General features: G+C 41.8%; 2 protein-coding genes and 1 long non-coding RNA gene across 10 annotated transcripts; 1 reads left to right on the forward strand and 2 right to left on the reverse strand.

Moving 5' to 3' along the window:
• Window positions 1-41,988: 41,988 nt before the first annotated feature.
• On the reverse strand, window positions 41,989-47,011 carry LOC127913624 (uncharacterized). Its single transcript, XR_008086207.1, has 2 exons — window positions 43,234-47,011; window positions 41,989-43,024 (listed from the first exon to the last, which is right to left on the reverse strand). It is a non-coding gene; the product is annotated as an uncharacterized LOC127913624 (long non-coding RNA).
• Window positions 47,012-47,195: 184 nt separating this feature from the next.
• Window positions 47,196-55,520, forward strand: LOC118362460 (sushi domain-containing protein 6-like). Of its 7 annotated transcripts, XM_035742804.2 has the most exons (9): window positions 47,454-47,709; window positions 49,254-49,278; window positions 50,314-50,465; window positions 50,917-51,108; window positions 51,253-51,645; window positions 51,762-51,956; window positions 53,295-53,433; window positions 53,599-53,993; window positions 54,104-55,520. In XM_035742804.2, exons 3-9 carry the CDS (start codon window positions 50,348-50,350, stop codon window positions 54,127-54,129), a joined length of 1,458 nt encoding a protein of 485 aa, XP_035598697.1. In that variant the 5' UTR covers window positions 47,454-47,709; window positions 49,254-49,278; window positions 50,314-50,347; the 3' UTR covers window positions 54,130-55,520. The 7 variants fall into 7 exon arrangements, with proteins under 7 accessions (XP_035598698.1, XP_035598696.1, XP_035598700.1 ...); XM_035742805.2 differs by lacking the exons at window positions 47,454-47,709; window positions 49,254-49,278 and adding an exon at window positions 47,196-47,345; XM_035742803.2 differs by lacking the exons at window positions 47,454-47,709; window positions 49,254-49,278 and adding an exon at window positions 47,298-47,437.
• Window positions 55,521-55,594: 74 nt separating this feature from the next.
• LOC118362461 (hepatic sodium/bile acid cotransporter-like) lies at window positions 55,595-59,860 on the reverse strand. Of its 2 annotated transcripts, none has more exons than XM_035742809.2 (6): window positions 59,695-59,860; window positions 57,588-58,027; window positions 57,138-57,342; window positions 56,785-56,963; window positions 56,466-56,532; window positions 55,595-56,317 (listed from the first exon to the last, which is right to left on the reverse strand). In XM_035742809.2, the coding sequence occupies exons 2-6, from the start codon at window positions 58,007-58,009 to the stop codon at window positions 56,300-56,302; spliced, it is 891 nt and encodes a 296-aa protein (XP_035598702.1). In that variant the 5' UTR covers window positions 58,010-58,027; window positions 59,695-59,860; the 3' UTR covers window positions 55,595-56,299. The 2 variants fall into 2 exon arrangements, with proteins under 2 accessions (XP_035598702.1, XP_035598701.1); XM_035742808.2 differs by having other exon boundaries at window positions 56,466-56,665.
• Between the last annotated feature and the right edge of the window lie 1,088 nt (window positions 59,861-60,948).

The following is a 60,948-nucleotide window of genomic DNA, read 5'->3' on the forward strand; positions in this document are numbered from 1 at the left end:
ATATTTCCGCCCTTAATACTGGCACAGGGCCAGGAGAACAGTCGATTAGAGGTCTTCACATGTCCACCTGAACCCAAATAGCCGAGCCCAAACTCCAACTTTTCCCTCAGGTCTGGTCCTGTTTCATTGTCATCGGGTATCGGGTCTATGTAACTACAGCTGATAGACCCGAGTGGACCATGGCTCTGCATAGCCTATAGCCCTCAAACTCAACACTGGACCTTGAAGCCAGTTCCATTGCATTTTTTCATTGTTCCCCCCTGATTTGGAATTGATTTAGACCTGGGACACCAGGTGTGTGCAAATAATTATCAGGAAAAACAGAAAACCAGCAGGTTCTGGACCTCAAAGGGTAAGAGTTGAGTACCCCTGGCCAATAGCATATTTATATTACGCTAATCAGGTTACTTTATTGACTAGCCGACTAGACTTTCTAGACCCAGCCGAGGTACCGGCATCCGGGAAAGGAAAGTTGCCATTGGTAATGGCAAGCTTCTTCAAGAATGCTACAAGAATGCTACAAGAATGCTACAAGAATGCTACAAGTTTGCTTGAAGTATGTGGCAATGCACACACAGACTGGTTTGAGCAAGGGCCGCCTGACAGTGTTCCAAACAGAGATAAACTACACATAAATTGTGAGTATCTTTCACAGAAATACTCGACCCCGAACCTGGCATAGCAAAATCAAATATTTTATGTGGATGGCCGAGCTCGTCTCTTTATGTGGATGGCCGAGCTCGTCTCTTTATGTGGATGGCTGAGCTCGTCTCTTTATGTAGATGGCCGAGCTCGTCTCTTTATGTGGATAGCCGAGCTCGTCTCTTTACGTGGATGGCCGAGCTCGTCTCTTTTTGTGGATGGCCGAGCTTGTCTCTTCATGTGGATGGCCGAGCTAGTCTCTTTATGTGGATGGCTGAGCTCATCTCTTTATGTAGATGGCCGAGCTCGTCTCTTTATGTGGATGGCTGAGCTCATCTCTTTATGTAGATGGCCGAGCTCGTCTCTTCATGTGGATGGCTGAGCTCGTCTCTTTATGTGGATGGCTGAGCTCATCTCTTTATGTAGATGGCAGAGCTCGTCTCTTCATGTGGATGGCTGAGCTCGTCTCTTCATGTGGATGGCTGAGCTCGTCTCTTTATGTGGATGGCCGAGCTCGTATCTATGTGGATGGCTGAGCACATCTCTTTATGTGGCGGCAGGTAGACTAGTGGTTAGAGCGGTGGACTTGTAACCGCAAGGTTGCAAGATCAACTCCCTGAGCTGACATGGTAAAAATCTGTCATTCTGCCCCTGAACAAGGCAGTTAATCCACTGTTCTGAGACCATCATTGAAAATAAGAATTAGTTCTTAACTGACTTGCTTAGTTAAATAAAGCTAAAAATAAATGTTGATGGCTGAGCTTGTGCTGATGTCTCTCCCACACCCTTCCTCAACTTCAAAAAAACTATTCTGTGGGCATGCACATTTGCTTCACACATCAGTATTGACACTGACCAATCAGAAGCTTGTTGAGGTGTGAGGTCAGCATATAAACACTCAGACTCATGTGTCAAAGTGCTGAGCGTTGATGTGAGGAAAGTTTTATTGCAATGATTGTGGCGCTATGGGAGGGTGTGAGAGAAACATCTGTATGAGCTCAGCCATCCACATAAAGAGACACGCCTGCAATTATTGAACTGTGAGCAATTTTACAACATGACGTCACAATCTCAACACAACCAGAACGATTGGGAACTGTTTCACGCTAGGAAGATTTGTACATGACAGTGGGCAGTAAAATGTATCATGTATGATATAGTATACTATATTTGCCTATTCAGATTTGTATTTGACTCCATAAAGATGATTTAGTAACATGCAACATGCACTATAGTTGAGTTACAGTAATTGAGTTACAGTAATAGGCAATCAAGATATATCTGAAAATGGAATTCTAAATACAAGTGTACAGTTGAAGTTACACTTAGGTTGGAATCATTAAAACTTGTTTTTCAACCACTCCACGAATTTCTTGTTAATAACAAACTATAGTTTTGACAAGTCGCTTAGGACATCTACTTTGTGCATGACATAAGTAATTTTTCCTACAATTGTTTACAAACAGATTATTTCACTTATAATTCACTGTATCACAATTCCAGTGGGTCAGAGGGTTACATACACTAAGTTGACTGTGCCTTTAAACAGCTTGGAAAATTCCAGAAAATGATGTCATAGCTTTGGAAGCTTCTGATAGGCTAATTGACATCATTTGAGTCAATTGGAGGTGTACCTGTGGATGTATTTCAAGGCCTACCTTCAAACTCAGTGCCTCTTTGCTTGACATCATGGGAGAATCAAAAGAAATCAGCCAAGACTTCAGAAAAAAAATTGTGGACCTCCACAAGTCTGATTCATCCTTTGGAGCAATTTTCAAATGCCTGAAGGTACCAAGTTCATCTGTACAAACAATAGTACGCAAGTATAAACACCATGGGACCACACAGACGGCATACCGCTCAGGAAGGAGACGCGTTCTTTCTCCTAGAGATGAATGTACTTTGGTGCGAAAAGTGCAAATCAATCCCAGAACAACAGCAAAGGACCTTGTGAAGATGCTGGAGGAAACCGGTACAAAAGTATCTATATCCACATTAAAAGGAGTCATATATCGACACAACCTGAAAGGCCGCTCAGCAAGGAAGAAGCCACTGCTCCAAAACCGCCATAAAAAAGCCAGACTGTTTGGCCATAATGACCATTGTTATGTTTGGAGGAAAAAGGGGGAGGCTTTCAAGCCAAAGAACACCATCTCAACCGTGAAGCATGGGGGTGGCAGCATCATGTTGTGGGGGTGATTTGCTGTAGGAAGGACTGGTGCCCTTCACAAAATTACTGGCATTATGAGGAGGGAAATTATGTAGATATATTGAAGCAACATCTCAAGACATCAGTTAAAGGTTGGTCGCAAATGGGTCTTCCAAATGGACAATGACCCCAGGCATACTTACAAAGTTGTGGCAAAATGGCTTAAGGACAACAAATTCAAGGTATTGGAGTGACCATCACAAAGCCCTGACATCAATCCTATAGAAAATGTGTGGGCAGAACTGAAAAAGTGTGTGCGAGCAAGGAGGCCTACAAAACCTGGCTCAGTTACACCAGCTCTGTCAGGAGGAATGGGCCAAAATTCACCCAACTTATTGTGGGAAGCTTGTGGAAGGATACTCGAAACGTTTGACCCAAGTTAAACACTTTAAAGGCAATGCTACCAAATACTAATTGAATGTATGTAAACTTCTGACCAACTGAGAATGTGATGAAAGAAATAAAAGCTGAAATAAATCATTCTCTCTACTATTATTCTGACATTTAACATTCTTAAAATGAAGTGGTGATCCTAACTGACCTAAGACAGGGTATTTTTACTAGGATTAAATGTCAGGAATTGTGAAAAACTGATTTTAAATGTATTTGGCTAAGGTGTATGTAAATTTCCGACTTCACCTGTGGATATACAGTCGTATGGGTTTGGGCACCCCTCTGAGGCTGCATAATAATTTACTCTGTCGTCACAGAAAATGATCACAGTGGCATGCCATTCATTTTCTAATAAAAGCTGAGTACTGGGGTATTGTCCAGACAAAGATTTTTAGTGTAGCAATATTAAGTTGTATGAAATTAAATCAGATGTGAAAAATAGGCTATGCAAAAATGTGGGCACCCTTGTCATTCTGTTGATTTGAATACCTGTAACTACTTAGCACTGATTAATTGGAACACACAATTGGTTTGGTGAGCTCATTAAGCCTTGAACTTCATAGACAAGTGCATCCAATCATGAGAAAAGGTATTTAAGGCCAATTGCACGTTGTTGTTCTCTTTGACTCTCCTCTGAAGAGTGGCAACATGGGGGCCTCAAAACAACTGTCAAACTGAAAACAAAGATTGTTCAACATTATGGTTTAGAGGAAGGCTACAAAAAGCTATCGCTGAGATTTAAGCTGTCAGTGTCCACTGTGAGGAACACAGTGAGGAAATGGAAGACCACAGGCACAGTTCTTGTTCAGGCCAGAAGTGGCAGGCCAAGTAAAATATCGGAGAGACAAAGGCGAAGGATGGTGAGAACGGTCAGAAACAGCCCATAGACCACCTCCAAAGACCTACAACATCATCTTGCTGCAGATGGTGTCACTGTGCATCGTTCAACAATTCAGCGCACTTTGCACAAGGAGAAGCTGTATGGGAGAGTGATGCAGAAGAAGCCTTTTCTGCACACATGCCACAAACCGAGTCGCTTGAGGTATGCAAACGCACATTTGGACAAACCAGCTTCATTTTGGAATAAGGTGCTGTGGACTGATGAAACAAAGCTTGAGTTATTTGGTCATAACAAGGGATGTTATGTATGGCGGCAAAAGAACACAGCGTTCCAAGACAAACACTTGCTACCCACAGTAAAATATAGTGGGGGTTCCATCATGCTGTGGGGCTGTGTGGTCAGTGCCGGTACTGGGAATCTTGTTAAAGTTGAGGGTCGCATGGATTCCACTCAATATCAGCAGATTCTTGGGAATAATTAATAAGTTAAGCCGGGGCTGGATATTTCAACTAGAATACGACCCAAAACACTGCTCAAAATCTACCCGGGCATTTATGCAGAGGAACAAGTACAATGTTCTGGAATGGCCATCCCAGTCCCCAGACCTGAATATCATTGAGAATCTGTGGGGTGATTTGAAGCGGGCTGTCCATGCTCGGCAACCATCAAACCTAACTAACTGGAGATGTTTTGTAAGGAGGAATGGTCCAAAATACCTTCATCCAGAATCCAGAACCTCATTAGAGGCTATGGGAAGCGTCTAGAGGCGGTTATTTTAGCAAAAGGAGGCTCTATTAAATATTGATGTGATTTTTCTATTGGGGTGCCCAAATTTATGAACCTGTCTAATTTTGTTTTGATGCATATTGCACATTTTCTGTTAATCCAATAAACCTCATTTCACTACTGAAATATTACTGTGTCCATCAGTTATTTGATAGATCAAAATGAAATTGCTGATCCAAACACCCAATTATTTCTAAATGGAAATCATGGAAATTGTCAGGGGTGCCCAAACTTTTTCATACGACTATATATAGTTCATGAGTTTCAACTGTATTTAATCACTTTGCAAAATGAATGGATTCACATACAAGGAAGCATTACAAAGCATTATTCTAAGCATGATCAGAGAAAGAAAGAGAGAGACAAAGAAATCATGGCTTGTGCCATGGCCCATAGCGCTTGGGTGAGGGTGAGAAAGAGTGTAGGTATCTCACCACAGCAAGTCAGGAACAAATAAGAGAAAGAACAATTCATCTAAGAACCCATTATAAGCATCAGAGTTGTTTGAATTCAAAATCTGAGTTGTTGACCAATAGTATTACTGTAAACTTAACCTCCAATCAGATCAGACCTACATGATGTAACCTCTGCTTCTCAGAGATGAGACAATGGGGGTTGATGAGATCAACACAGAGAATGCTGAATTTCTAAGAAAACAGAGAACATTCTTGCATACAGTTGATTTGTAGATTCACTTCGAGGTCATGGCTGCCCTAAACGTACATATATTTTTCAGATGTTATTGCAGGTGCAGCTAAATGCTTATGTTTCTAGCTCCAACGATGCAGTAATACCTAACAATACAAAACAATCCACAAAATTCCCCAAGATTTTAGTAAAGGAATAAAGAAATATCAGAACGAGCAATCTGAGTCAGGAATATTATTATATGTATATGATGGTGAAAAATAACACACCAAAATATATATATATATATATATAATAAAGTTGGCTAAGAGCTAAAAAAAAATTTTTAAAAAGGGGCAACCATGTCACGCCATCTTGTTGAGTCCATCGTCGTCTCGATCACTTTCTTAGCTATCTTACTCATTGCACTAACAAATTGACAATTAACTAATTGTTTGTCATTTGGAAATTTGTGAGAATAAGTACAAACTTCAGCACACAACTTCCAGGGGGCGAGCAAACTCTAACACTATGGGACAGTTTAGTTGGCACAATACAAGACAGTCTGGGTTTCCAATTGTTGGTTTTAGTAGCGTGATTCCTTCCTGTTCACACCGAGGTGCAGAGCGGAATAATTGAAGGAATGAATCCGAGCCTCATGCTTATCACCTGTGGAAGGCGGGGCTTCCAGCGAGCCATGGATTTCATTGGCCTTGTCAGGCGTGATTGTACTGTAGATCCTTCAACCGAAGTCGCGACCAAAACAAACCCCAAACAAGTTTTTAGAGTCACAAGCTTGATGAAGTCATTGCGTGCTCGGAATATGGGACCAACTTCTAAACTTTTGACTACTTTAATACACTATAAGTGAATACTTATGAATTATTCAAATGAGAGGACTAGATAAATAAAGTGCTTTCATTTCTAAATGGGGAAAAAATATGTGTGGAAATATCCTCAAATAAAGGCTGACAGATGTTTCATATCAGGCGACCGTACAACCTGAAACCTAAAAAATTGGAGTATAGAACCAAATTGAACATTTTAGCTTCACTGTCCAAATACATAAGAAGGGGAGTGTATATCAACATGACACAGAGGCATTCCAGCAAGATGGGGAACAAGAGGGGGGAGAAACATCACTGACAAGTATGGATTTTGGATGAGAGAGGAGTGGAGGGTCAAGAGATTTGGAAAAGGGAAGCTTCATTAAAGCTAGCCTAAGATCTGATTCCAGAAAAATTCAGCGAATAAAAATATTAAAATGAGTGTACAAAACATTAAGAAAACCTTCAATTTATCAGGGCATGGACTCTACAAGCTGTTGAAAGCGTTCCACAGGAATCCTGGCCCATGCTGACTCCAATGCTTCCCATAGTTATGTCAAGTTGGCTGGATGTCCTTTGGGTGGTGGACCATTCTTGACACACACGGAAAATTGTTGAGCGTGAAAAACCCAGCAGCATTGCAGTTCTTGACAAACTGGTGGGCCTGGCACCTACTACTATACCCCATTCAAAGGCACTTAAATCTTTAGTCTTGCTCATTCACCCTTTACATTTACATTACATTTAAGTCATTTAGCAGACGCTCTTATCCAGAGCGACTTACAAATTGGTGCATTCACCTCATGACATTGAGTGGAACAGCCACTTTACAATAGTGCATCTAAATCTTTTAAGGGGGGTGAGAAGGATTACTTTATCCTATCCTAGGTATTCCTTAAAGAGGTGGCAATCAGGGACAATGGCACACATACACAATCCCTGTCTCAATTGTCTCAAGGCTTAAAAATCTATCTTTAACCTGTCTCCTCCCTTCATCTACACTGATTGAAGTGGATATGACAAGTGACATCAATAAGGGATCATAGCTTTCACCTGGATTCACCTGGTCAGTCTATGACATGGAAGAGAAGATGTTCATAATGTTTTGTACACTGAGTGTAGAACTGCAGTGGGGAAAAATGGGTGAATGTGTGTTTCCATGATCCATACAGATCATACGAATCACCAGAACTCACTTTAGCCTAAACCACATTGAAATCAATCAAATGTGACAGGCCACAGGAGGTCTCTGGTCATTAATCTGTGACTTACATCAACAGTTCAGTTCACCAAACCTTTTAAAATGTTCTCCTCTCCAAAAAAGTGGTGAATTCCAGAGACTCAGACTAAACAACATCTGAGAGAGCATACATATCTTTCTCTACAAAGCCTTTGGAGAGAAATCACTACTGATATTTGGATCTGTTGATGAGAAAGGGAGATATTTTCCAGTTTTATGCAGCTAGACAGAATTAGGTGTTATATTTATTCCAGTATTAAGAGAATCCCTAGTCCCCCAGATAAAGCTTGTGTCACCTCCCTTACAGACTTGTTCCTGGCATATTAACCCGCAGGGCAATAACTATGCAGAATGGACGGCAAAATTATAGTCCATAGGACAGACCCACTTGGCTGGTACCAAAAGGGCTGTAACCAGGCTGCAGGAACATCATGCAGTCAGAAGGAACAACAATCATAAACAGTCATGAGTTTGGACCAAGCAAACTCACCAAGTCAATGATGTGAACCTAGAGTCTCCCTATATACTTGCTTCTATTTCCGACCAATGCTATCAAACCCTAGAACCCTACTCTTACAACACCTAAATCAGTGGGTTGTGATTAGAGTATAGGGCTACATCTAAAGAGGTAGAACACTTAAATGTAGTCTGTCAACAGAATCATGTCGTTTTGTTGGTGGTGGTTTTCATAATGAGGGTATCCTCCTGACGATTTGGCCTTAATTAGCTAACAACAAATATGATTTGTTTCTCATTAATGAGGCTAAAAACAGATTTTGCATCTCATAATATAGCCAATTCCCCTTGAAGTTAGAGTGTGGTTACCGTAACTGTTGTGTGTAATAGTGGCTACTGATACTTGAATTAAACATACATAAGTTGAGTTGTGGTTCACCATGGCAAAGTCTACAACCAGTTGGTAAATTGTCAGGCCTACGTGGGATCCAGGCATATTACATAAACTCTGAAAGCAACATCTATTGTGTAAAAATCCATACTACCAGATGGGGTTGAGGCAGGTACGCCAGAAAGCCATTGTGTGGGGTTGTGAAGAGCCGCACCTTTGAACAACGATATGGGAAAAGCACTGAATCCACGGCTGATGCTCTCTTTTGCTACACACTAAATTAAAATCACAAATGTCAGTGGATGGAGAAGACAAATCCGTCACCCTTTGTCCCAGGTAAATTCCTTTGTTAATGGGGGTTTTCCCTGAGAAACCAGAGCTTTTGCAATGTGCAGCAGTTGTATGGGTGAAACTCTACACAGAGTCCCAGAAAGAAACCATGCTCAACTGTTTCCAAGGAACATTGGGAAATAGAATTTGAGGGAACAATGGGAGTGAGCCATTAAACACTAAAAATAATCCTTGGGCACAGACAATCAATGGAATTAACGAGTTCACAAATGAAGAGAAAAGTGTGTTCAGCATTCTAAAATAAAGGCGTTAAAGACCTTACAAGTGATACAGACAGAATGTGTTGCAGCCGGCCGCGACCGGGAGACCCATGAAGTGACATCCAGCTTAGGGGAGGGTTTGGCCGGCTGGGATGTCCTTGTCCCATCATGCTCTAGCGACTCCTGTGGCGGGCCGGGCGCATGCATGCTGACACGGTCGCCAGTTGTACAGTGTTTCCTCCGACACATAAGAAGCATTTTTGTACATTTAACAAGGCAAGTCAGTTAAGAACAAATTCTTATTTACAATGACGGCCTACCCCGGCCAAACCCTCCCCTAACCTGGACGACGCTGGGCCAATTGTGCGCCTCCCTATAGGACTCCCGATCACTACCGGTTGTGATACAGCCCGAGATCGAACCAGGGTCTGTAGTTAGGCCTCCAGCATTGCGATGCAGGGCCTTAGACCGCTGCGCCACTCGGGAGCATTGTGGCTTGGTAGGATCGTGTTTCAGAGGACGCATGGCTCTTGACCTTGTCACGTTCTGACCTTAGTTCTGTTGTTATGTCTTTGTTTTAGTATGGTCAGGGCGTGAGTTGGGTGGGTTGTCTATGTTCTTTTTTCTATGTTTTGGGATTTCTGTGTATGGCCTGGTATGGTTGTCAATCAGAGGCAGCTGTCAATCGCTGTCCCTGATTAAGAACCATAGTTAGGTAGCCTGGTTGTCCCTGATTGAGAACCATACTTAGGTAGCCTGGTTGTCCCTGATTGAGAACCATACTTAGGTAGCCTGGTTGTCCCTGATTGAGAACCATACTTAGGTAGCCTGGTTGTCCCTGATTGAGAACCATACTTAGGTAGCCTGGTTGTCCCTGATTGAGAACCATAGTTAGGTAGCCTGGTTGTCCCTGATTGAGAACCATAGTTAGGTAGCCTGGTTGTCCCTGATTGAGAACCATAGTTAGATAGCCTGGTTGTCCCTGATTGAGAACCATACTTAGGTAGCCTGGTTGTCCCTGATTGAGAACCATACTTAGGTAGCCTGGTTGTCCCTGATTGAGAACCATACTTAGGTAGCCTGGTTGTCCCTGATTGAGAACCATAGTTAGGTAGCCATGTTGTCCCTGATTGAGAACCATACTTAGGTAGCCTGGTTGTCCCTGATTGAGAACCATACTTAGGTAGCCTGGTTGTCCCTGATTGAGAACCATACTTAGGTAGCCTGGTTGTCCCTGATTGAGAACCATACTTAGGTAGCCTGGTTGTCCCTGATTGAGAACCATACTTAGGTAGCCTGGTTGTCCCTGATTGAGAACCATACTTAGGTAGCCTGGTTGTCCCTGATTGAGAACCATACTTAGGTAGCCTGGTTGTCCCTGATTGAGAACCATACTTAGGTAGCCTGGTTGTCCCTGATTGAGAACCATACTTAGGTAGCCTAGTTTCACTTTTGAGTTGTGGGTGATTGTTTCCTGTTGGATGTTTGTTTCACATTTCAGGACTGTTTCGGTTTTCGTTTGTATCAGTCACTTTGTTATTTTGTATTCTTTAGTGTTCAGTTTTAATAAACTAAAATGGACACTTACCACTCTGCACATTGATCCAACATCTCTTACTCCTCGTTAGAGGAGGAAGAAGAAAATCGTTACAGACCTTCACCACTCCCGAGTCCATACTGGAGTTGCAGAAATGGGACAAGACTGTAACTAACAATTGGATATCACAAAATTGTGCAGAAAAAATATATATACAGTTGTAGTCGGAAGTTTACATACACCTTAGGCAACTACATTTAAACTCAGTTTTTCCACAATTCCTGACATTTAATCCTAGTCAAAATGCCCTGTCTTTGGTCAGATAGAATCACCACTTTATTTTAAGAATGTGAGAATGAGAAATATTTATTTCAGCTTTTATTTATTTCATCACATTCTCAGTGGGTCAGAAGTTTACATACACTCAATTAATATTTGGTAGAATTGTCTTTAAATTGTTTAACTTTGGTCAAATCCTTCCACAAGCTTCCCACAATAAGTTGGGTGAATTTTGGCCCATTCCTCCTGACAGAGCTGGTGTAACTGAGTCAGGTTTGTAGGCTTCCTTGCTCGCACACACCTTTTCAGTTCTGTCCACACATTTTTTTATAGGATTGATGTCAGGGCTTTGTGATGGCCACTCCAATACCTTGACTTTGTTGTCCTTAAGCTATTTTGCCACAACTTTGGAAGTATGCTTGGGGTCATTGTCCATTTGGAAAACCCATTTGCGACCAAGCTTTAACTTCCTGACTGATGTCTTGAGATGTTGTTTCAATATATCAACATATTTTTCCTGCCTCATGATGCGATCTATTTTGTAAAGTGCACCAGTCCCTCCTGCAGTAAAGCACCCCCACAACATGATGCTGCCTCCCCCGTGCTTCCTGGTTGGGATGGTGTTCTTTGGCTTGCAAGCCTCCCCCTGTTTCCTCCAAACATAATGCTGGTCATTATGGCCAAACAGTTCTATTTTTGTTTCATCAGACCAGAGAACATTTCTCCAAAAAGTATGATCTTTCTCCCCATGTGCAGTTGCAAACCGTAGTCTGACTTTTTTATGGCGGTTTTGGAGCAGTGGCTTCTTCCTTGCTGAGTGGCCTTTCAGGTTATGTCAATATAGTACTTGTTTTACTGTGGATGTAGATACTTTTGTACCTGTTTCCTCCAGCATCTTCACAAGGTCCTTTGCTGTTGTTCTGGGATTGATTTGCACTTTTCGCACCAAAGTACGTTCATCTCTAGGAGACAGAACAAGTCTCCTTCCTGAGCGGTATGACGGCTGCGTGGTCCCATGGTGTTTATACTTGCGTACTATTGTTTGTACAGATGGACGTGGTACCTTCAGGCTTTTGGAAATTGCTCTCAAGGATGAACCAGACTTGTGGAGGTCTTGTGGACATCATTTTCTGGAATTTTCCAAGCTAGTTAAAGGCACAGTCAGCTTAGTGTATGTAAACTGGAATTGTGATACAGTGAATTATAAGCGAAATAACAATTGTTGGAAAATTTACTTGTGTCATGAACAAAGTAGATGTCCTAACCGACTTGCCAAAACTATAGTTTGTTATTAACAAGACATTTGTGGAGTGGTTGAAAAAGGAGTTTTAATGACTCCAACCTAAGTGTATTTAAAATTCCGACATCAACTGTATATATAGCATTCAGATATAAAGCCATTGTTAAGTTTGTCTTTGGACTTAATTTTAGGCACAGTGCCACAAAACAAACGTGCTTATTATGAAATGCTTAACCTGATCGAAGGTTAATTGCCCCGTGACCTTTTTGCCAGCAGTGAGGAGGCCCTTTTCATTTCCTGTACAGACTGTGTGTGTAGCAGTGTGATGTTGTTCTCCTAGATTATGCACCAAGATGCACACAAGGACCTATTCAAATAGGCCAGGTCAAGAGGGGGATGTTAATAATTTGATAAAAATAATAAAACATTTAATTTAATTACAGCTGCATAGCTAATGTTTTTTTTTGTACACTTTTTCTTATCTATATTATAAATACACTGGATTGTAAAAGTTTTGAATATTTTGGTTCAGTCCATCGTGGGTTATCTGTATTTCCGTACCCTCCTATTGTTCTCTTTTGCCTGACCTTCAGCTAGCGAGGTGCCTGAGAGCTGTGACTGCGCCAAGGGCTAACATATTGTGCGTTCTCTCTTCGTGAGCAGGCCAAATAAAAATCCAACAAGCAGACATCCAGTTGTGGCAGTGTCCTCATTAAATTACACAACGCAGAACGAACCACGCTACATATGCATTGTGTCATTGGAGTCTACGTCCACTTTGAATGTTTGTATCAATGACTGTATATGCGTGTGTGTGTGTGGCTGCTTTGAACTCACAGTCATATCTGGGCTCTGGCCCAGCAACTCCAGCTGCAGCTGGATCACTTGGAGGCGCCTCCCCTGCCCTCTCTTCTCCCTTTTATCCTGCAAGACCTTCTCTCCTGGCAGCATTCGCTGTCCCAGCCAGCCTCCAGACCCTGATAGACACAACAGACAGTACACGTTCTCATGGGGAACACACCACTCACTCATCACACATGTGGAAGGAGACATTTGCTTGACCATAAAAGCAGAAGGGACTCCCATGAGGCAGAATCTGTCACACAGGAAACAGCCATCAAGACATCCACTTCTTAAACGAATAACTACATTGTGTAAAAATGCTTTCATCCTCCTAAAGTCAAATTAGTCTTGTCTGTTGAATTTCACTGTAATGGTGCACTGTAATCAATACAATACAATGAAACCCAAATGGTAGATTTCTGTGCTACTTTTTATAGTTGTGGCAAAAAAAATGGAGACGCATAGGAGAGTTGAAACCAAACCGTTGTCAAAAGAGATGAGAATTCTGAATAACCACACTTCTCATGGGATCCAACATAAATCTCGTATTTATGGCATGCACTTGTAAGCTGGGGACACATACAGTGCAGTATGCTGCATCCAAAGCAAATGTGGAAAATGGGTCAGGAGGAAATGGGTGAAACATGCCTGGAAGAGTATCCAGGGCTGATAAAGGAGAAGGCCTTGAGAGCTTGTCATCTTGACCATGGGATCTTGTTTCATGGGTAGACCATAGGTCTGGGTTAGAGAGGAGAGAAACTCTGAACAGGAATCATGATGCGGTTAAGACTCCATGGAAACACAGATGTCTACCCCCGATATCTATAGGTCACATATGTCGTTCATATAGGTTTACACTATAGACACTTACTGTAAATGGTCATTAAGGTGAGTCACATCAATGGGTTCACACTGTCACGTGGTGGAAAATATTTCAGAAAAGACACTTGTACTTAGGTTCCAAATGGCATCATGGAGTTTTCTTTCTTGCTTGTTTTGAGTGACCAATAGATGACCTGTGATAAGGTCACCAACTAACCCCCAAAAAGATATGAGTTCACATTTAAGCAGTGGTGGAAAAGTACCCAATTGTCATACTTGAGTAAAAGTAAAGATACCTTAATAGAAAATGACACAAGTGAATGTTAAAGTCGCCCAGTAAAATACTACTTGAGTAAAAGTCTAAAAGTATTTGGTTTGAAATATACTTTAGTATCAAAAGTAAATCTAATTGCTAAAATATACTTAAGTATCAAAAGTAAAAGTATGAATAATTTCAAATTCTTTATATTAGGTAACCAGCGTGATATTCTTGTTTTTTTTTAATGTACGGATAGCCAGGGGCACACTCCAACACTCCGACATAATTTACAAATGAGGCATGTGTATTGAGTCTGCCAGATCATAGGCAGTAGGGATGACCAGAGTTGTTCTCTTGATAAGTGCGTGAATTGGACAATTTTCTGTCCTGCTAAAGCATAAAAAATGTAAAGAGTACTTTTGTATGTCAGTAAAAAGTACATTATTTTCTTTAGGAAAGTAGTGAAGTAAAATTATGAGTTTTCAAAAATATAAATAATAAAGTACAGATACCCCAAAAAAGGCTACTTAAGTAGTACTTTAAAGTACTTTAAACAACTGAATTTAAGACATAGGCCTAGATAAGTGAAATAATTGTTGGTTCTAAGAGCCACAGAGTTGATTAAGTGTGTCTAACCAGTGCTATGTGGTTAAAGTCTCCACCTCTAGTCAGGTTGAATGACATGTAAGACTATGCATGATCTAATAATGTCAAATTGAGGGCTATTTCATATAAAATAGACATGTTAAGTGAGAGTCACTTATTGGCAAATAGTAGGTTAAGTCTGTTCCAAGAACATGGAATAAATAATTAAATTAACATGTTATGATTAACATACAGTATTTATGATTCTTTATGACTTGAGGTCAAGATGAGGAAGTCTCAGTAAGGAAGCATCACATACATTCATTGAATGCAAGTCTGTTATAAAGGCATTTACTTCCATAAGTAGTAAGTAGTACATAAGTAGTAAAGGTACTTGTAACACAATAAGTGTCAATAAGTGTCAATTACAACTCTATTGATATCTACATTTGTCAACAAATCATCAAGCACTATGAGATTATTCTATTCATTTTCCATTTAGAATGAACCAACAAAAAGCCCTGTCTTAACACATGGCATGGGGAGTGTCTGTGTGGCTTCACCTATAAATGCCCTGTAGTTTCCCTGAGCCTGAGGGAAATGATGACAACCTCCACGTGACGTCTCTTTTTAGTGGTTGTTATTAGAGTGCCTTCAGACTCACTCACATGGACCACCAGATCTTGGACCACTGTGGGATCAGGTTGCTCTCGTGCACTTGAGTGAGAAACATGCCGACCAAACAAGGCAAAATATACACTTAAGTCTAGATTTTACTACCTTACTCACACCGCTAACTACATGTTTCTAAAAAAGCAAAAATCATTGGAAAAAGACAGCCCATTTAATTTGGGAAGCTTATTCTGAGCTACTTTCAAGAAATCACAACGATCGCCAGCAGGCTAGATGAGAGACACATTTAGGTTTCAAATACCATTTACTTATTTTTTATATAATCGAGTATGTCTTATTTTGTATAATTTGTATCACTTATAATAGCTACAGAGGCTACAATGATATCATGTGCTATTTCTATTGAATGTACTGTAATTTAGGTTAGAGCTATCAACACAATGCTATGGTCCAGATCTTAAAGAAAAATGCATACTTTACCCACCCATAATTATAGCAGAGGGAGATGGAGACTCCACATTGCACATGCTCATTAGTATCCCATCATAGTACCTATTTGAGGACCCTATGCACCAGAGGGCTAATTCTAACAAGCCATCTGACTGTAATAAAAGACTACATCTATGTTATTAGTACATCTATAGAAAACACCCCAGCTATGTGACAGTCTATAAACATTTTACATTGGGACAAGTCGTTGTTGTGACAGAGTACATTTGGTGACTAATGTCCAAGATTTTGTCAGATAATACCATGAATTGTTGAACTCAGGACAATGAGAAGCTGATACACTTTGACATGGCATTGATATACAGTATTTTTCAGAACCCCACAACAACTGAATCTTGTGTTAATTCATTTATTAGAGGACAAATAAATTGTGTTCATTGACCTTAATAGACTGCAGCTATTGTTTTTACATTATAGTCTGCCTCTTTATTCATATCTGACTGTAATCATTTTGGAATGTGAGATAGCTGTAACCTAATAATAATGGGTCCGAATCCATCACTTCCAACACAGCACTGGAGGCCCTGTTTAAGGTTATATGAACATCAGCCAAATGCTGGTAATTGGCTTTCCACTGTGCAGCCACTTGACATGCTGTTGAAGATCTACAATCATCACACAACCTATCTGGGTCAGATATAGGGGCCAATATAAGCTTGCCTTTATTTTCTTTAATCAAAAAAATACACTAGTGTTCAAAAATTTGGGGTGACTAAGAAATGTCCTTGTTTTCCATGAAAACATACATTAAATTAGTTGCAAAATGAATAGGAAATATAGTCAAGGCGTTGACAAGGTTATTAATAATGATTTTTAATTGAAATAATAATTGTGTCCTTCAAACTTTGCTTCATCAAAGAATTCTCAATTTGCAGCAATTGCTCCCTTGCATTACCTTTGGCATTCTAGTTGTCAATTTGTTGAGGTAATCTGAAGAGATTTCACCCCATGCTTCCTGAAGCATGTCCCACAAGTTGGATTGGGTTGATGGGCACTTCTTACATACGGTCAAGCATCTCCCACAACAGCTCAATAGGGTCGAGATCCGGCGACTGTGCTGGCCATTCCATTATAGACAGAATACCAGCTGACTGCTTCTTCCCTAAATAGTTATTGCATAGTTTGGAGCTGTGCTTTGGGTCATTGTCCTGTTGTAGGAGGAAATTAAGCGCCGTCCACAGGGTATAGCATGGAGTTCCAAAATGGAGTGATAGCCTTCCTTCTACAAGATCCCTTTTACACTGTACAAATCTCCCACTTTACCACCACCAAAGCACCCCAGACCATCACATTGCCTTCAACATGCTTGACAGATGGCATCATGCACTCCTCCAGCATCTTTTCATTTTTTCTGTGTCTCACGAATGCTCTTCTTTGTGATCTGAACACCTCAAACATAGATTAGTCTGTCCATAACACTTTTTTCCAATCTTCCTCTGTCAAGTGTCCGTATTCTTTTGCACATATAATTTATTTTATTTTATTGGCCAGTCTGAGATATGGCTTTTTCTTTGCAACTCTGCCTAGAAGGCCCGCATCCCGGAGTAGCCTCTTCACTGTTGACGTTGAGACTGGTGTTTTGTGGGTACTATTTAATGAATCTGCCAGTTAAGGACGTGTGAGGCGTTTCTTTCTCAAACTAGGCACTCCAATGAACTTGTCCTCTTGCTCAGTTGTGCACCGGGGCCTCCCACTTCTCTATCTATTCTGGTTAGAGCCAGTTTGGGCTGTTCTGTGAAGGGAGTAGGACACAGCGTTGTACGAGATCTTCAGTTTATTGGCAATTTCTTGCATGAAAAGGCCTTGATTTCTCAGAACAAAAATAGACTGATGAGTTTCAGAAGAAAGTTGTTTGCTTCCGTCCATTTTGAACCTGTTATCGAACCCACAAATGCTGATGCTCCAGATACTCAACTAGTCTAAGGCCAGTTATATTGCTTATTTAATCAGGACAGCAGTTTTCAGCTGTGCTAACATCATTGCAAAAGGGTTTTCTAAAGATCAATTAGCATTTTAAAATGATAAACTTGGATTAGCTAACACAACATGCCATTGGAACACAGGAGTGACGGTTGCTGATAATGGGCCTCTGTACGCCTATGTAGATATTCCATAAAAAAATCTGCCGTTTCCAGCTACAACAGTAATTTACAACATTAACAATGTCTACACTATATTTGTCATCAATTTGATGTTATTTTAATGGAGAATATTTTGGGGGCTTTTCTTTAAAAAACAAGGACATGTATGTCTAAGTGGCCCCAAACTTTTGAATGGTAGTGTATGTCAAACACAATATAGTATCAAAAACAGAACCTTAATATAACAATAGTGGAATGAGCTTCCCCCTAACGTCAGGGCAGCTGAGTCCCTTCTTATCTTCTGAAAACGTCTGAAATCCTACCTCCTAATGGAGTATCGAGCTAAATTACTCAAATGTAATGTAAAAATAACGAAAGCAACGGAAAACAATGTCCCCTTATCAGGACCCTGTCTTTCAAAGATAATTCGTAAAAATCCCAATAACTTTACAGATCATCATAGCAAAGAGTTTAAACAACTGTTTCCCATGCTTGTTCAATGAACCATAAACAATTAATGAACATGCACCTGTGGAACGGTCGTTATGACACTAACAGCTTACAGACGGTAGGCAATTAAGGTCACAGTTATGAAAACCTAGGACACTAAAGAGGCCTTTCTACTGACTCTGAAAAAACACCAAAAAGAAAGATGCCCAGGGTCCCTGCTCATCTGCGTGAATGTCCCTTAGGCATGCTGCAAGGAGGCATGAGGACTGCAGATGTGGCCAGGGCAAAAAATTGCAATGTCCGTATGATGAGACTCGTAAGACAGTGCTACAGGGAGACAGGGCGGACAGCTGATTGTCCTCGCAGTGGCAGACCACGTGTAACAACATCTGCACAGTATCGGTACATCCGAACATCACACCGGCGGGAAAGGTACAGGATGGCATCAACAACTGCCTGAGTTACGCCAGGAACACACAAAACCTCCATCAGTGCTCAGACTGTACACAATAGGCTGATAGAGGCTGGACTGTTGTACGGCAGGTCTGTACTCTGGAGCGGGATCGATTTGGAGGTGGAGGGTCCGTCAAGGTCTGGGGCGGTGTGTCACAGCATCATCGGACTGAGCTTGTTGTCATTGCAGTCTCAGTTGTTGAATTTTGTTATGTTCATACAAATATTTACATATATTAAGTTTGCTGAAAATAAACTCAGTTGACAGTGAGAGGACGTTTCTTTTTTTGCTGAGTTTATATCTTGTGACATAAACTCAGACCAAGATTTTGTTTGCAAATATTTTATCCATTCAATGGCATATCAGGAAAGACAATGGTAAGACATTGGCATTTGGCTCATTTAGATATGCCTAACCTAACCAAGAGATTCCATTTTGTTTATGAAATCAAATACATGTATATGATTCATGAAAATTATAATTCAGATTTGAATGATCAGTTTAAGTATTTTCAGTTCCAACACAACTTACTTTAAGGGGATGATGACAGATTCTTTCCAAAAGCATTTTATTCTGTCACTTTTGGTTATTCAGGATTGTAGCAATAGGCCTAGATGTCTGTTGACGAAAAACAAGTAAAAGGGGATTATCTAGGTCAAATACTGTCTCAAGACAAAATTGAAATACAATCAATCATCAAAGTGGTAAGAGAGGTAAAAGTGAAGAGCCAAAACAAATGTGTGAATCTCACAAAAACTGATATTGGCATTTTTATTTTTTATAATATTTTTTGACCAGGCACCTAAACCAGTGACACGTGCCGTCATGCACATCTTTTATTTGTCAGGGGTGAAGAACAGACACAGAGACTGATACTGAGCACTGAGTAGTGTCTGCTCCAATGTGGGTCCCACCTGTCCTGCTGCTCAACATATCAACAGCTGGATCCTATTGATACAGACACCACTGCAAATATAGCCCACCTGTCACGTTCAGACCTTAGTTTTTTTGTATGTCTTTGTGTTAGGTTGGTCAGGGCGTGAGTTGGGGTGGGTTGTCTATGTTCTTTTTTCTATGTTATATTTTCTACGTGTTTGGCATAGTATGGTTCTCAATCAGAGGCAGGTGTCGTTCGTTGTCACTGATTGAGAATCATACTTTGGTAGCCTTTTCCCACATGTGTTTTATGGGTGATTATTTTCTGTTTAGTGTTTCTTCATCACCTTACAGGACTGTTTCGGTTTTTGTTTATTCACGTTGTTGTTTTGTTCGGTGTTCAGTTGTTTCATTAAAATAATGGACACTTACCATGCTGTGCATTGGTCCTCCTCTTCTTCCACCAACGACAGCCGTTACACCACCAAATCAAATCAAAAATCAAATCAAATGTATTTATATAGCCCTTCGTACATCAGCTGATATCTCAAAGTGCTGTACAGAAACCCAGCCTAAAACCCCAAACAGCAAGCAATGCAGGTGTAGAAGCACGGTGGCTAGGAAAAACTCCCTAGAAAGGCCAAAACCTAGGAAGAAACCTAGAGAGGAACCAGGCTAACCAACTGCAACAACAAGAAAACGAATTAAGTCACATTTGCACTTACCATCAAGCAGCATGGTGTGTATGCTCATAGTAGACAGATATTTATCCTTACACAGTCAGTACATGGCAGCAGCTTGCAAGCATATTGATGTTAGATTTATTCTTGACTACGGGAGTCTAGATTCAGGTAACAGGAGCCAAAGTGCATAATTCCCTTGTCAACAGACTGAAGAGGAGGCAAACAAGGCATTCCGGTCACTGATTTTGCACAAAAAAAATACACCTTAAAAACACATTGGCATAAGACTAATGCTCTTGCAGGGGCTTAAACTCTCACCCAAGCGCTTAACATGCTTAACTCTGTCTAGCTTGGAAAAGGTTATTCATTGTTTTGCATATCTACTAAATTAAATAAACCATGTGGATTTTGCATTCTTGAAGGTGAACCTCCGACAGGGCTCTTCGCTGACCAGTGGAAGCTGAACATACCAATGAAAACAGGAGCTAGGAGCTGACTCACTCAGAGTGGGTGTTTTGAGAACAGCATGCTCCCCTGTCAGGCTGGGCTACAGCAGAGCTTCGTATTTGGGGTGTGCCACGTGGACTCTGGCTATCTGCCAAGGCCTTTCTCAATGCCTCGCCACAAGCGCTGCACTGCGAGAGCTCTGGGGTCCGCCGTGCCGTGCGGAAGCACCGGCTGAGAGCCTCTCAGTCAGACTGACGCTTGGCCCAGCCACCCATGACCCGTAATCCTTCTCCCCACCTTGCAGACAGAGGTGTGAAATGCAGCTGTGGCCCTGTCAGAGCACCACCTGTAGAGTGAACCCTGGATTCTCCTGACCCCTCCTGTCTCAGCCTCCAGTATTTATGCTGCAGTACTTTATGTGTCGGGGGGCTAGGGTCAGTTTGTTATATCTGGAGTACTTCTCCTGTCTTATCCGGTGTCCTGTGTGAATTGAAGTATGCTCTCTCTAATTCTCTCCTTTCTTTCTTTCTCTCTCTCTCGGAGGACCTGAGCCCTAGGACCATGCCTCAGGACTACCTGGTATGATGACTCCTTGCTGTCCCCAGTCCACCTGGCCGTGCTGCTGCTCCAGTTTCAACTGTTCTGCCTGTGGATATGGAATCCTGACCTGTTCACCGGACGTGCTACCTGTCCCAGACCTATTATTTGACCATGCTGGTCATTTATGAACATTTTAACATCTTGGCCATGTTCTGTTATAATCTCCACCTGGCACAGCCAGAAGAGGACTGGCCACCCCTCATAACCTGGTTCCTCTCTAGGTTTCTTCCTAGGTTTTGGCCTTTCTAGGGAGTTTTTCCTAGCCAACATGCTGCAACACTTGCATTGCTTGCTGGGTTTCTGTACAGCACTTTGAGATATCAGTTGATGTACGAAGGGCTATATAAATACATTTCATTTGATTTGGACATGGAGGTCAACCCAACAGCAAAAAAACTTGAACCCCACACTAATCAACTTACAAAGACATACACTACAGCCCACATTGATCTCCCTCCCTCTCCCTCTACTTACCAGAGACCTGACTAACAGAAAAAAAAGATATACACTTAAAAAAGACCTCATGACAGAAGAACAATTATATATTAACATATTTAACTTGTGTCAAAGTTGAACCTTTTCCTTCCATGTCTTTTACAACAGCGTGCTGGATCATCTGCAGATGCCACACTGATTGCTGGACATTCCTGAGGTATTTGAAGATGTACTCATGGGTCATCTGGACTTCATAGTTCTTTCTTGGGATCTGAGGGTGGTCTGGAGCAATCATTGATGTGCAGATCAAAACCGCATGGTTTATCTATTACCCAAAAAGAACACTGAATGCAATATTAGTCCAAAATGATGTCTTGCATGTCTTATGTCTCACATAACAGGCATAAAATACAATTGGACTATATGTTAAGCTTGGAGGAATGCATGGGTACAATTTTCTAAAGATTTCTCGGCATAGCAGGAACTACACTAACATCAGGGGTAATATAATGCCTCTGATCATGCTATTCTCTCACCAACTAAAACACATCACAACCCAGCACTTCTGCTAAAGGTTAGAGAGACTCTGGAGAACACTAACCAATGACATCCCCCCTTTTACACCCCCCAATAATATGAAGTAGCTATAACTTTAGCCAAAAATGACTCATAAGTTGAGTAACATGCTCTATTCTTTAATACTTCTCCAAAGCATCTGGAACTAAACCTACTGACCCAATAATTTATTTCCCCCAAAACACTAAGTGACACAAATGTGGTTGAGTGCAATATTTGACCTACATTTTCAGCTGTTAACAATCTCTTATACAAAACATTTATTGATTGGACACATATCGCTGAACAGGGAGCAGTGTCTGTGGTAGTAGTGACTACAGAGGGATGTGATCATTTCTTGTCCTACTGGTGAACGAACAGCTAAAGTGCTATCAGAAAGTTTTCATACCCCTTGTCTTATTCCACACTTTGATGTGTTACATCCGGAATTGAAAATGGATGAAATAGATATTTTTTTTACCCATCTACATGCAATACCCCATTTTGATTCTGATTTTCACATGATGGAAGATGTGTGGAGGCCAGTGACATAACATCTCAATTGAATCCATTTTAAATTCAGGCTGTAACACAAAAAAAAGTGTGGAAAAAGTAAAAAGGTGGAAAAAACCTTTTGAAGGCACTATATTATATAGTATATAATATTATTACAACTGTGTCAGGCAATGAAAGGGGAATGGATTCCCATAAAAATGAAAGAGAATATATTCCCATAAAAAACTGCCTAAAGCAAGCAATCAGAACGCATAGTGTAAATGGCTTGCTGTGCATTTGTTTCTTAAATCCATTTGTCATTGTGTCGCTAGTCTAGGCCTATAACAAACTCTTAACATTGGAATGGATTAAAAAAATAATAATAATGTTAATCAAAGAAGTAAACACCAGTGCTCCTGTGGACAGCACCAATGGGAAAATTGCTTATAAAGAGCCTATAAACCTTATCCATGGGAATTACAGGCGAGGGAAGGGAAGGGTGTGACGTCATCTCTTTACTCAGGGCAAGAAACATTTCAAAAAGGTGCAATCAGCAGTTGCTCCATCCATTTTGGACGTATAAATGAATTATATGCCCATTGATTCGTGAAGAATATGACTTATAAATGCCTCATGAGCTTAGTTGAACTGTTGTACCCCATCAGAACCCCAAAGGTAAGCTTGTTTGACTCCAATGTTTGTAAACAAAGTAAATGTAAACATTCACTGTAATGCCTCAAATCATGGTTAAAACTATAATTTGTATATCATGGACTCAGTCCAGGTTGCATCCATAGTTGTTTATGAATTTTAGAATGGTTACATTTCTCCGACCCCATCTCTCAGCTTTTTACTGAATCTGTGGCAGGGATCGTTTGAACTTCTAATTGACCCTTTAAAAGTGCCACCAGATGACATCTGACTGCTCCAAAGGCTCTCTTTACCACACTGTTTTATACTTTATCCTCAATTTAAGGTTAATATTGCGTCCCTGACAGACCATAGAAGTTGACCGCCTTGTCAACTCTGGCCTTGGTCGTGCTAATCTAAATGGCTTGGTGCTGAACTGCGTCAGATCAAGTTAAAAATGTGCGATTTACTACGAGTTGGACTTTAAAGCTAAAGCAGTTGCCCAGAAACAGAACATGACTTTTGTATTGTTGCTGGGGTTTTTTTATATATAAGAGTGAGATTTTCTTCTAATTTTAGGCAAATAATGATCTGCTTTATCATCCTATTGGCAAAGGATTAGAGGAACTGATATTGTTCTGTTATAAATTACACTGGCTATTTTCTGTCATGTCAATTACTCTAGTCCTATTGACGCCAAGGCACACATTGGGTCTTGGGAAAGAAAATCAAACAATAGTGCTGAAAATGTGGAACCATATGCCTTATAATACAAGGATTTAGGTCATTTTAGGACAGAGCAGTATTTGGGATTGTTTGAGAGATTGCTTTAGAGATGAGACTAGCTCCAAAGTCTTTATGTGATTTGTAACTTCTGGAGCGATGGGATGGGAAGACATACATGTTGCCACATCTGCTAAGAGTATCAAATAAGCCCAGTTTGCACAGTACAGTAGACACTGCTCAAGTGGTGGTCAGCAGGGCGTTTCTGTGTTGGTCACTGACTCACCAGTTAGTGCAGTGAAACCATGGGTTTCATCAGAGCCCAGTGACCTCATAGCCTCACACATCAGAAATAGCCAGCCAGCAGACAACAATAACAACGCTGGAGTTACTAGGCAAATGTAAACAAGGCCTTGATATTCTTGTGTGAAGGATCAGATGTGATCACAACCGTCACTGAGAATTCTAGTCCCCAGTCAAATCCCATTGCATCTGCTGCCATGTTGACCGCTATATTTTCTCCCAGCCACCTCCTGCAGAAATAGCATGTGTAATAAGGATCTGTAAAAGCTGCACCACCCAACAGCTGACCCTCATAACAGTCCCCGCCTCTAGATTTAACATGCATTACGACAGAAATACGCTGTAAGGGGTTGGTACATGTACAGTAATAATAGACACCAACAGTTTATATTAACCAGGATCTCTCAGTCTTAGAAAACTAGACAACCATGTTGTCGTGGCGTGACTTTAATTAATCTGATGACTGTTATTTATTCATTCCACTATGTTTCATTGTTTCCCGATTAAATTAATCATGTAACAATGAACTCATTTGGAATGTGGCACACCACAGCAGAAGTTGTTTAACGAGTTACCATCTCCCAAATTAAACTCTAAAGATGAGTTATATATTGACAACATTCACTTATTAATCATTACCTCATATCAGTTCTCATTCTGAATAGTCGTGACCTTCTTTTGTTCCGCAAGAACTCCAGCCTTGTCTGATTATTCAGTTCTACACCAATTGATTTAATTATCTATTTACTAACTAACTAACAACACAGAATACACATACACGCTGACATGAGACAAAAGTCCCTATTGGACTGAAAAGATATGACGGCTTATTACACAGAGATGGGAAAAGGGGGTGTGGAAAATAGAGAGAAAGGGTAAATTATCATAGATTTGTTAACTATGCTCACAGTAACCATATACCTTGCATACGAGCCACCACCTGTTTGGGTAAGAAATGCAATGTATTTACGTGTAGATGTTTTTGTTGGTCGTCTCTGTTGAAACCAATCAATGCTTTTATGGGGAATGGCTTGATAGGTGTAAGGCTCTGGTTGTCCGCCAGAGGTCACAATGTCCTTGTTAGTGGTCCAGTCTCCAATGGTGATGAGTGTAGTAGGATAGTTAGATTCGCTTTTCTCGATATCTGATGTAAGACAGCTAATCAGCTGTACCAGTGATTGTCTGAGGTGGGCTTCTCGCCTCTTTTACTCCTCGGGCGGATAGTCAAAGTTCTAGATCACTTTACACACACAGCTGCAGACTGTCAAATGTTCTGTTCTAGTGAGATTCTCTTCTTCACCTCCTGTTGAGTTTCAGAGTTACCAACCATTTCAATGTGTAGCCACAGCTGCACGCTTTCTGGTCTGGGAGTTTGAACCATTTGTAACATTTAGCTCACTCTTCAAGTCTGCTGGTCTGATATGTTAATTCTTAGCGAGTCTTTTTAAGCACACTGGTCGAAAAGGGCGGTTCCATCAGACTGACACGCAAAGGACATGAAAACTATGATCTCGTTAGAAAACTAAAATCACATTCCTATCTTAACAAAATGAGTTGAATTGTTCTTCATATTTCCTACACAACTTAAAGAATGTAACACTGTGTCAGGTTGAAAGCTCTTCAAGGTACAGTATTTCCGTTATACAGTTTTTAATGACATCACAAAATGAAAAACAATATGACATGATTATTCTTTAGATCCCCACTGACCATTCCTGTATATTCTTAGAAATATTGTTCCAATATTCACTTTATGGACGTTAGAGTTTTTGGAAGGGCAACAGTCTCTCTAGACAAAGGCATTCCTTTGGTTGATACTGAAGACCAGTAGAGGATTCTCTGCTGCATAAGATTTACGACTGGTGTGAGGTGTCATACAACCATCCCAGCCCCCCTATCCTCTGGGATAAAGGGTGGTCTGGCTGTCAGCCATTTGACAAGCTGATCTGAGGCCTTTGATCCTCGACCAGGAGAGTCATGACAATGTCCACAACTTTTTGGTACCCAAACCTAGTCGTAACAAGGTGAGGTTAACCATATAGCACAGAGCACAGTTAGGTTCACTTCCCAAAACAAAGAGCAAATAATTGAAGGAGAAAGATTTGAGAGCCTTTCTTACGTACTATAAATACTCCACCCGAGACAGGAGACAATTGATTATTAAAATCAGCAAATACCAGACTTATTCTGGTTTATGAGCCATTTAACAACATGGATATTTCAGGAATCCATGCAGCTTTAATTTAAAGCAGTACAATATCCACCAAGCCCTTGCATACCAGTGTTTTACATTAGACTGGAGGTATAAAAAGAGAACTTCAAAGTCAAATGTCTGCCTCAACTAACTCAACCTGGGCTAGGGCCAACACTAAATCAAAGGCTGCATGTCTGAATACCAACCAGGAAGTAGACAAGACCAGCTATTTCAGTCTAGTAGAAAGTCTCATGAACAAAATTTATTTTTTTGCCATGGTCTGAGACACCCGACTCCAAAATAGTAAAAAATATAAAATATCGATATGTTTAGATTAAGGAGACACTATTACACACCATTTGCATAGTGTATACTGTAACATTATGCCCTGATGCCTCCAATTAAAGTGATATGGTTGTGTCATTTGTGGAGCAGCCTTGCTGTCAATTAGGATCTGGGCATGATGGGGGGTTAACTCTCTGTTGCTGCAGCAGCCAGGACACGAGAGTGAACCCTACCAGCCAACCAACATCCTGCTAAGACAAATCACCAGGAATTCTGGGGTTGCTGAAGTTGGATGCTTTTATTTCCTCTGGAAATTCAACCCTTAGGTTTGGCTGCACATGAGATGGAAGAAGAATTTAACCAATCTCAAGTCCCAGATTTAAGCAATGATCCCCTGTGACTGATCAGCTTTCATTGGGAAGGAAATTAAAAAGTTACCTCTTCCATGTCAAATGTAACAGGTTATCGATCTGAAATGAGATTGTTCCAACAATTATTTGAAGGTTAACATGTGTTATTCAAAGACACATTATGCTTTATGCTCAAGACATGCAGTACCAGTCAAAAGTTTGGACACACCTACTCATTCAAGAGTTTCTTTATTTTTACTATTTTCTAAACTGTAGAATAATAGTGAAGACATCAAAACTATGAAATAACACATATGGAATCATGTATTAACCAAAACAGTGTTAAACAAATCAAAATATATTTTATATTTTATATTATTCAAAGTAGCCACCCTTTGCCTTGATGACAGCTTTGCACACTCTTGGCATGTAACTTTCCAAAATAATAACTTTTTCCAGTAACTTGGCGGTATGTATACAGCAGGAGAGCAGTGCATCCAAACTGTTTCAATTAGGAGTCAGACTGGTGCAAGCTACTGCCGAGACGAAAGGCAACCACAAAACAAAATAATATTTATTTTACGACCACCCTTGGATTTACCGCCACTGAGGCAGAATGAAAAATTGGTGTAGATAGTGATGTATTGACACTGTAGTCCTGCTTTAATATCTATGCCATAACTGTGAAACAAGATTAAAAGGTGCAATGCAGCCGTTTTAATCTCAATATCAAATAATTTCCGGGTAACAATTAGGAAATGTATTTAGATTGTTTTCAATTAAAATGGTCAAAAATAAACAAAAATATATTCTTAGCAAAGAGCAATTTCTCAAGCTAGAATTTTGCCATGACTGTCTGGGAGTGGAAAAATGAAAAATAGTTGTTATTGGCAGAGAGGTTTGGAACTCTAACTAACTGCCTGGTGATATCAACAGGCAGGCCAAAACTCCATCCCACCAAAACAGGCTGACACATCAGGCGGCCTTTTAAAAACAGCTCTTAAACTAAAAGGGCATTATCATCATTTTCACAGTATTATTCCAGCTTCAGTGTGGAAATATATATAAAACACAGGGAAATTATGTTTTTAACTGCACTGGGCCTTTATTTAAGCAAGGGAAAGAAAAAATACATTTCTTTCTGACAGAAGTGCATGTAGCACGAGACATATTGTTGACCTTTTTGACAATACCTTCAATCCCTGCCCCTAAGACATGGCAATCAAACTACTAAACTACTCAATTATGGGCACACACACTTGCAACATAGCACCGCATATAAACTCAGCAAAAAAAGAAGCGTCCTCTCACTGTCAACTGAGTTTATTTTCAGCAAACTTAACGTGTAAATATTTGTATAAACATAACAAGACTCAACAACTGAGACATAAACTGAACAAGTTCCACAGACGTGACTAACAGAAATTGAATAAGGTGTCCCTGAACAAAGCGGGGTCAAAATCAAAAGAAACAGTCTGGTGTGGCCACCAGCTGCATTAAGTACTGCAGTGCATCTTCTCCTCATGGACTGCAGCAGATTTGCCAGTTCTTGCTATGAGATGTTACCCCACTCTTCCACCAAGGCACCTGCAAGTCCCCGGACATTTCTGGGGGGAATGACCCTAGCTCTCACCCTCCGATCCAACAGGTCCCAGACGTGCTCAATGGGATTGAGATCCGGGCTCTTCACTGGCCATGGCAGTACACTAACATTCCTGTCTTGCTGGAAAGCAGCCATACTGCTCATTCTGTGCATGGTGGCATTGTCATGCTGGAGGGTCATGTCAGGATGAGCCTGCAGGAAGGGTACCACATGAGGGAGGAGAATGTCTTCCCTGTAACGCACAGCGTTGCGATTGCCTGCAATAACAACAAGCTCAGACTGATGATGCTGTGACACACCGCCCCAGACCATGACGGACCCTCCACCTCCAAATCTATCCCGCTCCAGAGTACAGGCCTCGGTGTAACGCTAATACCTTCGACGATTAACGCGAACCCGCCATCACCCCTGGTGAGACAAAACCGTGACTTGTCAATAAAGAGCACTTTTTGCCAGTCCTGTCTGGTCCAGCGATGGTGGGTTTGTGCCCATAGGCAACGTTGTTGCCGGGGATGTCTGGTGAGGACCTGACTTAAAACAGGCCTACAAGCTCTCAGTCCAGCCTCTCTCAGCCTATTGCGGACAGTCTAGCACTGATGGAGGGAATGTGCGTTCCTGGTGTAACTCGGGCAGTTGTTGTTGCCATGTTGTACCGGTCCCGCAGGTGTGATGTTCAGATGTACCGATCCTGTGCAGGTGTTGTTACACATGGTCTGCCACTGCGAGGACGATCAGCTGTCCGTCCTGTCTTGCCCTGGCCACATCGGCAGTCCTCATGCCTCCTTGCAGCATGCCTAAGGCACATTCACGCAGATGAGCAGGGACCCTGGGCATCTTTCTGTTGGTGTTTTTCAGAGTCAGTAGAAAGGCCTCTTTAGTGTCCTAAGTTTTCATAACTGTGACCTTAATTGCCTACCGTCTGTAAGCTGTTAGTGTCATAACGACCGTTCCACAGGTGCATGTTCATTAATTGTTTATGGTTCATTCAACAAGCATGGGAAACAGTGTTTAAACCCTTTACAATGAAGATCTGTGAAGTTATTTCAATTTTTACGAATTATCTTTGAAAGACAGGGTCCTGAAAAACGAACGTTTCTTTTTTTGCTGTGTTTACTATTTTTACCTCTCAACACCAAACTTTGAATGTTCTCCAGTGTCACATTCTGTGACTAATATTCTTTGAATAGTTGAGAAAATATAGGCCTTTGGTGGGAGCATGGAAGGGAGAAAAAAGGCCAAATCGAACAGGCAAAGATTCTACTCCACACAATAAATACTCAGGATGTAATGAAACATGAACTTGCCACTGGGATTCCATGGCCATTCATTTTTCAAGCTGTGATGAGGGACATAATTAAATTATACCCTAAATGCTCGAAATTCATCCCAAAACGTTTTATGATTTCAGAAACAAGCAGGACAGGAAAATGGTCAAATTCACGCACTTATCAACCGAATATCTCTGGTCATCCCTACTGCCTCTGATCTGGTGGACTCACTAAAACACACATGCTTCATATGTAAATGATGTCTGAGTGTTGGAGGTGCCCCTAGCTTTCCATAAATACATTTTAAAAGAGTAAGGAATTAGAAATTATTTAAGTACATTTCAAGCCAAATACTTTTAGACTCTTACTCAAGTATAATTTTACTGGGTGACTTTTACCTTTGTAATTTTCTATTAAGGCATCTTTACTTTTACTCAAGCATGACAGTTAGGTACTTTTTCCACCACTGGCTACATGGCCTCTACAGATGACACAACTGATGAGCATGCCATCTGTCCTGGTGAATTTAGCGATAAGGTTCTGAGGTAATTCTGAGTGATCTCATGTCTCAGAGCAGTCACTAAAGTGAGGACAAAAGTTCATCTGGTTCCAATTCAATGGACTTAAAAATGGTATTTACCGAAGGGGTATCAATACTGATTTTGACCATTACTGTCTTGTGGTCTTGATTTCTCTTCTGTAAAAATCCAGTAAATGAGCAGAGCCACAGGAGTCAGATATGCCTTGCTAAGTCTTAGCTAGGCTCCTCAACAAGCTCTCAGTCTAATCTACCTTAGATGGAGTATGTAACCTGAAGAAAAGTGGTAGCGGGTTAACATCCAGAAAGAAACCGTAAAGAACAGGGAATGAAGACTTGCAACATCAGTTTTCCTAGTGTAGAAGCTGAATAAATTAGCCTTATTCTCTCTTTGAAATTCAAATCTAAGATAAATGAGACAGTCAATGTTGAAATGGTGAACAAACAGTTGGGAGTTGACTTCCAAGAATCACATATGGTTTTAATGAGCAGAAAAGTGATCATGCAACCCCAGAACATTAAGTTCAAACAACACACAAGGAGATACTGGAATCCTCATGTGAAACAACGGACACAATGTTCCTGTTTCATTGTGGTAGTTTTATGACGTGAAATCGTTGCCATTGTCCTTTGCCTCAAACACAGATTTAAAATATTAAAACAATATACTTTGTTGTACTGCATTAGCGATGGTTAAGAGTCAGTCGGATTTGTGCATGCAACATCTGAAAAGTGAAAAAATATTTATTGGGCAATTCTCAAGCTCAGTCGAGCAGCAACTTAAACTAGCCCACAAATTGCTGATGTTCAGACAAATATGTTTATTTTTAGGACAATTTAAATGCAATTATGTTGCATTTAAATTGGTGGGTGTTGTGTAAAATGACTCAATTTAAGAACTCTAAAGTTAGGGTGCAAACTACCAACATAAATCCAAATCTTCCACAATAAGGAAAGTGGGTCTCCCTGGGGCTCAACAAACAGAGCTTTTATAAAAGTCTGTAGTTGATGCCCCACTGTGTTAACCTTGTTATAAAAGTCTGTAGTTGATGCCCCACTGTGTTAACCTTGTTATACAAGTCTGTAGTTGATGCCCCACTGTGTTAACCTTGTTATAAAAGTATGTAGTTGATGCCCCACTGTGTTAACCTTGTTATAAAAGTCTGTAGTTGATGCCCCACTGTGTTAACCTTGTTATAAAAGTCTGTAGTTGATGCCCCACTGTGTTAACCTTGTTATAAAAGTCTGTAGTTGATGCCCCACTGTGTTAACCTTGTTATAAAAGTATGTAGTTGATGCCCCACTGTGTTAACCTTGTTATACAAGTCTGTAGTTGATGCCCCACTGTGTTAACCTTGTTATAAAAGTATGTAGTTGATGCCCCACTGTGTTAACCTTGTTATAAAAGTCTGTAGTTGATGCCCCACTGTGTTAACCTTGTTATACAAGTCTGTAGTTGATGCCCCACTGTGTTAACCTTGTTATAAAAGTCTGTAGTTGATGCCCCACTGTGTTAACCTTGTTATAAAAGTCTGTAGTTGATGCCCCACTGTGTTAACCTTGTTATACAAGTCTGTAGTTGATGCCCCACTGTGTTAACCTTGTTATAAAAGTCTGTAGTTGATGCCCCACTGTGTTAACCTTGTTATAAAAGTCTGTAGTTGATGCCCCACTGTGTTAACCTTGTTATAAAAGTCTGTAGTTGATGCCCCACTGTGTTAACCTTGTTATAAAAGTATGTAGTTGATGCCCCACTGTGTTAACCTTGTTATAAAAGTCTGTAGTTGATGCCCCACTGTGTTAACCTTGTTATACAAGTCTGTAGTTGATGCCCCACTGTGTTAACCTTGTTATAAAAGTCTGTAGTTGATGCCCCACTGTGTTAACCTTGTTATAAAAGTCTGTAGTTGATGCCCCACTGTGTTAACCTTGTTATAAAAGTCTGTAGTTGATGCCCCACTGTGTTAACCTTGTTATAAAAGTATGTAGTTGATGCCCCACTGTGTTAACCTTGTTATAAAAGTCTGTAGTTGATGCCCCACTGTGTTAACCTTGTTATAAAAGTCTGTAGTTGATGCCCCACTGTGTTAACCTTGTTATAAAAGTCTGTAGTTGATGCCCCACTGTGTTAACCTTGTTATAAAAGTATGTAGTTGATGCCCCACTGTGTTAACCTTGTTATAAAAGTCTGTAGTTGATGCCCCACTGTGTTAACCTTGTTATAAAAGTCTGTAGTTGATGCCCCACTGTGTTAACCTTGTTATAAAAGTCTGTAGTTGATGCCCCACTGTGTTAACCTTGTTATAAAAGTCTGTAGTTGATGCCCCACTGTGTTAACCTTGTTATAAAAGTCTGTAGTTGATGCCCCACTGTGTTAACCTTGTTATAAAAGTCTGTAGTTGATGCCCCACTGTGTTAACCTTGTTATAAAAGTCTGTAGTTGATGCCCCACTGTGTTAACCTTGTTATACAAGTCTGTAGTTGATGCCCCACTGTGTTAACCTTGTTATAAAAGTCTGTAGTTGATGCCCCACTGTGTTAACCTTGTTATAAAAGTATGTAGTTGATGCCCCACTGTGTTAACCTTGTTATAAAAGTCTGTAGTTGATGCCCCACTGTGTTAACCTTGTTATACAAGTCTGTAGTTGATGCCCCACTGTGTTAACCTTGTTATAAAAGTCTGTAGTTGATGCCCCACTGTGTTAACCTTGTTATAAAAGTATGTAGTTGATGCCCCACTGTGTTAACCTTGTTATAAAAGTCTGTAGTTGATGCCCCACTGTGTTAACCTTGTTATAAAAGTCTGTAGTTGATGCCCCACTGTGTTAACCTTGTTATAAAAGTATGTAGTTGATGCCCCACTGTGTTAACCTTGTTATAAAAGTATGTAGTTGATGCCCCACTGTGTTAACCTTGTTATAAAAGTATGTAGTTGATGCCCCACTGTGTTAACCTTGTTATAAAAGTCTGTAGTTGATGCCCCACTGTGTTAACCTTGTTATAAAAGTCTGTAGTTGATGCCCCACTGTGTTAACCTTGTTATAAAAGTCTGTAGTTGATGCCCCACTGTGTTAACCTTGTTATAAAAGTATGTAGTTGATGCCCCACTGTGTTAACCTTGTTATAAAAGTCTTACAACCTCATAAGGATCGGCCCTTTAAAAAAACATTTGTTGCCTAAAATGACATACTCAAATCTAACTGCCTGTAGCTCAGGCCCTGAAGCAAATATATGCATATTATTGGTACCATTGGAAAGGAAACACTTTTAAGTTTGTGGAAATGTGAAAGGAATGTATGAGAATATAACACATTAGATCTGGTGAAAGATAATACAAAGAAAAAAACTTTTTTTGTACCATCGTCTTTAAAATGCAAGAGAAAGGCCATAATGTATTATTCCAGCCCTGTTGCAATTTAGATTTTGGACACTAGATGGCAGCAGTGTATGGGCTAAGTTTTAGGCTGATCCAATTAACGATTGCATTTTTGTTCAAAATTTGGTATCAAGACTGCCAAAATGTGCCTAATTTGTTTATTAATGACTTTTCATGTTCAAAACTGTGCACATTCCTAAAACAATAGCATAGTATTCTTTCACTGTCATAGCTACTGTAAATAAGACATTGGAGTTGGATTAACAAGAATTTAAGCTTTATGACAACTTGTTTTTTTATTTCCCCTTTATTTAACCAGGCAGGCCAGTTGATAACAAGTTCATTTACAACTGCGACCTGGCCAAGATAAAGCAAAGCAGTGCGATACAAACAACACAGAGTTACACATGGGATAAACAAACGTACAGTCAATGACAAAATATAAAAATCTATATACAGTTAGTGCAAATGTAGTAGGATTAGGGAGGTAAGGCAATAAATAGGCCATAGTTGCAAAATAATTAACATTTTGCAAATAAACACTGGAGTGATAGATGTGCAGAAGATGATGTGCAAGTAGAGATACTGGGGTACAAAGGACCAAAATAAACAAAGCAATATGGGGATGATGTAGTTGGGTAGGCAATATCAGATACATTTGAAGTCGGAAGTTTACATACACTTAGTTTGGAGTCATTAAAACTCATTTTTCAACCACTCCACAAATGTCTTGTTAACAACTATAGTTTTGGCAAGTCGGTTAGGACATCTACTTTGTGCATGACACAAGTAATTTTTACAAACAATGTATCACAATTCCAGTGGGTCAGAAGTTTACATACACTAAGTTGACTGTGCCTTTAAACAGCTTGGAAAATTCAAGAAAATTATGTCATAGCTTTAGAAGCTTCTGATAGGCTAATTGACATCATTTGAGTCAATTGGAGGTGTACCTGTGGATGTATTTCAAGGCCTACCTTCAAACTCAGTGCCTCTTTGCTTGACATCATGGGAGATTCAAAAGAAATCAGCCAAGACTTCAGAAAAAAAGTAGACCTCCACAAGTCTGGTTCATCCTTGGAAGCAATTTCCAAACGCCTGAAGGTACCATGTTCATCTGTACAAACAATAGTACGCAATTATAAACACCATGGACCACGCAGCCGTCATACCGCTCAGGAAGGAGGCACGTTCTGTCTCCCAAAGATGACCGTACTTCGGTGCGAAATGTGCAAATCAATACCAGAACAGCAGCAAAGGACCTTGTGAAGATGCTGGAAGAAACAGGTACAAAATGATCTATAGCCACATTAAAACGCGTCCTATATCGACACAACCTGAAAGGCCACTCAGAAAGGAAGAAGCCACTGCTCCAAAACCTACATAAAAAGCCAGACTATGGTTTGCAACTGAAAATGGGGACAAAGATCTTGCTTTTAGGAGAAATGTTCTCTGGTCTGATGAAACAAAAATAGAACTGTTTGGTCATGATGACCATCTTTGTGTTTGGAGGAAAAAGGGGGCTTGCAAGCCAAAGAACACCATCCCAACAGTGAAGCACGGGGGGGAGCAGCATCATGTTGTGGGGGTGCTTTCCTGTAGGAGGGACTGGTGCACTTCATAAAATAGATGGCGTCATGAGAAAGGAAAATTAAGTTGCTATATTGAAGCAATGTCTCAAGACATCAGTCAGGAAGTTAAAGCTTGGTCGCAAAAGGTTCTTCCAAATGGACAATTACCCCAAGCATACAAAGGTATTGGAGTGGCCATCACAAAGCCCTGATCTCAATCCGATAGAACAATTGTGGGCAGAACTTAAAAAGCGTGTGTCGAGCAAAGAGGCCTACTAATTGAGTGTATGTAAACTTCTGACCCACTGGGAATGTGATGAAAGAAATAAAAGCTGAAATAAATCATTCTCTCTGCTATTATTCTGACATTTCACATACTTAAAATAAAGTGGTGATCCTAAATGACCTAAGACGGGGAATTTGTGCTAGGATTAGATGTCAGGAATTGTGGAAAAACTGAGTTTAAATGTATTTGGCTAAGGTGTATGTCAACTTCCGACTTCAGCTGTATGTCTATGTTCTGGGAAATGTTATTGTTCCTTACACCCACATGCTAATCGCATTAGCCTACGTTAGCTCAACAGTCCCGCAGGGGACCCACCGATCCTGAAGAAGTTTTTAATGACCGTGACTCTCTGCAGGCATAGATGGTGTTTTGACTTGTTAAATGAGCGTCTGCTAAATGACTTAAATGTAAATGTAAATGTTAAATGGCACCCAGACCTATTAGACAGTAGACAGTTGGGCTGTACAGTACCTAGGTCTGGGGAAGGCTGTGGTCAGGGTCGGGGCTTTGGACACACAGACAGGAAATCTTCAACAGGAAGGAGCAGTTGCAGGGTTGAGCCCCAAAAAAAGTCAACTGAGATTTCTGTCAGAAATACTTCACAGAAAAATGGTAGACCCCATATCTTCAAAACGTGACTTAAGAATCTACCCTCAGGTTATAATTTAAAAATAAAATTTGACTAGTTGACCTCCCATCCAAACTACTGTCACAAATTACAAGCTATTTACGAAAGGTACTCTAAATCCAACTCTTTCTTGCAACCGGAATCTGCTCCATGAGTCTTGCCAAGCAATCTCCAAAATGCCAAATATTTAGCAATTGCCTCTGCCTCACAATGCGTGACTGTCCTGTAAACTTATAGATCTCAGTAGTGCCTCCACAGAGGGAGCCAAATCCTTTTACACTATGATCTCTGTGCATGAACATGAGTGAGCAGGAGAAAATTTAAATCAGCAAACAGTTGAGCCATAAAGCTTCGACTACCAACTACAGCACAAACCAAGAACTTGAAAATGACCCATCTGAATAATATTATAGCGTATTAGTTATATGCCCAGGTACCATTTTTTGGTGTGTGATTATTTAGTGATAAATGTATTCAGTAGACTGATCTAATATGAATGCAGTAGAATGATAGAATGTGAATGTAAAAAGAGGACAGTCTAATTTATAGAAGCACAAACAGACAAATCAGTCAGGTACTGGATGTACAGGAGCACAACAGAATTGATTTAGAATTTATCTAGGATGAGACACGACGAAACAGAGCTACCCAGTGTCCTGAAGTGCACACACACACAACAAAAATATAAAACACAACATATAGTGTTGGTTCCATGTTTCATGAGCTGGAAAAAAATCCCATAAATGTTCCATACGCACAAGAAGCATATTTCTCTCAAATTTCGTCCACAAACTTCTTTACATCCCTGTTAGTGAGCATTTCTCCTTTGCCAAGATAATCCATCCACCTGACGGGTGTGGCATATTAAGAAGCTGATTAAACAGCATGATCATTACACACAACATAATGCCACAGATGTCTGTGGAGCTTGCAATTGGCATGCGGACTGCTGGAATGTCCACAAGAGCTGTTGCCAGAGAACTGATTGTTCATTTCTCTACCATACGTTGCCTCCAACGTTTTAGGGAATTTGGCAGTACGTCCAACCGGCCTCACAACCGTAGACCACATATATGGTGTTATGTGGGGAAGTAGTTTGCCGATGTCAACATTGCGAATAAAATGTCACATGGTGATTGTGGGGTTATGGTATGGGCAGGTATAAGTTACGAAGCGTGAACACAATTGCATTTTATGGAAGGGAATTTGAATGCTGAGAATGCATACCGTGACGAGATCCAAGGCCCATTGTCGTGCCATTCATCTGCCGCCCTCACCTCATGTTTTAGCATGATAATGAACGGCCCCATGTCGCAAGGATCTGTACACAATTCCTGGAAGCTGAAAATGTCCCAGTTCGTCCATGGCCTGCATACTCACCAAACATGTCATCCATTGAGCATGTTTGGGATGCTCTGGATCGTTGTGTATGAAAGTGTGTTACAGTTCCCGCCAATATCCAGCAACTTCGCACAACCATTGAACATTGGGACAATATTCCACAGGCCACAATAAACCGCCTGATCAACTCTATGTGAAAGAGATGTGCCACGCTGAGAGACAAAAGTTGGTCACACCTAGAATTGCACATTTTGGGGAATATTCAGGAGATGGAAACTTTCCGTGGGAATTAACGGAAATATATGAAAAATAATATTAATACCATTTAAATGTAGATACTTTTTGCATTGGATAGATTTACCATATCATATGGAGACAGAAACATAAACCCTTTACCTTCTCATAAGTAGATATAATTGCAAACGATTAAATCCTTCCAATATAATTTTTTTTAAACAATTTAGTTACGAATTGAAATGTAATTAAATGAGTTGACTCTTTACATGGGATGACTTCACTGAACAAAAGGTAATATTGAATGATCCCCAATGATCCATCGCATCTCCCAAAAACATTGAACATACATCTGTAAAATTATAGTCTAGAAACTAAAGATTTGGTTGTCTTCCTCTCAGGCTTCCATGTCTTCTCCCTGGACCTCCTCAATGTCCACCTTTTCAACATCAGACTCTGAGACCTCATCTTCACTGTCACTTTCCAACCTTGTTGAGGATGGCTCGTTGTCAGGCTCAAAGAGCCTCAAATTTGCCCAGATGGCCACCAATTTTTTAACCCTTGTATTGGTCAGCCTGTTTGCGTGTGTTCAGCCTGTTGTGTGTTCCCAAACAAGGATCAGTTGTGCTCTGAGGCAGCTGATGTTGGTGGGATTTGGAGGATGATGGAGGCAACAGGGGAAAGAGCCTCAGATCCGCAAAGTCCCTTCCACCAGGTGGCTGATGAGATATGTTGGCACGACTGCCATATTCCATCTCCATCCCAAAGCCCTTGCTTGGAAGTGTACTTCGCCAGACTACCAAGAACCTTGCCCTCATCCAGGCCAAGGTGGCGAGACACGGTAGTGATGACACCATAGGCCTTGTTGATCTCTGCATCAGACAGGATGCTCTTGCTAGCATGCTTGGGGTCCAACATGTACGCTGCAGTGTTTATGGGCTTCAGGCAGAAGTATTCACGCTTTTTGATGTATTTCAGAACGGCAGTTTCCTCTGCTTGGAGCAACAGTGGGCAGGGCAGTACGGATTTCTTCTCTTACATCTGCAAGCAGTCTGAACATCAGACAGGATGGTATTGTCTCCCTCAATCCGTGCAATGGCTACTGCTATAGGTTTCAAGAGTTTCAGGCTGCTTACCACTCTCTCCCAAAATACATCATCCAGGATGATCCTCTTGATGGGGCTGTCCATATCGGCAGACTGTGATATGGTCATTTCTTGAAGAGACTCCTTCCCCTCCAGGAGACTGTCAAACATGTTGACAACAACGTGTTGCTGGGCAGCTTCAATGTGGTGCTCTTATTCTTCTCACTTTACTTGGTGAGGTAGATTGCTTCTATAACTTGATGACCATTCACATAATTAACCATTTCATTGGCATTTTCTTGTAGAGTGTATCCATTGTTTTCAGTGCCATGATGTTCTTGAGGAGCAGATTCAATTCATGAGCAGCACAGTCAATGGGTGTGATGTGTCGCTAGGATTCCTCCACTTTAGACCAAGCAGCCTTCTTGTTCGCAGCATTGTCTGTCACCAGTGCAAATACCTTTTGTGGTCCAAGGTTATTGAAGCCTGCCTTCAGCTCATCTGCAATGTAGAGACCGGTGTGTCTGTTGTCCCTTGTATCTGTGCCCTTGTAGAATACTGGTTGAGGGGTGGAGTTGATATAGTTCGTTATTCTTTGCCCACGATCATTCGACCACCCATCAAAGATGATTGCAAAACAGTCTGCTTTCTCTATGATTTGCTTGACCTTCACTTGAACTCTGTTGAACTTTGCATCCAGCAAATGAGTACATAAAGCATGTCTGGTTGGAGGGGTGTATGCTGGGTGAAGAACATTCAGAAATCTCTTCCAATACACATTGCCTGTGAGCATCAGAGGTGAGCCAGTTGCATACACAGCTCGAGCAAGACATTCATCAGCAAATAGAAAGGAGTTCTATTTTAGCACTTGGCATCGCAGATGCTCGTTGGCGAGCGCGAGCAATGTGGGTGCAATGATTGGTTAACGTGAATTTCTACATTTATTTTGTGGCGCTTGCGCACGCGACGTGTCCGGTCTGGTCAGCATGTAACTCAGTAAAATCGGCCTTCGGCAAATCTGACCATGAATCCATTTTGTTGCTCCCAGCATTTAGACAGAAACTAAAACAGGAAACGCCCGTGCTCATGGTCAATACAACGCTGGTCTGACCAATCAGATTCCACGCTTCAAGATTGCTTCGATCACGTGGACTGGGATATGTTCTGGATAGCCTCAGACAACAACATTGATATATACGCTGACTCCGTGACCGAGTTTATTAGCAAGTGCATCAGAGATGCCATATGACTATTACAACTTTCCCTAACCAGAAACCGTGGATTAATGGCAGCATTCGGGCAAAACTGAAAGCGCGAACAACCACTTTTAATCATGGCAAGGCGACTGGAAACATGACCGAATACAAACAGTGCAGCTATTCCCTCCGCAAGGCATTCAAACAAGCACAGCATCAGTATAGAGACAAAGTAGTTGCAATTCAACGGCTCAAACACGAGACGTATGTGACAGGGTCTACAGTCAATCACGGATTACAAAAAGAAAACCATCCCCGTTGCGGACATCGACGTCTTGCTCCCAGACAAATTAAATAACTTTGCTTGCTTTGAGAATAATACAGTGCCACTGACACGGCTCGCTACCAAAGCCTGTGGGCTCTCCTTCTCCGTGGCCAACGTGAGTAAAACATTTAAACGTGTTAACCCTCGCAGGGCTGCCGGCCCAGACGCCATCCCTATCCGCGTCCTCGGAGCATGCGCAGACCAGCTGGCTGGTGTGTTTACGGACATATTCAACCAATCCCTATCACAGTCTGTTGTCCCCACATGCTTCAAGATGGCCACCATTGTCCCTGTTCCCAAGAAAGCTACGGTATCTGAACTAAATGACTATCGCCCCATTGCACTCACTTCTGTCATCATGAAGTGCTTTGAGAGACTAGTCAAGGATCATATCACCTCCACCCTACCCGATACCCAAGACCCACTCCAATTTGCTTACCGCCCCAATAGGTCCACTGACGATGCAATCACCATCACACTGCCCTATCCCATCTGGACAGGAGGAATACCTATGTAATACCTATGTATAGTTCATTGACTACAGCTCAGCATTTAACACAATAGTACCCTCCAAACTTGTCATTAAGCTCGAGACCCTGGGACTCGATCCGCCCTGTGCAACTATGTCCTGGACTTTGATGGGCCGCCCCCAGGTGGTGAAGGTAGGAAACAACTTCTCCACCCTGCTGAGCCTCAACACAAGAGTGCGTTCTCAGCCCTCTCCTGTTCTCCCTGTTCACCCATGACTGCGTGGCCATGCGCGCTTCCAACTCAATCATCAATTCTGCAGACAACACTACAGTGGTAGGCCTGATTACCAAAAACGACGAGACGGCCTACAGGGAGGAGGTGAGGGCCCTCGGAGTGTGGTGTCAGGAAAATAACCTCTCACTCAACATCAACAAAACAAAGAAGATGATCGTGGACGACAGGAAACAGCAGCGGGATCACACTGTATTCTATACCATCTACTGCATCTTGCCTATGACACACGCCATCGCTCATCCATATATTTATATTTCTATGCATCCCATTACATTTGTGTGTATAAGGTAGTTGTTGTGAATTTGTCAAGATTACTTGTTAGATATTACTGCATAGTTGGAACTAGAAGCACAAGCATTTCGCTACACTCGCATTAACATCTGCTAACCATGTGTATGTGACCAATAAAATTGTATTTGATTTGAGGAGGTCATCCAGGCGATCCTGCTCCTCCTGCACCCCTCACCAATTGTCATGTATCACATAGTAGTGAAAACAATCCATCATCAGATCGTAGTTATTTTCAATCAGGCCCCTATGTCTGAGTCAAAGAAATATTTATTTTTCCCAGTGGGGTAAAAAAAACACACGTAACATGGGACTTGTCCAAATCTATGTGACAGTCTGACACTGCACTTGGACCAACATGAACATTGACATATCTCAATGTTTTTCTTCACAAAGTCTTGTTTCTTTTTGTCCCTGGGAATTGGACTGGCTGCCTTGTGACTCATCTGCCCTCTCTTCGTGACCCACTTCAGCCAAGTCTGCTGCTGTGTGGGAGTTGAGTTCATGCATTGTTTGGATTCCAGCAGGTAAACATGGCATACAGAAGCCTAAACTCAGAGTTTAAGAACCATTCGCGAGCTCTGTCTAGTATCATCCCGAGATGTTTAGGAGAGACATTGTCAACAATCTAAGCAATAATTCAGAATTTGCATATATCAATTAAACCTGATGCATGTTTTTTTCTAGACCACTGAAATACATGCAATTTGAAAAAGAGCCCACTGGACAATGTTCATGACTCTCTAACTATGACTTTAAGTGACATGTCATCCACCAAACAGCAAATTCAAAAGAATATGGGAAAGTTGTTCATGGACAGTTTAATGGGAAACCGGTTGCCTATGTGGTGTTTTCAGAAATCAAAGAACCAAGAAAAAACAGAATACAGTGAAAGTACAAAGCAGTTACATTGTTTCGTAGGGTTATATTGCCATCTAGTGTAGAATAATACAACTGCATTGTACGACTAACATTGTTACAGGAGTAGTTAGTATAAATTGGCCTACATAGGACAACTAGTCAGTTGTACAACTGAATGCCTTCAACTGAAATGTGTCTTCCGCATTTAACCCTCTGAATCAGAGAGGTGCGGGGGGCTGCCTTAATCGACATCCACGTCTTTGGGTTATGAGCAAATTAATTATGCAAATTGTTACCATCTATAATTGTGTTCCAGCATATTTAAACAAATTCACTTTCCTCCACTTGTGTTGTGTCTCATACTTTTTGTCAGGCACTTGAGTCACAAACACAGGAACAAAGTCCACTTCTTCACTGGATCCATGAACTAGGGTGAATGAAAATGTATTATTAAAACATAGCCTGCATATGAATAACAAATTACCATATTCAAATTCTGAGTCTGAATCTACGTAAGGTTATCAATTTGCTGTGCCATATCCCATGCAAAAGAAAGCTGATGATTTATAACACCATTTTCCAAGTTCTTTAGTTTATCATGGAATCGTAATTTGGCATGTGAGTACTATGACTCACATTGTCCTCAAAGCTCCAGTCAATGTGCATTGTAGACAGTATCCACACTGATCAGCATTCTGAAATGATACTATTTGACTTACTACTGGAAGGAGCCAGGACCAAAAATATCCTTGTATTTTCTGCTTCATCTGCACATTCTGAATATATGTTGGGTTTTAGCTGCTGCACAAAAATTGGTAGAAAATATCCTTCAGCATATACACATTCTCACATCAGAATCGCCTTCATTTGTCAAGTACATTTACACACTTTGAATTTTACTTGGTGATATGGTGCTGCATTAACTTCTGTGTACTCTCCGTATCCTTGTGCTTACCAATAGTTCCTTCCATAGTTGATAGAACTCCTTGAAGATCCTTGAAGCCAGGATTTTGTCAAGTACTTAAAATGTCTTAATGTCCTTCTGGACTTCTGGATCTTCGTTCTCCTCATCAGATACATCTCCAATCAAGTGAACTGGAAATTCATACTGTCACAGGCCGGCTCATAGCCTGTGGCAAAAATGAGGGGACACGAACAACAGGTATAGGCCAATCAAAAAGGTTCTTTATTATAAACCAAAAACTATTAAGTTTAAACAAAGAAAAGGGAATGAGGTGTGAAAGTATCATAATGTAGGATGTATGTAAAGTGCAGGGATGCGTGCATCTGTGTGTGTGAATATGACTGAGTGAAAACTACGTAAAACTACAAAGGAACAAACAAAACAGGATCATACCTGGAGGAGCAGAGAGAGAGACAAGAGTGGTTTAGTGAAGCAGTTTAAATACCCTGAGCCCATGTGGCTCCAATCACTAACGACCCTCTGCCTGCAGGAGGAACCGCCCCTGCAATGCAGAGGGGCCGTGACACCCCCTTCATTAAAATGAGGGTCCCACCCTCAACCCAAATTTCGGCCCAACATATTCAAAACAATCCAAAGTTCCCCCAAATGAAAAAAAAGGATACCAGTCCCGGCACCTAGAAGTAGCCCCGTGTCCCCCAGCTGACTGTCCGCCCCTCAAACTCGGCAGCCCTGGTACCTGGGGAGCAATTTAAGAGGAAAGAGGCGCAGACAGCCCATAGGGGTCAGCAGAGAGAAGATACAAACTAGGTTAAAGGAGCACAGGACAGAGCATCAGCAATGATATTATCCTTACCACTAATGTGTCTAATATCAAGGTTGAATGGTTGCAAGAACAAAGTCCAACGCATCAGGCGCTGGTTGGGATCTTTAAAGATGAACAAACACAATTCGTTTTTTCACTATTCTTTACCACTTATTCCAATTTCAAAGTGATATAGAGTGCATTCGGAAAGTATTCAGACCCCTTAACTTTTTCCACATTGTTACGTTACAGCCATATTCTAAAATTGATTAAATTGTTTTTTCCCCTCATCAATCTACACAAAATACCACATATACAATTTAAAATTACAACTGAAATATCACATTTACATAGATATTAAGACCCTTTACTCAGTACTTTGTTGAAGCACCTTTGGCAGCGATTACAGCCTTGAGTCTTATTGGGTATGACACTACAAGCTTGGCACACATGTATTTGGGGAGTTTCTCCCCTTCTCTGCAGATCTTATCAAGATTTGTCAGGTTGGATGGGGAGCGTCACTGCACCATGCTGCCACCACCAAGCTTCACCGTAGGGATGGTGCCAGGTTTCCTCCAGACGTGATGCTTGGAATTCAGGTCAAAGAGTTCAATCTTGGTTTCTCATGGTCTGAGAGTCCTTTAGGTGCCTTTTGGCAAACTCCAGACGGACTGTCATGTGTATTTTATTGAGTAGTGGCTTCTGTCTGGCCACCCTATCATAAAGGCCTGATTGGTAGAGTACTGCAGAGATGGTGGTCGAATCTCCACAAAGGAACTCTGGAGCTCTGTCAGAGTGACCGTCTGGTTCTTGGTCACCTCCCTGACCAAGACTCTTCTCCCCAAATTGCTCAGTTTGGCTGGGCGGCCATTTCTAGGAAAAGCCTCGGTAGTTCCAAACTTTTTCCATTTAAGAATGAGGTAGGCCACTTTGTTCTCAGGGACCTTCAATGCGGTAGAAGTTTTTTGGTACACTTCCCCAGATCTGTGCCTCGACACAATCCTGTCTCAGAGGTCTACGGACAGTTCCTTCCACCTCATGGCTTGGTTTTTGCTCTGACATGCACTGTCAACTGTGGGACCTTATATAGACAGATATAGACAGGTGTGTGCCTTTCCAAATCATGTTCAATCAATTGAATTTACCACAAGTTGTAGAAACATCTCAAGGATGATCAATAGAAACAGGATGCACCTGAGCTCAAGCTTGATAAGTTTTTTTTTCGCCAGGGTCACATACAGCTGACATGTTGGTCATTGAAGTCCACAACCGAAGGGAAAAGGTGATAGAAAGAGAGCGCGAGAAGGAATACAACGTTACTGCAATGAAAGTGAACTTTGTTTACAAGTGATCAGGGGTGTATTCATTCTGATGATTCTGTTGAAACATGTTTCTTAAAAACGGAAGCAAACGGAACAAAACATACCTGAATTTGTCCAATAGAAACTCTTGTTTGCAACTGTTGGACTAATAATTACACCCTATATTAGCTAGATGCAGGTAAGTGTGCAAGGCGGTATTCAATGTGTCACTGTCTGTCAGCTCATATTTTTCTCTCGACCTGTGTGCACCTATGTTGTAAATGTTCATTCATAGGCTAGGTTGTAGCAACCTCATGATGTAGGGAATGTATCATGTAATAGCCTAAACCTGTAGTCCATGTTACATTGACCTGGGTGAATGGAATACTAATGGCAGTCATCCAATATGCTGTAATAGAAATAAGGCCATACTCATTAAAAATCATCCTCTCTCATCTTAAACGGCACTGACCGCCACTGGTAGATAGAGGCTATCTAGAGTTTAACTGGCCGTGGTAGCTACTACAGTAGCCGCTAGTAGTTCATTCATCAGTCGAGAAGAGATGAGACATTGACGAACGTAACATGTCAGTTACACTACTAACTCAACACTGAAAAAAAAAATATGTCAAGCAGCACTTAACTTGCCATCTAGCCCAGTCAACTAAAGAGTAGTCAGTTTCTGCTCTGCTTGTTTTTCCAACTCGAAGAAAAAGCGCAACACAGACAGCAGCCTCTGTTCATCTCTCCCGTGCTGGTACTACACGCCAGACTTTCAGAAGCTTTGCCTTCACAAAGCCTGTCCGCGCCGTCCGCGCCCTCTGTGGTGTCAGTGCGGTCCTAAATCCAGCTGGCTGAAATGGAAAACAGCCTACCCGCTCTGAGGCATCCGCATGGTCCTAAAGCATACAGTTGCCGCGTTTCGTATCACAATGCAATTATTCAACTGGGGGGAATAAACATGCAATATTCTCCACCATGCAACTTGTGCATGTAGATACGATAGCTACCTGCTTATTGTTGGGGACATCATCGCTCAGGACCACCAGGGACGTTGGGCTGGGGTGACAAACTCCTCCGAGATTTAATCTAAACTCCCTCTCATAATATCCATCGATGCCTTGCCCTTGACGCTCAGGTAACGTAACCCAAGATTAGAATACCGTCAGACAATTTTGCAAGACATTTGAGGTAATTAAACAACATGTCCTATTGTATTGTAACGACCCTGGGTTTATAACCGCGGAAATCGATTATGCCGCACGAGCATGCTTTTGCGGCACAGTCGATAGCGCGCCGGACCTCGGGCTCGAAGGTTCGAGACCTGCTCCCTGCTGTTTCATTACATTGGTGTCAGAAGTGATCGGACCTCGCATCCATGACAGTACGTGTGCTTGGCCGGTGAGCGCGTTCCTGTAAAACGTAGTCGCAAGCTAGCGCGAGGACGCGCTCTTTGAAAGGAGGGAGTAGTGTAACGACCCTTTGTTTATAAGCGCGGAAATCGACCCTCACGCACGAGCAAGCTTTTGCGGCACAGTCGATAGCGCGCCGGACCTCGGGCTAGAAGGTCGAGGGTTCGAGACCTGCTCCCTGCCTGTTTCATTACAGTATTGTACATGAAATTATACATATTAAGTCTACCTTATTGCAGCGATGAGGTAGCCGTGATAATGCTTTTTATTTTGGACTGGTATCTAAGGACGCACAAGACCCGGATGTGGTAACTATACAAAAGTTGTATCTTTATTGGTTAATTTTCTTTTCACAATAACATACTTCGATGGAAGAGACCAAATCGAGGCAGCTCAGCAGGTACAATTAATTCATTATTTATATGGCTCAGCCTAGCAGCAAAGCCGTTGCGAAGCTAGTCTAGCGGGGAGGCGATTAGCAGTCTCCCCTGACCGCGCATAGTTGATGCTTTTAGTGAGGGACAATTGCCGTTTTACAGAAACTGATTAGGCACACAGTGAGCGTGTACAGTAGAACAGGGTGGAGGAGGACCTGACTGTCCGTGTTGTTGTGTGGGTAAACGAAGAGATTAGCTGGCTAGGTATAGCTGACGTTGCTAACTACAAGCAAAGGTAACGATAATGGTTTATTGTTGTTAACATAGCTACTGTAGTTAGCGTTACGTGATTCACAGTTAGCTAGCGTTGTTATGCTGACGAGGTCTAGTGTGAGAAAGAACGTTATCGACAGTAGCAATCTAATGTTAACCAGCTGGTGTTCTCTACGTAACATTAATCAGCCGCTGCTAGCCAGGTATTGTGGTGTGTAGGTAGTAGGTAACGTCTATGTACTATATATATATATATATATATATATATACACACACAAAAGTATGTGGCCACCCCAACAAATTAGTGGATTCAGTTATTTCATTTTATACACCCGTTGCTGACAGGTGTATAAAATCGAGCACACAGCAATGCAATTTCCACAGACTAATATTGGCAGTAGAAGGGCCTTACTGAAGAACTGTGACTTTCAACGTGGCACCGTCATAGTATGCTACTTTTCCAACAAGTCAGTTCATAAAATTTCTGCCCTGCCCGTTCAACTGTAAGTGCCGTTATTGTGAAGTGGAAACGTATAGGAGTAACAACGCCCCAGTCGTGAAGTGGTAGGCCACACAAGCTCGCAGAACGGGACCAACGATTGCTGAAGAGCATAGCGCGTAAAACTCATATGTCCTTGGTTGCAACACTTCTACCGAGTTACTTCCAGAGGCTGTTTGGAACATCAGTCAGCACAAGAACTGTCTTCTGGAGCTTCATGAAATGGATTTCCATTGCCAAGCAACCACACAATAGCCTAAAATCACAATGCCAAGCGTCGGCTGGAGTGGTGTAAAGCTCGCCGCCATTGGACTCTGTGGAAACGTGTTCTCTGGCGTGATGAATCACGCTTCACCATCTGGCAGTCCGATGGAGGAATCTGGGTTTGGCTGATGCCAAAAGAATGCTACCTGCCCGACTTCATAGTGCCAACTGTGAAGTTTGGTGGAGGAGGAATGGTCTGGGGCTGTTTTTCATGGTTCGGGCTAGGCCCCTTAGTTCCAGTGACAGGACATCTCTTATACAATGACATTCTAGACAATGCTGTGCTTCCAACTTTGTGGCAACAGTTTGAGGATGGCCCTTTCCTGTTTCAGCATGACAATGCCCAGTGCACTAAGCGAGTTCCATACAGAAATTGTTGTCAAGATTGTGTGGAAGAACTGAACTGACCTGCACAGAGCCCTGAACTCAACCCCACCTAACGCCTTTGGGATTAATTGGAACGCCAACTGCGAGCCAGGCCTAATCGCCCGACATCAATAATGCTCTGGTGGCTGAATGGAAGGAAGTCCCCGCAGTAATTTTACAACATCTAGTGGAAAGCCTTTCCAGAAGAGTGGAGGCTGTTATAGCAGCAAAGGGGGGACCAACTCCACATACTTGTGGCCACATACTTTTGGTAATGTAGCTAATAGATTTCCTCTCTGCTATCTGGTTAGTATAAAGGTGCTATAAGCAGAAATTGCATGAATTCTAATAGTTCTCCTAAATGTGACAAAACAAACCACTGAGTGTAGAGAATTATTGTACCGTATTTTCAATAACCAAAAATATTTTATTTTCAGCTGTTTGAAGTTGATGTAAGTTGATGTAAGTAAAATATGCAAATATTAAACATAAGAAAGTGGAAGCACAGAAATGTTTTCCCGAGTAGCGCAGTGATCTAAGGCACTGCATTTCAGTGCTTGAGGCGTCACTATAGACACCCTGGTTTGATTCCAGGCTGTAGCACAACCGGCTGTGATTGGGAGTCCCATAGGGCGAGGCACAACTGCCGTCGTCCGGGTTTGGCCGGTGTAGGCCGTCATTGTAAATAAGAATTTGTTCTTAACTGACTTACCTAGTTAAATAAAGATTTTTTTTAAGTACTTTTATTTGGCCACAGAGCAGGTCTACTGCTTCTTAAACTTGTTTCAATGAGTATGACAGATCTATAACTCAGCTTTCTTTGAATTTGGTTGGTTTGCCCAAAAAGTTACTTGACTTTTGTTTTTAACTTGGTTTGGGAGGACATACCAAGACCGTAGTTACATTACCTAGTTAATTAGCTAGCTAGGTAGTTATCAAATAGGATGCTAGTATGAGTGTCTTTGGCCGTAACTTAACTACAGTCAGATCTTTTTTTGTTTAGCCTTTATTTAACTAGGTAAGTCAGTTAAGAACAAATGATTATTTGGCCTACCCCGTCCAAACCCTCCCCTAACCTGAACGATGCTGAGCCAATTGTGCGCCGCCCAATGGGACTCCTGATCACAGCCCGTTGTGATACAGCCAAGGATCGAACCAGGGTCTATTGTGCGCCACTTAGTTCTCATTGGACCCAAATAAAGGGTCAGTGCTATTCGGGATACTTGGAAAATCCCTTCCCTAAACTACAACCGTAACCATTTAAATGTCAACTTCAATGGGGATAGGGACGTCCCAAGGGTCCGTGATTGCATGGTCCCCAAACAAAGCATCTGCTCTTTCTTGATCTTGGGATATATGCATTAGACTCAGTAAAATGTGACTTTGCAGTTGCTAGTAAATAATAATTAGAACTTGGACAGGGTTGATTATTTGGGGGGTGGGCGACAACTCCGTTCAGTTGTCACTCATTAATTAATTCTGGTCTTCTATCCCTAGGTTGAGCTAAATCCCTCTGCAGTGGAAGTAAAATATGTGCAATGGAATGGTAGAGTCAATGTCAAAAGCCCTTGAGCTGCTCACCTCAGCTGACAAGCGGGCACTTTCACTGTTGCTCTTTCTGACTGTGCTATCCACGGGACAAGGGTCAGGTAAGAGATCTCTCGTCAGCAAAATCCCCCCCACACATCTCTGTTCCATACATTACTGTTATGCTGCTACAATTCCGCTTCTCTCTTTCAGTCTAATAATGCAGGATGTACATTAACCTACTGTATGTGGTAAATTATAACATCGGAATTGGGTTTATTTGAACAAACAACTGGCCAACACATGAGCTACACTCAATATTAAGGTGTCAAGTCCCCACATCCTCTCCCTCTCATAGCTGATGAGTAAAAGATGCTGGATGGAGTGAGTGAAGCTGTTGCTAGAAGTCCCACTCACCTCCCACTGCCTTTGTGACTCATTGATATTATATAAACCTCATAAAAACCACTTATAGCGAGGCCCTTAACAACAGTGTTTTAAACCCAAAATATAGCAGGGGGAAAAAACAACAGTATGCGCTAGCATCAATCATGACCTTTTGTCCCTCGTCAGGATGTGTGAGGCCATTCATGGTGCAGAACAGCTGGGTCAACCTGACAGAGACCAACAGGGGTTCCTTCCCTGTGGGCACGGTGCTCCAGTACAGCTGTGACCCAGGCTATCTGGCTGATGGGCCCAGCATCATCACATGCAACCCCCTGGGCCTCTGGACCTCAGACCCACCCCACTGCAAACGGAGTGACGGTGAGTGGCTCTCTACAATGTGGCCACCAGTATGACTCATTGTGAACAGGATTATGTATTTCCATTTGAACAACAAAGTTGATACCAAAATGTGGATAATGTAGGATTATAACTTTACAACATGATTGTGTTGTTTCTGACCAGCAGTGTGCCGGCCTCTGTTTGAGCCTGAGAATGGAGGGTACACCTGCCACCCGTCTCCCTGCCATCGGCTAGGCCAGGGCACTGTGATCGAGTACTTCTGTGATGAAGGCTTCATCCTGAAGGGAGACTACAAGTACAAATATCTTACCTGTCAGGATGGGGAGTGGGACGGCCCCATGCAAATGAGCTGTGTCAACCAAGGATGTGCGAGGCCGTTTATGGTCCAACATGGGTCAGTCAACCTGACAGAGACCAACGGGGCTTCCTTTCCTGTCGGCACGGTGCTCCAGTACAGCTGTGACCCAGGCTTCCTGGAGGATGGGCCCAACATCCTGACCTGCACCCTCCTGGGCCACTGGTCCTCAGACCCACCCCGCTGCATACACAGTGATAGTACTAATAGCTTTACTAAATACTCTGAATTCATTCCACACACACTAACATATTTGGAAGTCTAGAATATGTTTTGTGAACTCACGGATGATGGTTCTCTTGTTTCTTGTCAACAGTGTGTCTGCCTCCATTTGAGCCAGAGAATGGGGGTTACACCTGCCACCCGTCCCCCTGCCATAGACTGAACCATCGCACTGTGATCGAGTACTTCTGTGATGAAGGCTACATCCTGAAGGGAGACTACAAATACCTGACCTGTCAGGACGGGGAGTGGGACGGTCCCATGCAGATTAGCTGTCTCCTGGACCAAGGTTGGTCTTACTCTTCAGAGTTCAGTGTTAGGTAGCTTGAACTATTTGCTTTTTGTTGTATCAATCTGCAAGATGAAATTTACTAATATTATTGCTTTTTTCAAGCCTCAAGAGCGACTGCAAACCTGCACACATTTTGCGTACCATGCACGCAATTTGAGGTCAAAGTATGCTGGTACAATAAACTATTATAAAATGGGCACGTTGCGGTAGTAGGCATTGACGAGCAAGGAAACCTATGTTGCGGTAGTTCAGTGAGTGTCGCTGCTTGGATGGAAACAGACATGGCAGAGAGCTGTTCCGCTAATATGTCCTTCACAAAAGGTTATGTTAGACTGTTAAACATTAGTAGGCCTATGTTAATTAATCACTTCTTGATCTGTCCTCTTGATACAGTTGTATGTCGACAGTGGACTGCAAATGATGTGATAATAGTCTGTTCACCAATGACAAGGCATGTTGAATGAATGGTAGCCTAGTAGTCAAACTTGATGGATTAGGTCAGGGATGGAAATATGATGGGGGGGAGAACATTGAAACAAGTCTAAGAAGCGGTAGATCTGCTCTGTGGGCAATTCTTTATTTATTGTATACCTTTATTTAACTAGGCATGTCAGTTAACAACAAATGATTTACAATGACAACCTACACCGGCCAAACGCCGACGCCGCTGGGCCAATTGTGTGCCGTCCCATGGGACTCCCAATCGCGGCCGGTTGTGATACAGCCTGGATTTGAACCAGGGTGCCTGTAGTGACGCCTCTAGAACTGCGATGCAGTGCCTTGGACTGCTTTGCTGCTCAGGAGGCCTAGTTCAGTTGTGTCATATTCCAAATAACCTACAGTAAACTAGACTACTACATTGCATCCAGTAGTTGGAATTGTTCAGATTTTTCTCCCCTCCAAAAATTAAGTCAGTTAAATTTTCACTCAAATGTAACCTAGAAACATTTCATTGAGATGAAATTTCATCAATTTAATTTAGGATCAAACACAAGACTTCTGTGTTGGCTATGTTGTTTGATATAAAATCCTAGGGAGAGCCCTGTATGCATTTAAGCATATCTCTTCTAGTTAGCTATCGAGGAGCAGCCAATTACCAAGTACCATACCAGTCTAAAGCCTCACATTCCTACTTAGGCAGTCTTCTGTCAACATCATTAGGCAAAAAAAAGTTAATTGCTTATGATGTGAGCAGTGTGGGTGTCACACGTGCGCTGTCGTGGGGGCCGGCGGTGGCACCACCGTGCTGAATTGGTACTCCTAAATATTCTTCAAGTTTGGCAGGTCTGTGACACTGTTTGCACTTGGGCTGATTGCCTGATTCCCCTCTTCCAGACAGAGACCCTGCCCTGCCGTTGGGCATACCCACCCTGTCCATCGTGGCCTCCACTGCCAGCTCTGTAGCCCTCATCCTGCTGCTGGTGGTCCTGTTTGTCCTGCTGCAGCCAAAACTCAAGTCCTTCAACCACAGCCGGTGGGTGGCCTGAAACTACAGACATGCTTATTCAGCATCAGCTATGGTAGACTTATCCTAGCTATTTGTGTACTCCAGGGGTGTGCATGTCTCATAAAACTAGCTCATAAGTCTCTAACGTAATGAGTAATTAACAGTTTCACTCCTCTCTGGTCCCCCTCACAGCCGTGAGCAGGGGGTGTCAGGCCAGCCCGTGTCCATCATGGTGGAGGGGGTGCAGGTGGCCCTGCCCTCCTATGAGGAGGCGGTGTGTGGCGGAGGGGGTCTGAGTCTCAGCTCTGAGTCCCGGGTCCAAATAGTGCTGTCAGAGGGCCAGCAGGCTGCAGGGACGACCGAGCCGCTCATTGCACAGGCCAGGCCCTCCACCCTCTCCCAGCTCTCAGAGATGGCATTGGTTCACCCAGTACCACCATCCTTCACTTCTTCCCCTTCATACTCCTCCTGCTGGGGCCCGGAGCAGGCTGCTGCTGCAGCGCCTTCACCTTCACAGCGGAGGGACTCCACTGGCAGTGAGCAGCACAGTCTGCCCCTCCTCAACTCTGAGATGGACTACACTGACGGTAGGCCCCCTATCAACATGTCTCTCCAAACAGGCCTCTTCACACATGTATTGGTTGATAATGCCCATATATGCATACGGCGTATTGATGATGTCTCTTTGTTCCTGCAGATATGCCTTTGTTAAAGGAGGCCTGAATCATGCTGCAGCCACTTGGGCGTACATTAGAGACATCCAGGGTTGCTGTTGTGCGGCTGTGTTGAGTCAGAGGCATGTATGAAGCTCCCCACTGCAGCAGCTGCCAACACAAGACTACCCACCAGCCTCCTCCAGGGGCACTAAGTGAGGCCGTGTCATGCTCAGCAGAATGTTGCTTCTCCCCCATCCAGAGGAGGGCTCAGAGGGGTTTAACATGTACATAATGCTTAGCCATTTTCTAAGTGTCTGACACTTGTTCTTTTAACCATTGGCTTAGCACAGGGACGTAACTGTAAAAGAATGACCACCCTGTATGTTGGATGGTCTTCTGGAAAGCTCGATATGACATTTGAAAATTCTCTTTACAGCATTACATGTATTTTTTTTCAGTGGTTAAACACATTTTATGAGCTAATCATTGCACCCATCACCTATTTGTACCATGTCGACCTGTTTTTACATGATCACTGCAGAACATGCACAGCAGCATGTTAGGAATGATGCATGAAGACCACTGCAACTTAGATTGAACTGGTCATTCACACATACACAGATTTGACCATTTATGCTCGATAAGGTAAGTAAGAGTAACTTGTGATAATATTCTGAATGGGGTTCTTAATGGCACAACTAATTGATGTCACGTATCCATTCTGATCATAGTTTTGAGCGCAGTGTTTTTTTTTTTCATGCACTTATTAGATGATTTTGCTGAAGGCCAGTGTTCCCTAGGTTGAGGCACACCTCTCAGCTTATTGACATTGGGCTTAGTGTTTATATCCTCTTATTCATGTCAGTACACCTTTTCCCAGGTGGCCTTAGAGCTCCACTTCTATGCACAAAAAGCATTTGTATTGAGGTTCCTTCCTAAAAAAAAGGATTTTAAAATTGTCCATTTTCGCTCTTCACAGCTCCGTGATGTAACAAATTGGAGCATAGTTGGTGGTTCTTGGAGACCTGACAATGTTACACTTTATATTTATTTGTGGGTTTAAAATGATGCATTAAGTTAAGATGGGTAAACTAAATTGAGGATTTAGTATATTCATGTCCAGAATGCTGTTGATCAGCCATGGTTGCTTGGATGCTTCCACAATTCTTGAGAAAGCATATTAAGACGTGTCTTTTAACATTGCCACCTTGGTGGACTCATAAGGACATAATATAAGGAAGACTAAAGTTAATTGGGTTAACCATAGTTCAAAACAGATCATTATTGTTATGTACAGAAGCTTAGTGTCATGTCTTTTCAAATGGTTTCAGTTGCTTTGAGACTACACAATGCAATTGGTGTAAAGATAGTATTTTAATATTTGAAAAAAGGTTTGTTAATTTTACTCTGTAAATACCCTGTTTATAATTTTGAATAAATATAATTTGAGCTGTGCAAGGTTTTGTCCTTGTCAACTAATTCCATTCTTCAACAGTTCAACCTCTTTTTGTGGACATTCTGACAGCACTAGGTGGCATTGTAATGCACTTTATTTATAAAGAACCCACTTCTTGAAAATACATTTTGACATAGAGGCTTTTTTGTAATTAAACATCACAATTTTTGTTTTCATAAAACTGCAACAAAGATGGAGACCCTGTACAACTTTATGCTGCTTTTATGTCCTCTACAGAAATTACCCCATTGTCATTGTGTATTTGGTTAAAACCTTAATCTACATTATACATTTTTTTATATTTACTCTAAGTATAAAATACCTGGGCATAATTTATTGTCAAAATGCTAAATATTGGCAGTAGATAAAGTGTTTAAATTCATTATCTTCTCTAGAAATAAAAGCTTGTCAATATAAATACAGTTACTCCTTCTTTTCTCCAGTTAGTATCTAGTGGCTTAGACACTGCATTCCAACTACAGTATACAGTTGCATTGGTAAAATTGTGCTGCACATCGCCAGCTAGTTATGTTGCCCTAAAAACCCATACATTTGATGTCATTGAAGTGACTAAGCGATGACCATATTAGACTACCATCTTCTGTTCTCAACACATCCTGATTGTCTGAGGTGTCCCCCTCCATTCCAATGCTGTGGTCTTGGTTCCTGTCCTGGGCCTGTTCAGTTTGGTCCGCTGTCCTCCTGTGGCCGCTCCATCTCTATGGGCCTCTCCCATATGGGACCTATAGAACCTTCACTTCCTCTATTTTACCGGCCACTGTCATGTATACAGGCTTTGCTATGGGAGAGAAAAATAGATTTCTTTAGAAAGATTGCCTATATTTTCTCAAACAGTCTGGCGCACTGTAACAACAGCAGGGGTAAGGGGACAGTACATTCTCTGAGCCACGCTACCCTAGTGTTACCCAGGCAGCTGTGACACTTACCCTCAGCTGGTGGCTCGAAGCTTTGGTAACATCTGAAGAGGATGATGAAAAGCAGCGCCTCGCCTCCCTGGAATAGGATGTAGATTAGCGGGAACAGATACAGGGGGCCAATAACCTCCGGGGGAAATGCCACTTTCAAGATGGTGGAACACAGCTGGATGTTTTGACAGCCTGTCTCCATAGAAATAGTCCTTCTGCATCTGAGAAAATATTTGTTACATGGTTTGCTCAACTGTATATTATTATTGATAGCTGTGAATGGATGCATACCCCTTGGCCCAGTCTATCCTTGAACCGATGAATACAGCAGTGCACTTACTGATGATTGACTTTGAAGATGGTGGACATGAGGTATCCCAGCAGGTAGCCTGTCAGGGGCATCAGTGCAGCCACGGCCATGAGTTGGGGTGAGAGAAGCACCCGCACTGTTCCCCCAATGGAGATGCCTGACATGACACCAATGGCCACAGTGGCAATTAGTAAGATGCTTAGACCAACCTGTGGAGTAAAAGCTCTGTCAAATCAAACATGCTTTTACAGAGGATGTTAATTCATGTCCTTTCGTAAATAGAAAATGCTATATGAATGAACTTGGATTAGAAACACTATTTTATATACCTTAAGATGTGTCACTTTGTTGACCAAAAATACAGGATCTGGAGTCAAGCTCACCTTGATGATGATCTGAGAGTACTGTGGTACCCGGTGGTTGATGGCTATGCCAATGGCACAGGGCACTAGGGTCATGATGAGAGTTATGGTGATGCCAGTGTAAGGCACAGCGTTTTCCAAATTATTGAAGCCATGGCAATATAGGAAGAGCAGCAGAGGCATCATACCCAGGGCCAAAACAGTAGAACATGTGGTCATTACAATGCTGTAGGATATAAAGAGAAGGGGAGGTTGAAACTTTTGTAATTTCCATTCAATTTTCAATTTTAACTGAGTTTTGGTGATATCCTTGCCAAATCTTAACAATAGAACATGTGTTAACTTTAGTTTAGCATTCAATTGTGAAACAATTGTATAAATGTTTTTGTCCAACATTTTTGTCCAACATGTCCTGCCTAATAATTTTTCTAAATAAAAAAAACCTTCAGATCAAAATGTCAACGAGTTCACCTTAGGTTCATGTCACCCTTCAGGGCCAGGGCGAAGATGTTGGAGAGGTTTCCCCCCGGACAGCAGCCACAGATTAGCACGGTCACAGCCTCGATGGCGCCCAGCTGGAAGATTTTGGCCAGGCTGAAGGCAGTGAGAGGCATGATACCAAACTGGGCCACCACTGCGATGGCCACCCCTTTGGGCTTCAGGATATGGGCCTTGATCTTGGAGATCTCCATGGTGCAGCCCAGGGACACCATGGTGATGAAGAGGCTGATGATGGTGATGCCACTGATGGCCATGCTCATAACCGGGGAGAAGGGGGACTGGAAGCCAGTGGTGACATTATGAGGCGTGATGTTGTAGGTGTTGCTGCCATTCCAAGCTGTCTCATAGCCATCTCGGTACTGTCCCTTTGTCTGGTTCATGGTACCATTCATCCCAAAGCTGTTTGTTTACTTTATATTTAATGAGACACCGAACATGAAAAAAAATGAAGAAACATATCTATGTCAAATGGAGAGCAAATGGTTCAGTGTTGTCTCTTGGACTTGACCAACTGGAGAGTCACAACTCCTCCTATCCACTCTATTACACTTCAGTCTTGTGATCTAAATTTTGAATGGTGTCTACTCTCGACTTCCATCATGAGTATTACTATTTTTACAATGAGACAGTTTGGTACTAGCTACGTTACTCAATGACACCACACAATTCATATATTTGATGAGACTTGAACAATGCAATCTATAAATGTATTTTGCTACCAGGCAACATTTCACCTCAGAAGATGAATCAAATCTATCTATCCTGCAGTGTTGAATGACTCCGTAGCTATGCTGATGATGACACACCAGTCTAGAGAGTTAATACACTACTCTATAAATGTATACCATCATCACTCAGTTCTGACAGCGGTTAGTAAATACTTTCTTAATGCTATTTTTCTTAAAATTGCATTGTTGGCTAAGGGCTTGTAAGTAAGCATTTCACTGTAAGGTCTACTACACCTGTTGTATTCGGTGCATGTGACAAGTAAAATGTGATTTTATTTGAGTATTAGCCTTTGATGTTGCTCAGAGAGATATTCTCCTTGTGACTTTCAGCTGCTACAGAAGCTGAATCGATAAGGGACAAATGATTGTTCAAAGAATATCTCCCTTTCCTATATGTGACTAAAGAGCAAACATACATTTTAGCACAATTAATTGGATAAGTGCGATTTGTTTGTCTACATGGTTTGCTATCCTAATGCGGTTCCCTAGGCACCCACTGAAAGGCTATTCATCAACCCATGCTATTCAGACAGCAACAAACAGGCACAGTGCCCCAAAGAATAGAGTGCAGTGGGGTGCCCAATCATACACGGTTTCCAAGAGGCCTCAAGTAGGGCGAATTTAGTAATTTCTTACAAGTGTCTCAGAACACGTCTTTAATGAAAATATCAGGACCCGAAAGGATATTTTTTACAAAACAGAGTGTAGAAATACACTAAGCATACCAAACATTAGAACCCCCCCCCCCCTTTTTGCACTCAGAACAGCCTCAATTCGTCGGGGCATGGACTGTACAAGGTTCAAAATTGTTCCACAGGGATACTAGGCCATGTTGTCTACAATGCTTCCCACAGTTGTGTCAAGTTGGCTGGATATCCTTTGGGTGGTGGACCGTTCTTGATACTCATGGGAAACTGTTGAGCGTGAAAAACCCAGCAGTGTTGCAGTTCTTGACATAAACCGGCACTTAAATCTGTTGTTTTATTAACCCTCTGAATGGCACACATGCATAATCCATGTCTCAATTGTCTCAAGGCTTAATTAGGTTTTATTATTGGTATTTTTTTCTTGCCCTTACTCATTAGTATTTATTTGCATGTAATGAGATAAACTAAATCTAGATCTGCTTTATGTGTAAATTAGATTACTTTCATGCAGGTCGTGTCTGTGTTTTAAACGTATGAGTCCTGAAGTTTCACTGTAGTTTAACTAGTTATTACATTGTTATTAAAGTCCAATTGATAAAAAATATAAATAAAGTAGATAACAATCCCAGATTATAATGCAAGTAGTAAAGAATTTTCATGACACCTCAAGGCACTGTGATTATTTTTAAAGTATTTTCTTACCTTCATTGTGTGCAGTTTTGTGATGTTCAAGTCTCTGGTCCGCTGAGTGCTTTCTCTCTCTTCTCTCTCTCTCTCTTACTCCCGTCTCTAGCACACACACTTTACCCATCCGTCCTCACATTCTTCTATCTAACCCCATAGCTCTCTATCTAGAACCCCCTGTCACATGGCATTATGGTCACATGTTAGGGGGGCTAACTCCTGCGCAACAGGCTACATCTTCAAATTCATAACAATCATCACATTTCTGTACTCTTTGCCCTCTTACATCCTGGACATATCCAACTGAATATGTTTGTATATGACAGGGGGGTGTTCATGAGACAAAGGAATGCATGTATTTCTTCCCAATTCAACTTTCTTAGCAGAATTGACACAATTGTCACCTAAAAACAGCTTGTTAGATATCCATTGTTAATGATGATGTCAACACTCTTATAAAATGTTTCAGGGCTCTAGAGCTAACATTCAGTACAGCTGAAGATAAGCTGATCACAATACTGTACTAATAAGTTCCAGTAAATGCTCATCCACACCTGCTAATATGAGATGCCAGCTCTGTCCCTTATTTGGCTGTATTTCTATTAGACTTGAGTACCGTGGGAAAGCCCTGTTTAGCATCAATGGGTCAGATTGTGTGGACAAAGTGTAATTGTTGCCAGAGCACTTCAGGAGGATTTTTTCTACTTGGCATTCATGCACATGGAACAAGTATCAATTAATATTACACAACCAGGCTGAAAGTTCAATGCCTTCGCCTGGCAAAGTTGCCAGTCCTTTCAGTGGAGCCCCTCCTCACTTTATGCCATCCTTGGCAACTTGGGACCTTCCAGTCACTACTCACACAACTGGGCCAGAGATGTCAAATAAGGCTGAGTTGTTGATTTTGTAAACAGTGTTTTACGGATTAGTTCAAATAAATGTACTTAGAGCATGTACTGACCAGCTTGCAAGTGTCTTCACTGACATTGTCAACCTCTCCCAGGGGCTATGGTGGTCTGCTTAGTTCCCTCCTGTACTCCCTGTTCACACACGACTGCATGGCCACCACGACTCCAACGCCATCATTCATTTGCAGAAGATACAACGGTGGTAGGCCTGATCACAGACGACAAGGAGACAGCCTATAGGGGGGAGGTCAGAGACCTGGCAGTCTGGTGCCAGGACAACAAACTCTCCCTCAACATCAACAAGACAAAAGAGCTGATCGAGGACTACAGGAAACAGAGGGCCGAGCACGCCCCCATTCACATC

Source organism: Oncorhynchus keta, chromosome 29 (genome assembly GCF_023373465.1).
Source record: "Oncorhynchus keta strain PuntledgeMale-10-30-2019 chromosome 29, Oket_V2, whole genome shotgun sequence".
NCBI classification, from domain to species: domain Eukaryota; kingdom Metazoa; phylum Chordata; class Actinopteri; order Salmoniformes; family Salmonidae; genus Oncorhynchus; species Oncorhynchus keta.

Coding starts and splice junctions, on each gene's coding strand:
- LOC118362460 (XM_035742805.2), top strand. CDS start 50,348: ATGTGCAATGGAATGGTAGAGTCAATGTCAAAAGCCCTTGAGCTGCTC. Junction 51,109..51,252: donor CCACTGCAAACGGAGTGACG/GTGAGTGGCTCT, acceptor GTTTCTGACCAG/CAGTGTGCCGGCCTCTGTTT. Junction 51,957..53,294: donor TAGCTGTCTCCTGGACCAAG/GTTGGTCTTACT, acceptor CCCCTCTTCCAG/ACAGAGACCCTGCCCTGCCG.
- LOC118362461 (XM_035742808.2), bottom strand. CDS start 58,009: ATGAATGGTACCATGAACCAGACAAAGGGACAGTACCGAGATGGCTAT. Junction 56,964..57,137: donor ACTCTCAGATCATCATCAAG/GTGAGCTTGACT, acceptor TTTACTCCACAG/GTTGGTCTAAGCATCTTACT. Junction 56,666..56,784: donor ATCTTCAAAGTCAATCATCA/GTAAGTGCACTG, acceptor ATATTTTCTCAG/ATGCAGAAGGACTATTTCTA.